Source organism: Mya arenaria, chromosome 3 (assembly GCF_026914265.1).
Source record: "Mya arenaria isolate MELC-2E11 chromosome 3, ASM2691426v1".
Taxonomy (NCBI): domain Eukaryota; kingdom Metazoa; phylum Mollusca; class Bivalvia; order Myida; family Myidae; genus Mya; species Mya arenaria.
Window position 1 is genome coordinate 53050955 of NC_069124.1, and position 65602 is coordinate 53116556.

Here is a 65602-nt window from a genome sequence, read left to right on the forward strand (position 1 = left end):
CGCCCGTGTGTTTTGTTGAAATTGGAATGGAAAACAAAGGCAGCATAGCAATGAATCTTCATAAACTTGAAAAGTACGTCTGTGGAATAGTAAGAGTGGTAATATTAAGAGCTTTGCTATGATTGCTTGGTTCAATTTCTCGAAAATCTTCAGTTGTGTCTTAGACCGACCTATTGTAGCCGGAGCACGGTGGCCATTCAAATATTGGGAATGGCAAGGTGTAGTATAGGAAATGTTTATGCGAAACATTTGGTTTTGATAAATAGGTTTTTTTCGTACATGAAAATATGTACATGTTCAAACTCCTTTGAGCACTATTACGCCGACGAACTTTCGCGAAACTCATCCTCATCACTATCATCATCCACGCTACCAAAATACGACAGAGTATTTACACATGTTAATAGTGGGCATGAGTGCAAGATCGGAAAGGCGTGCGCTTCGTCATTTAAACAGGACAGTCTGTTCTGCCGCAAAACATACTTATTGTGGGCATGTTTTTGTAGGAATGCGTTTGAACGTGGTCTGTAGTTTTAAATCTCAAGGAACAGGACATGCACTTGTTATACTAGTGCAACACCCTTATCATTAAGCTGTCCATAATATCACTTTCACCTTTGCACGTACGTAGTCATGTACGCTTCAAACGACGTCCTCGTGTGATTTCGACCTTACTGGATGTTGCAAGCTACAATCGATGCTCAAGAGTATTTGGACTGGGCCGTGTCATCAAAAGGCACGGGTCAATAATACTGTTCAAAAATATCTCCTTTAAATCGTTCCTAGGAGTCTTGATGAGGCGGTTCATGCTAAAGATGACTTCAAAACGTGACATTGGATCATTCACGCTATGGACGACTTCAAAATGTTACCTTGGAGCTTTAACGCTATAGACGACTTCAAAATGTGACCTTTAGTCATTCACGCTATAAACGACTTCAAAACGTGACATGGGATCATTCACACTATGAACGACTTCAAAATGTGACCTTAGATCATAAACGTTATATACGACTTCAAAATATGACCTTAGATCATTAACGCTATGGGCGACTTCAAAATGTGACCTTAGATCATTCACGCTATGGACGACTTCAAAATGTGACCTTTAGTCATTCACGCTATGGACGACTTCAAAATGTGACCTTTAGTCATTCACGCTATAGACGACTTCAAAATGTGACCTTGGATCATTCACGCTATGAACGACTTCAAAATGTGACCTTAGATCATTCACGCTATGGACGACCTAAAATGTGACCTTGGATCATTTACGCTATGGGCGACTTCAAAATGTAACCTTGGATCATTTACGCTATGGACGAGTCGACTTCAAAATGTGACCTTGGATCATTTACGCTATAGACGACTTCAAAACGTGACCTTGGATCATTCACGCTATGAACGACTTCAAAATGTGACATTGGATAATTCACAATGTGAACGACTTCAAAATGTGACCTTAAGTCATTAAAGCTATAGACGACTTCAAAACGTGACCTTGGATCATTCTTGCTATTAACGACTTCAAAATTGTGACCTTCAGTCATTCACGCTATAGACGACTTCAAAATGTGACCTTGGATCATTCACGCTATAGACAACTTCAAAATGTGGCCTTAGATCATTCACAGTATGGACGACTCCAAAATGTGACCTTGAATCTTTCATGCTATAGACAACTTCACAGTGCGACCTTGGATCTTTCACATAGACAACTTAGAAGTGTGACCTTAGATCTTGCACGCTTAAGACGACTTCAAAGTGTGACCTTGAATCGTTCACGTTTTAGACGACTACTTGTGTGACCCTGGATCCTGCATGCTTTACAACAATTTATGTGATGGAGAATTGTGTAAAAATATTCACGAAGTGGGACATATCTGCCAACAGCATATGGATGTATGTAGGATACAACGTTTCACCGTCAGTGCAATACTTAACATTGACCATTGGACATTATAGCCTCTGCATGTCAAAGAGTTTTTTTGCTAAGGTTTACAGTCAAGTAACTTATTACACCAAGGGTATGCGGGATTTTTGTTATAGACTTAGAATTTTCATGAAAAACAAGTAAGTGACTATCGTATTCATATATTGACCTTTTATTGTAATGTTTATATTGTACTAAATGAAAACACTTTTTTGAATGGTATAACCACATGTGTGACTATAAGAAAACCAGGAGGATTTGTACATGACAAGTCATAGAACTTGTGCCATATAAGGGACTGAAGGTGTAACTATACATGTTGTTTATCATGAATAAATGCATCAAGTATTCATAATTTGCTAAGCCTCATGTTGTTTCTCTGGAAACATTTGGCACCTCCACATTTAGTGCTGCACAAACTTACTACATCATGTTTCCAAGTATGATACATACACAACTGAAACTGTCCATAACAATCTTCTGCATTAACAAATTACAAAAACATCTGACTATGATTGACAAAGCCAGTTGCTCAAAATATGTGTAAAGAATATACCAACAAAATCCACTAAAAGTTCTTTCCAACTAACTAAAACCATCTGAATGTGCTGAAGCCTTTTTGCTCAATCTATTGCTGATAAGCTGTGAGGCATCGAAATATCTCTCAACACAATATCGCATACATGTCTCGTTGCGACCATCTAATTTGTCTCTTGGTGTCACATCACAAATATCCCAACATAAGCGGGTGATTTTGTTCATTCCTTCATTTATTTCCGCCAGCATTGCCATACCCTGGACCATCTTAACATGCTTAGGGTCCATTTTTTGTTGGTCATCTCCTCCAAAACTCATTGTGGCGTCCTTTGTTTTGGTCAGTTATTTCTGGAAATAACAATACAATCATGAATAAAAACTGCAAATAATTCTTGAAAACATATTAGCTAAACATCTTAATTTTCAGCCTTCAAGACACAAATTTAGATTGTGCACATGACATGAAAATTTGCAACTAAAATGAGCAGTTATACTATGTACCACTCACTGACTGCCATTTTGGACCGAATTTGAAAAAACAACAACTACAATGTATTTTTGGACTGATTTTTTAAGCCATTTTCTGTAACTGCAATTGGTCCGGTCAAGTCAAAATCGGTCCAGACCGGCAAATTGTCGTTTTTAGAAGCCCTGGTACCAGGCATAATGTCAGAGTCATTCCATTTTAAACATTTTTTTTTTTGAAAAATAAGTTTGTAGCAAAGGTAAACTGCGCTCCCAATAGGTTCTCCCAAACAGCCCTCCATCTACGCAGCTTGCACCTATTATACATGCAGGGCTTACATTTTATAATTATACATAATAACAAATACTAAAACTTGTTCAATATGACAAAATTGGCCAGCCAGAACAATCACTGGCCACAAGGAGTTGATTATTATCCTTTTTAAATAATGTACATGTATATACATGTAGTTCAACACCAGTCCGTCCTGCTGCATATGTACAACTGCATGGCAAAAGGGAATGAACTTTTTGAATGTTGCAACATGTATGTACATTTGAACGTCATGGTTTTTCTTCCACTAAAATATAATATGTTATGTTTCATTGAATCTAAACAAATATCAAGGAAAATCTCTCAAGTAATCACAATATTTCTTCAGAATAATGTATAAACATAAAGTCAAACATAAATAAACAAAAGCTAACTGTCACTGACTATGGCCGTCCTAATTTTAGAGAGTTTGGTTATAAGAGGTTGTATGTCTGTTGTCACGCCAAATTAAGAGAGCGGACACTGTAAGGACAGTGTTAGCCAGTTCAAGAGTCATTTCTCTGGAGTGACTGAGACGACATAGCTGGTTATCAAACCTGGCTAAGATATTCTGCCCATACATATTCTGCCCAAATTTGGAATCGATTTGACAAAGGCGTTATAAGTAATTGAAAGGACATGACTGATTTAGGGTAATTTCTATAATCAAAGGGCCACAACTCCTGAGTGACTCAAGCGATATTGCTGGTTAACAAACCTGTCCAAAACATTATTCCCATTCACATTCTGACAAAATTTGGTGATCGGACAAAGGCTTTAAAAGTTATTGATCAGATATGAACAATTTGAGGTAATTTATATAATAAAAGGGCGGTTACTCTAGAGTGACTCGAGCAATATACCTGGTTATCAAAAACTGCTAGGATGTTATGCCCATACATATTCTGACCAAATTTTGTGATAAATGGACAAAAGCTTTTAAAGTTATTGATCAGACAACATACTTGATGCCGCCCACCTGCCTATTCCCCTCAAGTGAAACTATAAAATGTCACGTTCTATGAATAGGTGAATAAAAACAGGTGTCAATATTAATTTTGTGGCCACTTTTTCAAAAGTCTTAGTAAAACCAATATAATTTTTGTGAAAATGAATACTTATCAGCAAGCAGAAAGGTTTGGTTTTTTGCATGTTCATATGATGACAACTGATAAGTTAGTAAGGGATTTTTTATTGTTGTATGTAAATATACACCAAATTAAGGTTATGGGTCTCTGATGTTAGATAGCAGTTTTGGCCATCAGCATTTTATATCAGTTAAATACACAAATCTCTCTTGAAGTTGAGAACCAATTTCAAAATTAGAGGGGGTGTATGTCGTGGTATGAATCAGTCAATAATTGTTGGTATGTGGTGCATTGTTGGAATCAATGTCTGGCTGCACAGATGTTTTTTTTTTAAATCAGACAAGGAAAAGAAATCACTAGGGTCTGTGGTTTTGAATAGGTACAGTACAGCCCCAAATGCCATCCCTATGTCTCTGTCAACTCTTCCTATATACCAAGTTTGTTCACAATATGTCAACCCAAACTAAAGTTGTTCAGTATCTACTGTTTTTTAATGTTTAGAAACACTGACCTTCACTCTAGGGCCCAAAATGCAATCCAATGAAAGGTCTTCATAAACTCTTCCTATATACCAAATTTGGTCGCAATATGTCAACCCTAACAAAAGTTGTTCAGAACCAAAGTTCTGTTGTTGTTTTAGTAATGTGTTCAGTGACCTTAACCCTAAGAGCCCTAAATACAATCCCATATTCTATTTCTGTATACCAGGTTAAGTAACTAAATGTTAAACCTAACTTAAATAAGTTTGACGCCGCCCAAAATCCTGGTGGCATCTACTACGAAGAGTTAACACTTTATGAGACCACTGTATAGTTAAACACCAGTGATATAAGATCCAAATGTGGACAGAGATTTTAATACTAGTAGGATGGATAGCTTGACCAGTGGCAAATGCCTACGACAAAGCGCATACATTTGCGACCATTCACAGATGGTCATGCAGCTGATCACAACAGTCTGAAATGGGTCTCACATCATTGCATGCCCATTTTCGAGCAATTGCTCGATCAGTCACGGTTCATTGCAACCAATGGACTATCCTACAATTGTTGGTGCCAATTCCACAACAAGTCCATACCAGGGCTTATACTTGTAAGCTGTCTTAGCTCAAATGTGGCCTGTATGTATTTCTTTAGATATTGCGGACAATGTTAACCTGTGAAAGTGCAAGCACTTATTTCCAATGCTGTCCTTTGTTTTTGCTGAAGGGACAGCACGCCGAAGATACAGTGGTGGGATTCAAGGAAGTCCAGGTGCAACACCCTAGTTCTTTTTCGAAGAGAACCCTTGGTTCTTTTACATGCTATGTGTAAAGCACTGATATACAGGGGTACAACTTTCTTGGGTTGAACCAGTACAGAGTACACCACTTTTCCAAGCACTACCCTTAAATGCCGAGCGCCAGGCAAGGGCGCCACTTGTACCAACTTTTAATGTCTTTTGGTATGACGTGGCCAGGGATCGAACCCACAACCTCCTGCTCCGTAGGCGGACGCTTGACCCCTACTAGGCCACGAAGACGGCCTTTAAAATGGAGTCCAGTTATTTACACAAAGGAATAACATAAAACTTTAAAAGGACCACCGACAAAAACGATTTTCAATTAATTCAGTTGGACCTATAATACGTTAACTATATGCAGTGAAGCAATACAATACACACTTGAACAGTCTGATAAATCATTACATCATCTCAGACTAGCCACAATATGAACATTCAAGAACTTATTAATCGTTTTGACAATTGTTATTTATGTTATGTCTCGAGTCTGTAAAGAACAAAAATCTTTTAAAGACTCGATGACGTCCATTTAGGTGGACTTACCCGACTATACATTACACCAGTGTTATCACTAACATTTAGTGATTACAAAACATGTCGCGAAATATTGTGACATTACCAAATATCAACGCTTTATATGTCTATCTTCAGATTACTCTGTGATTTTTGATATACAAAAAATGTGAAGTACGTTCTCTTTATTTTTGACATTTACTTACATCGTATACCAAAACCTATCTGCAGAATTTCGATTGACCGCTGTCAAATTTAGCGTGCTTAACCTTTAGACGGATGTATTATTACGCGCATGCGTCAGCTAAAAATAGTACAATTGAGGTCAAAAGGTTATATCGTCTAGGCAACTTTCAGTTTCACTTTCACTTTGCGCTACTGAAAGTATGTAAAAAAAACAAAAACGAGTCACGTGTGCTTTAAAAAAAATCTACCAACATGCCACTGACAAAAGAGGGCTTGGAAAAGGCTAAGAAGAGGCGTAATGAGAGACTCTCTGGGTGGATAAGAGATGTGAGACAAGAGAACGAGTTTGGTATACCACGCCTGCAAAACCAATTTAGACACATTTTCCAAAAAATCGAATGGGTGCCGAAAACAAAGGACAAAATAAAGACCAAAGAGGACATTGGCAATGGTAAATCGATTGAAGAGCAAAGTATTATGGTAGATATGAAGGTAACTCTCACTTTATGTAAATAACTAAAGCCTCCTTTAGTCCCTGATTTCAATGCAAATAACATACATGTACATTTATTCAAATGGGAACCATTTACGTACACATTTTTTTTTTATTATAAAATTCAAATGGTAACCATTTACGTACACAATTTTTTTGATTATAAAATATAATATTAAAATAATGATTTCTCAGGTATATAAGATGCTTATTCAATGTCAACGATAAAACAAAAACAGTCACCATTCAGTGCCGTAGCTACACTGGGGCACACCGAGGCACCTGCCCCGGACCCCCATAAACCGTTCTGCCTCGGTGTATTTTTAAGTGTGGCTACGGCACTGCCATTTATAAACAGAATGTTGTATAGTTTTATATGTAAATGTATCTTTCTTGTTTTAATATTGACAGGTGACAGGTGACTTATTTTCAAGAATAATGCTTTTTCTTTTGTGTCTATACTTTGAAGGCCATATTGAAAGTTATGTTCTCATATGTCTAAATGTGTAACCTTCGGTAAATAAAGCGTAATAAAAGGCAGCAATTATTAATTAGATCCCTACCAAAACCACTAAATTATGATGGGGAGAGGAGTTGGAAGGCATTCAGTCTAAAGTTCTCTCGTACTGCTGAGTGTTCTGCATGGGTGGACAGATGTTTGTATGCTCTCTGCTGGTGCTTTTCAGCCAAAGCAGCAGATTATAACGTCGTAATATAAGTAAGCCAATTCCATATTCAAATTTATTCCATAAGGTGGAGGGACGTTTTGGTATTACCGAGCTAGCAAAAACTGCACAGACATGCTTTCACGAGACTAAGTGTGTTTCTGGAACATTGAAAAGACAAAGTTATGACCCTTGGAAACCGGGCTTTTAAAGACGATACATATAAGGGTTGTCCAGAATTGGCCAATTCCCACATGTTTGAAGCATATTTAGCGTTTCATGGGTCTGGTCATAGAGGTTTACTATAGACTTTTTTATGTTCGCAGTAACACTCATTGATATGCAAAATTTTACTGGCAAGGGCAAATTTGTGTGGGCTGTAAAGCAAGATATTACTTTTGTACAACTAAAGAATTCCGAAAGCAGAACCCATGTACTTGCGTTGCCAAATCACATAGACTTAAGTCTCGATTAGAGAGTGCAAGGGTTATATGATGATTTTTAGCGGAGTTGCCTGGTGTGATGATTGCACAAAGGTTCTGATAAGCTTGAGGGGTCTGTGGTTAGCGTGCATCGCCGATGTTATGCTGTAGTGCCTGAAGTTGACCGATCTGCAATTGACCAACGGACTAAATTATCAAATTAACCAATGACTAAAAATCCCACAAACGTGGAAAAATGCATTTCGAACAACCACTTCCCTTTCATCAACAAATATCACAAAAGTTGTGCTTATGTAATACTTATGATACACCTTTGTGCAGAACCTTTTCTTGATGCACGGTGGTAAACATCTATATTTATTGCATTTTTGTTTTTATTTTTAAGTTTTTAAACCACGTTTAGACTACATTAATTCGTTAATTAAACATATGTTAATAAATTGTATAATTGTAAGAGATGACTTCTCACATTTATGACAGGCACATTTATATAGATAGTGACCGCGGTCCTTAAGATTGGAGCATTTTATTTGCCTGTCTTTCCATTCGATACTCTACAGAGCACGGGCCCTGGCACGGTCAGCAGGGAGCTGTTCACGTGCCCGCTGGAGGATTACCCTATCCACGACTCCAACAGCAGTAACCTCAGCTCGAGTATCGGACACAGCCGCGAGGAGATCAGAGTATCGGGTAATTTTGCGAGCTAAGGTGTCACATGGCAGATCCTGAAAGGTCCTAAATCTAATCCGTCTTCCTTTTAGGATAAAAGGGACTCTCACTCACTCACAGTATTTGTATACCACGTGATGAATTACGTCATATATGCTACGTCGGAAGGCAAAATTTTGCTTGAAATGAAGACTAAATCAAAGATAACATTTTTTAACAACACCATTTTAAATGAAACAAATGGCAGTCTATGCCGCTTAAAGAGCCCCGCATTTGTTTTATTTCCGAAATTTGATAAAGTTATTAGTTTCATCAAACACTTCGACAAACCTGTTTCCAAAATAATGTTTTGACAGTGCTCCGTCAGACGGCCGTATTGTCAAAAGGTTTGTCGAAGTGTTTAAAGAAACTAAACTCTCAATCAACCTCTGGCAAACGACTGAAGCCAGGGCTCCGTAAGCGGCATAGACTAGGCTATGTTTCATTTAAAATGGTGAAGAAATAGTAAAGTTATCTTTGTTTAAAGTCTCTTTTCAAATCAAAATATTGCCTTCCGACGTAGCAATTATGGCGCAATTTATCACGTGGTATAGACACTGGATTCTGTGTTGACAACGATTTATATACACCCATTTTCCACGTTTTAAATTATTTTCAATAGCGTTCTAAAGCTTTTTGGCTATTATTTTACTATAATGAAATATCAGCAGCTTAATATTTCAATTTTAAAGGAATTTTTGCGGCGTAAATTTCCCAAAAAAATCCATGTTGAAGACTTTTTAAAATTCTTCTATCAATGGGAAGAGCTGCAATGCATCATCAACTTACTGAATATATTTAAAGTGGCAGAGTTAGGCAAAGTGATATAAATAATATGTGCGTGTTCCTTGCCGCAGAAAATGTGTTAAAAATATAATTAAAATAATATGTAAGACTAGCCCCACAACCTTAGTCAATCCCACACACGTAGGGACAACTGCATTCCGTATCATTCGCAACCAATTAAACTGTTTTAGCGGTTGGGAGGCAGGGGGTTAATGGCGTTTATGGTGGTTATATGGCTCTCATTAAACTATTTAAGGAATGAAAACAGATACTTACTGTTGTTATCCCCCGCCGAATCGAAGATTTCGGGAGGGGGATATTGTGTTGGCGTTGTCCGTCCGTCCGTCCTTCCGTCCGTCCGGTATCATTTCTTGGTAGGCATTGATCAGAAAATGTTCAAACTTGGTCAGAATGTTCCCCTTGATCATATCTCGATCACTTTTAAAATTGGGTCACATGGGGTTAAAAACTAGGTCACTATGTCAAATCTTAGAAAAATCTTTGGAACATACTAGAGGCATTATACATGGTCAAATATTCATGAAACTTTATCAGAATGTTTTCCTTGATGAACTCTTGGTCGTAGATAAAACTGGATCACATATGATAAAAAATTAGGTCACTAGGTCAAATCTTAGAAAAATCTTGTCCGGAACCATATCATGGAAATGATTGGTCAAGTTATGTTCAAATTGGTCATGATGTAAACCTTGATGAAATATGGATCACTTAAAAAAGTGGGTCACATGGGGTCAAAAACTTGGTCAGTAGGTAAAATCTTAGAAAGATCTTTGGAACATACTAGAGACATTATACATGGTCAAATATTCATAAACCGTAAACATAATGTTTTCCTTGATGAAATTTTGGACTTATTTAAAACTGGGTCACATATGATCAATTAGGTCACAAGGTCAAATCTTAGATTTTTTTGTCCGGAATGGAAATAATTGGTCGGATTATGTTCAAACTTGGTCATGATGTACTCCTTAATGAAATATGGACCGCTTGTAAAAGTGGGGCATATGGGGTCAAAAATTAGGTCACTAGGTCAAATTTTAGAAAAATCTTTGAAACACATTAGAGGCAATATGAATGGTCTTATATTCATGGAACTAGATCAGAATGTTTTCCTTGGTGAACTCTTGGACATGTTTTAAACTGGGTCACACGTGATAAGAAATTAGGTCACTAGGTCAAAACTTTCAAAAATATTGTCCGAAACTATTTTATGGTGGTGATTGGTCTGATTAAGTTCAAACATGGTCAGAATATTCTCTTAGGTTAAATTTCGACTGCATTTTAAAAGTGGGTCATATGGGTCAAAAACTAGGCCACTGGATCATATTTTACAGAAATCTTGGGAGCACTCTAGAGGCAATACATCTGCTCTAATTTCCATGAAACTTAATCAGAATGCCTCGATGAAATCTTGGAATAGTTTTAAACTTGTAGGTCATGTGGGGTCAAAAATGAGGTCACTGAGTCAAATATTAAAAAAAACTTTGTGGGCACTCGAGAGTCTATATTTTTTGCATATATTTGGCCCAATCTTCATGAAACTTAATTAGAATGTTTGCCTTGAGGAAATCTTAGATTAGTTTGGAACTGGTTAACATGGAATTATAAACTAGGTTTCTTGGTCAATTCTAAATGTTACATTATATACAATATTTTTTATATTTAAACAGTTGCAATCAAACTCAAACTCATATATATATCATCAACAATTGATTTCCATTCCTTGACTTAGCCCAATCAGGAGGGGGATATCAATTCAACGAATTTGCTTGTTATCATATATATCGAGCGAGGTTATATGAGCAACATGTCTTATTTATAATAACGAGCCCGTACATGACTTTCGGGTAATTTTCATATTAAATAATTTGATTTGATTGGTTAATAGATATTATTAGATAAGTATTGACCAATCAATCAACATTAAATGATTTGATTTGATTCGCTAATAGATATTATTAGATAAGAATTGACAAATCAATCAACTTTTCCGCTGACGCTGACCAAACTTAAGAATAACAATTTCAAACAGTTGGCTGCAGACGACGTCAAATACAGATAAGTGACGTAGTTTTAGCAACGGTTGTGGGGACGTTTCAGGATCGACCACTGTTAATAAATTGGTTGTTTGCCAAGTAACATGGCGCATTCTCGCCCTTTCGTCGCGAAAACATGAAAGAGTGGAGGTTCACCACCAAGGAATATGTACAATGTATGCTAAAATTACCTCTGCCTTGCTAAAAAACACCTAAACCTAACCCTAACTACGGTACGCGCTAGAACAGCTAAAGTGACACTCTTATTCAAAATCAATATATACACATGTATAACAAACATATATTTTGAGTGATACACATTTTACTACTTACTAAATAATGAATTTATGGAAAATATAGTATACATAAGGTAGGAATTTCATGTTGTCTGCACCTTTCTTTCAAATGAAACTCGGTATCCTTCATACATAAGAACCATTGTTTTCGACATGTATTCATTCGTTTTTTCGTATACCAAAACAATTGTATTAATAGTGGTACATTTTATTCGGGAGTAAGAGTGCATCTTTAAACAATTATCTATTTATCATTGCAGAAAGGAAGACTCCGTTTAATAAAACACCTCTTCTAATTGCGGACGATAACTTGACCGAGTAAGTAGTGCTTACTTATTTTCGTTTATATTTTTAAATTAAGTTCATATTTTGGGTACATGCAAATTAACTCTCGGCATTTAAGCTGAAACGATTTCCATATGAATACACTAAAACATCGTTTCGATTTATTCCAAATCTTAAATATCAATCAACTACAAATCTTAGGTTGGCTAGTATTACCAAATGACGTCCTCGATACGGGAGATCTGATTACTATAATTCCAAACTTTGGTTAAGATTCTCTTGTTAGCACGATAATATATTAAAACGCATATTTACTTTTTGCATCCAGGAACTTCAAATCGCGCCAAAACAGCACGATGCCGGGTCATCTTAAGGGCGCCCAGGGTCGATGGCCGTCCATCCTGCAAGAAATGCCATCCTTTCAAAAGCGCTGCGAGTCTATACGCTTTAAGTAGGAAAACTTTGTTGATGAAGGTTCAATATGTTTAAATCATTGAAAACAGTAAACATGTTACGTATCAGTATATATAGTAGTGTCAATGCAGTCATACGAGTGCAAACTTAAAATGATAGGGCAATTCTGGCGATAATTGATGATATTTGCTTACATTACGCCGTACTTCACTAGAAATGTTCATTCGGATACATATGGTTGTTGAACACAGTTTTGTGTAAACTTGTTCATACCTATATCGGGGGCGGCTACCTCGGTGTGAAACATTGAACTGAAGCTATAGCGGGGTCGGCTACCTCAGGGCGATACATTGACCTGAAGCTATAGCGGGGCGACTGCCTCGGGGCGATACATTGACCTGAAGCTGAAAAAAATATAGGTATAAATATTATCCGTATTGATACTGAAAGAGCGATATAATACTGATGTTATGTTGATGGCGTTTAGCCAAGCTATCGCCGCGAGACTGAGACGGGAGTGGTTTCGACGGAGCGGAAGAGGAGAAGAGTAAAACAGCACGTAGGAAGGTTGTCTTGTAATATTGTGTTAGATTGAATTATAGTTCATTGTTGTACATGTATAACCTTCAGACGGGTTGTTGCGCTGGCGCTGAAACGAGAAAAGCGAGAGAAGCGGAAGCGGAGTCAGGGGACGGCGCAGGTGGCCAACATCACGGAGGAGTGGGAGGAGGAGGAGCAGACGGAGGAAGGTGGGTGTGTTACGCTATGTCACCTTAAAATGGACAACCTTATCCTTATAAACTTATCAATAAACAAACAGAAATCAAAATTAATAAATATATTTCTGTACGAAATTTATTTGACTTTAAAATGCTATTTAAATTGGTATTATCAATTGAATGATTCAGAAAATTCTAGAAATTTGAAAGATGAATAAAGATAGTCTATAAATAACAAAAACAACCATACATTATTCATCTTATTTAGACATCTCCAGCAGTTGTAGTGTCCGTGACTCATTATTGACACACCCATTTAGTTGTAGTGTCCGTGACGCATTATTTACACACCCATTTAGTTGTAGTGTCCGTGACGCATTATTTACACACCCATGTAGTTGTAGTGTCCGTGACGCATTATTTACACACCCATGTAGTTGTAGTGTCCGTGACGCATTATTTACACACCCATGTAGTTGTAGTGTCCGTGACGCCTTATTTACACACCCACGTAGTTGTTGTGTCCGTGACGCATTATTGACACACCCATTTAGTTGTGGTGTCCGTGACGCCTTATTTACAAACCCATTTAGTTGTAGTGTCCGTGACGCCTCCTTTACACACCCATGTAGTTGTGGTGTCCGTGACACATTATTGACACACCCATTTAGTTGCGGTGTCCGTGACTCATTACTGACACACCCATGTAGTTGTAGTGTCCGTGACTCATTATTTACACACCCATGTAGTTGTAGAGTCCGTGACGCCTTATTTACACACCCATGTAGTTGTGGTGTCCGTGACGCATTATTGACACACCCATTTAGTTGTGGTGTCCGTGACGCATTATTGACACACCCATGTAGTTGTAGTGTCCATGACGCCTTATTTACACACCCGTGTAGTTGTAGTGTACGTGGTGCATTATTGAAACACCCATTTAGTTGTGGTGTCCGTGACTCATTATTGACACACTCATGTATTTGTAGTGTCCGTGACTAATTATTTACACACCCATGTAGTTGTAGTGTCCGTGACGCATTATTCACACACCCATTTAGTTGTGGTGTCCGTGACGCATTATTGACACACCCATTTAGTTGTTGTGTCCGTGACGCATTATTAACACATCCATGTAGTTGTAGTGTTCGTGACGCCTTTTTCACACACCCATTTAGTTGTAGTGTCTGTGACGCATTATTTACACACACATGTAGTTTTAGTGTCTGTGACGCATTATTTACACACACATGTAGTTGTAGTGTCTGTGACACATTATTTACACACCCATGTAGTTGTGGTGTCCGTGACGCATTATTTACACACCCATGTACTTGTAGTGTCTGTGACGCATTTTTTACACACCCATGTAGTTGTTGTGTCCGTGACTCATTATTTACACACACACATGTAGTTGTAGTGTCCGTGATGCCTTATTTACAGACCCATGTGGTTGTAGTGTCCGTGACTCATTATTTACACACACATGTAGTTGTTGTGTCCGTGACTCATTATTTACACACCCATGTATGTTTGTGTCCGTGACTTATTTTTACACACCTATGCAGTTGTAGCGTCCGTGACTCATTAATCACACACCCATGTAGTTGTAACGTCTGTGACGCCTTATTCACACACCCATTTAGTTGTAGTGTCCGTGGCGCCTTATTTGCACACCCATTTAGTTGTAGTGTCCGTGACGCCTTATTTACACACCCATGTAGTTATAGTGTCCGTGACGCCTTATTGACACACCCATGTAGTTGTAGTGTCCGTGACGCATTATTTACACACCCATGTAGTTGTAGTGTCCGTGACGCATTATTGACACACCCGTATAGTTGCAGTGTCCGTGACGCCTTATTTACACACCCATGTAGTTGTAGTGTCTGTGACGCATTATTTACACACCCATGTAGTTGTAGTGTCTGTGACGCATTATTTACACACCCATGTAATGTAGTGTCTGTGACGCATTATTTACACATCCATATAGTTGTGGTGTCCGTGATTCATTATTTACACACCCATGTTGTTGAAGGGTCCGTGACGCCTTATTTACACATCCATGTAGTTGTGGTGTCTGTGACTCATTATTTACACATCCATGTAGTTGTAGTGTCCGTGACGCCTCATTTACTCACCCATGTAGTTGTAGTGTCCGTGACGCATTATTTACACACCCATGTAGTTTTGGTGTCCGTGACTCATTATTTACACACCCATATAGTTGTAGTGTCCGTGACGCCTTATTTACACATCCGTGTAGTTGTAGTGTCCGTGACGCATTATTTACACACAAATGTAGTTGTGGTGTGCGTGACTCATTATTTACGCACCCATGTAGTTGTAGTGTCTGTGACGCATTATTGACACACCCATTTAGTTGTAGTGTCTGTGACGCATTATTTACACACACACATGTAGTTGTAGTGTCCGTGACGCATTATTTACACATCCATGTAGTTGTAGTGTCCGTGACACATTATTTACACACCCATGTAGTTGTAGTGTCCGTGACACATTATTTACACACCCGTATAGTTGTGGTGTCCGTGACTCATTATTTACACACCCATGTAGTTGTAGTGTCCGTGACGCCTTATTTACACACCCATGTAGTTGTGGTGTCCGTGACGCCTTATTTACACACCCATGTAGTTGTCGTGTCCGTGACGCCTTTTTTACCCACACATATAGTTGTGGTGTTCGTGACTCATTATTTACACACCCATGTAGTTGTAGTGTCCGTGACGCCTTATTTACACACACACACATGTAGTTGTAGTGTCCGTGACGCATTATTTACACATCCATGTAGTTGTAGTGTCCGTGACACATTATTTACACACCCATGTAGTTGTAGTGTCCGTGACGCATTATTTACACACCCATGTAGTTGTAGTGTCCGTGACGCATTATTGACACACCCGTATAGTTGCAGTGTCCGTGACGCCTTATTTACACACCCATGTAGTTGTAGTGTCTGTGACGCATTATTTACACACCCATGTAGTTGTAGTGTCTGTGACGCATTATTTACACACCCATGTAATGTAGTGTCTGTGACGCATTATTTACACATCCATATAGTTGTGGTGTCCGTGATTCATTATTTACACACCCATGTTGTTGAAGGGTCCGTGACGCCTTATTTACACATCCATGAAGTTGTGGTGTCTGTGACTCATTATTTACACATCCATGTAGTTGTAGTGTCCGTGACGCCTCATTTACTCACCCATGTAGTTGTAGTGTCCGTGACGCATTATTTACACACCCATGTAGTTTTGGTGTCCGTGACTCATTATTTACACACCCATATAGTTGTAGTGTCCGTGACGCCTTATTTACACATCCGTGTAGTTGTAGTGTCCGTGACGCATTATTTACACACAAATGTAGTTGTGGTGTGCGTGACTCATTATTTACGCACCCATGTAGTTGTAGTGTCTGTGACGCATTATTGACACACCCATTTAGTTGTAGTGTCTGTGACGCATTATTTACACACACACATGTAGTTGTAGTGTCCGTGACGCATTATTTACACATCCATGTAGTTGTAGTGTCCGTGACACATTATTTACACACCCATGTAGTTGTAGTGTCCGTGACACATTATTTACACACCCGTATAGTTGTGGTGTCCGTGACTCATTATTTACACACCCATGTAGTTGTAGTGCCCGTGACGCCTTATTTACACACCCATGTAGTTGTGGTGTCCGTGACGCCTTATTTACACACCCATGTAGTTGTCGTGTCCGTGACGCCTTTTTTACCCACACATATAGTTGTGGTGTTCGTGACTCATTATTTACACACCCATGTAGTTGTAGTGTCCGTGACGCCTTATTTACACACACACATGTAGTTGTAGTGTCCGTGACGCATTATTTACACATCCATGTAGTTGTAGTGTCCGTGACACATTATTTACACACCCATGTAGTTGTAGTGTCCGTGACGCATTATTGACACACCCGTATAGTTGTGGTGTCCGTGACTCATTATTTACACACCCATGTAGTTGTAGTGTCCGTGACGCATTATTTACACATCCATGTAGTTGTAGTGTCCGTGACACATTATTTACACACCCATGTAGTTGTAGTGTCCGTGACACATTATTTACACACCCGTATAGTTGTGGTGTCCGTGACTCATTATTTACACACCCATGTAGTTGTAGTGCCCGTGACGCCTTATTTACACACCCATGTAGTTGTGGTGTCCGTGACGCCTTATTTACACACCCATGTAGTTGTCGTGTCCGTGACGCCTTTTTTACCCACACATATAGTTGTGGTGTTCGTGACTCATTATTTACACACCCATGTAGTTGTAGTGTCCGTGACGCCTTATTTACACACCCATGTAGTTGTAGTGTCCGTGACGCCTTTTTTACCCACACATATAGTTGTGGTGTTCGTGACTCATTATTCACACACTCATGTAGTTGTAGTGTCCGTGACGCCTTATTTACACACGCATGTAGTTGTAGTGTCCGTGACGCATTATTTACACACCCATGTAGATGTGGTGTCCGTGACGTCTTATTTACACACACATATAGTTGTGGTGTACGTGATGCATTATTTACACACCCATGTAGTTGTAGTGTCTGTTACGCATTATTTACTTATGCATGTAGTTGAAGTGTCCGTGACGCCTTATTTACATACCCATGGAGTTGTAGTGTCTGTGACGCATTATTTACACATACATGTAGTTGTAGTGTCCGTGACGCATTATTTACCCACCCATGTAGTTGTAGTGTCCGTGACGCATTATTCACACACCCATGTAGTTGTGGTGTCCGTGACGCATTATTTACACATCCATGTAGTTGTAGTGTCCGTGACACATTATTTACACACACATGTAGTTGTAGTGTCTGTGACGCATTATTTACACACACATGTAGTTGTAGTGTCTGTGACGCATTATGTACACACACATGTAGTTGTAGTGTCTGTGACACATTATTTACACACCCATGTAGTTGTAGTGTCTGTGACGCATTATTGACACACCCATTTAGTTGTAGTGTCTGTGACGCATTATTTACACACACATGTAGTTGTAGTGTCCGTGACGCATTATTTACACATCCATGTAGTTGGAGTGTCCGTGACACATTATTTACACACCCATGTAGTTGTAGTGTCCATGACACATTATTTACACACCCGTATAGTTGTGGTGTCCGTGACTCATTATTTACACACCCATGTAGTTGTAGTGTCCGTGACGCCTTATTTACACACCCATGTAGTTGTGGTGTCCGTGATGCCTTATTTACACACCCATCGTGACGCCTTTTTTACCCACACATATAGTTGTGGTGTTCGTGACGCATTATTTACACACCCATGTAGTTGGAGTGTCCGTGACGCCTTATTTACACACCCATGTAGTTGTAGTGTCCGTGACGCCTTTTTTACCCACACATATAGTTGTGGTGTTCGTGACTCATTATTCACACACCCATGTAGTTGTAGTGTCCGTGACGCCTTATTTACACATGCATGTAGTTGTAGTGTCCGTGACGCATTATTTACACACCCATGTAGTTGTGGTGTCCGTGACGTCTTATTTACACACACATATAGTTGTGGTGTACGTGACACATTATTTACACACCCATGTAGTTGTAGTGTCTGTTACGCATTATTTACACATGCATGTAGTTGAAGTGTCCGTGACGCCTTATTTACATACCCATGGAGTTGTAGTGTCCGTGACGCATTATTTACACACACACATGTAGTTGTAGTGTCCGTGACGCATTATTTACACACCCATGTAGTTGTAGTGTCCGTGACGCATTATTTACACACCCATGTAGTTGTGGTGTCCGTGACGCATTATTTACACACCCATGTAGTTGTAGGGTCTGTGACGCATTATTTACACACACATGTAGTTGTAGTGTCCGTGACGCCTTATTTACACACCCATGTAGTTGTGGTGTCCGTGACGCATTATTTACACAACCATTTAGCTGTAGTGTCCGTGACTCATTATTTACACATGTATTCATATTTAACACTATCATCCTATTCATAAGGAACATTTCGTTCTTGGTTTGAAGATCCTTTTGGAATATACAACTTGCTGTAATATTGAAAGGTGCTTTTCCGGAAAGTCACAACACTGTTGTAAACCCTTGATTAGGTTTCCGTTACACAACAAATAGTGTCTTTAGGGTCTGGATGCAGTAGATAACAAAAATCACAATACATACATCATTCAAAATTATATATTTTTATGGATAAAACAATGTCCTAAATGCAATACACTGGGGTTGATTTTCCAGAGTTAATTGTTTTACATTGATGAAATGGTTCACAATTAACAATTATAACAGAATGTTTATCACTTTAATTTAAAATGGGTGGAGAAATACTACGAACATTACCAATGACCATAGTTAAATAAACTTAAGTGCCAGACGTCGAATGATTTTTTTTCCCAGGGCAACATAGCTGCTCAATATACTATGATTGTTTTTGCAATCCGAATCTGTAATTTTCCGTCGCAATTTTCAGCTTCTTTTTGTAACCAGCAAACTTTTGATTTCATACTTTTATTTTATTGTTTTAATGCAGTGGCACCTCTACAAAGCGATGCTCCGGTGAACCAACCGGCCCCGGACGGCCCGGATGCACGGGAACAGAGACGGCTGTCTATCGACAGCCAGAGTCAAAAGCTGTCCATCTATAAGAAACAACCCGCGAACAAAGGCGGGGGGCTCTTTAAAATTCAAACGAAAGGTGTTACGCTTTTCTATTTTGAAACACGATCTAGCAATAAAAAGTAGTGAAGTGATGGTCTAAATCAGCTGTGATAAAGCAATTTGCAGTGTCTCTGAACAACATTTACAGTCGAACCCCGCTGGTTCGAACTCGTTTGGCTCGATTTCCTCGTTTGCTCGATCTTGATGTAAGGGGCCGCTTTTTTAATACTGAAGATAAGCATTCCCGCTTGGCTCGAACTGCCCGAGGCTCGAGATATTTACGCCGGTCACTGGGATTTCGAGCCAACGGGGTTCGAATGTAAATGTTTTTCATACTCCTGTTTTTCTACCAAATTATAATACTTTCTTCCTACCAAACTTTGGTCGGGCACTTCTTTCATTGATGCATTGTCAGTTGCTCAGCCGTGTTTTAAACTACATGTACATTGCTAAGGCATTTTGTTGGTTACGTTTTCTGTTACACTGTTAAACCTTTTGCAATATCTACGATGCTTATATTTTCAGCCGGGCCTCTGGAAGTAAAGTTTGAGAGGCAGCGAAAGAAAACAAATAAAGTCACATCCAAGGTCGACCTATCCGACGTTAAAATGGTATTTTATATTAACTTTTAAAGCTGCACTCTCACAGATTTACCGTTTTCCCAACGTTTTTATTTTTTATCTAGGAATGAGCAAATTTGTGCGTAAATATCTGCAAAACAGTGATATAAGACTGCTGACAAAAGATCATATCGCAGATCTTCATAGTCCCGTTCCAAAATTGATGTTTTATCGCTTAAACCAACGGTTTAAGAACAATGCATAAAACATCAATTTTAGAACGGAGATATGAAAGTCTGCGACATGATCTTTTGTCAACAGTCTTTTTACACTGGTTTGCAGATATTTACGCAAAAATTTGCTCGTTCCAAGACAAAAAATTAAAAAGTTGTCAAAACGTTCAATCTGTGAGAGTGCAGCTTTAACAGCAAATTACGAATTTTTAGCTTTGTGTAATATACCTATATGTATTCCAATTCCATGACTATGTCTTTGAAACTGTTTGATTAGAATATATTCTACGGATACATTTATAAAAAATGTTAAATTATGTATAATGTTACAGACATGTACACTAAATGTTTTGTTCCAAAATATATGTGAATACCCGCGCTGTATCAAGTTTTAGAAACAAACGAATATTTTTTAAATTTTTGTTTAAACTAATCGAAACCACGACCTAATTAGTGAGAGGCGGACACCGATACAACCGGACCTTACTCCCCGTAGTGGGGCTCGAACCACGACCTTATGGGTGAGAGACAGACATCTATGCCACTGGACCACATCCCTTGATTGATAACATATTACCTAATACTTGCCTCAAATTGTACGTTTTTTTCCCTTTTTTGCAAGAGTCTTAAAGAACGTAAAAAGTATTTACGTAACTTATATACCCGTTTAGACGTCCGAGGAGCGGAGACAGGCGGTTTTAGAAAACTTCCGGCGGTTGGTTCGAATCTTGATCCACATCCGCGTTCTCCTAAACGTGTCAAGGCTCCGTATACAGGAGGAGGAAAAATCCAAGGAGTTTAAGGTTTCATTAGGAATCTCTTTTTAATGCATTTGAACACTTGCGAATATCCTAAAAAATGATCAGTTTTCCAAGAAATAAAAGATTAAAAGTCTTGTTTTAGTCATAAAGTTGTATAAACATCTAAAGTAGAAATAAAAACTTTCGAAAATTCTGTGATGATTAAAAACCAGAAACTAAGTACAGTGTGTGTATACCACGTGGTAAATTACGTCATAAATGCTATGTTGGAAGGCAAAATTTTGCTTAAATGAAAACTTAAATCAAAGATAACTTTTCTTTTACAATATTATTTTAAATAAAACAAAAGGCAGTCTATGCCGTTTAAAGAGCCCCGTATTTGTTATATTACCGAAATTTCATGAGGTCATTAGTTTCATCAAACACTTCGACAAACCTGTTTCCAAAATAATGTTTTGACAGTGCTCCGTCAGACGGCCGTATTGTGAAAAGGTTTGACGAAGTGATTTAAGAAACTAGACTCTCAATCAAACTCTGGTAAAAGACCGAAGGCTTAGCTCCTTAAGCGGCGTAGACTGCGCTATGTTTCATTTAAAAGGGTAAAGAAATAGTGAATTTATCTTTGTTTGAAGTCTTTTTTCAAAACAAAATATGTCCTTCCGACGTAGCATTCATGACGCAATTTATCACGTGGTATGACACTGAAGCAAGGGACTCAAATATTCGGCAAGCCGTCTAGATCCAAAAACGTAGCCTATTTATCCTCGAACTTAGCCAATTCTTGTAACGTTCTTTTCGAAGTGTTCGATTAAATAAGATTAAAGCAAAACGGTTAAATGATCGCAATTTTTTAGCGAAACCCAACAAGTATATGTTTCTCGAAGGTTGATAGGGAAGAGTTTTAAATAGTAAATTTATCAATTTGGTATTTTATTTTCTGTTTTGAAATATCAGCTAGGGTTTGCTATCGAAACGTCAGCGCACTCGCAATTTATGGCACGTTCGTAAAGGTATATTTATGCACGAACAATATTCTCACCATATTTTTCAGCGGTTTGAGGACGGTGTCGAGCTATCGTTTGATCCTAGCGACTTCAAGTCGGCCCTGAGTTACGGGGGGCTGAGCAGCAGGGCGCGGCACGCCCTCAGGAAGGACGGCCCCGACAGAACTGACGCGGACGCCAGGGTACTCATGGTAGGTTGTCTTTGTAATTTTTTGTATTCAAATGTTTGTTATGAAATGTTAGGAGTACTTGAAAGGATAAGTGGTTAGAACAAGCTAAATGTTAAGTAAATAGTTATTTCCCAGACGTTTTTTTAGAATCATTTACCGAACTTAAATAACGAATGGCTATTGATTTTTCCGAAATTATCATGCTGGCGAGAATTCGGGGTCATTTGTAAAAGATATTTATCCTCGTCAATAAATAGTTGAAAAATTTACCATATGCTGACGGTCGAGCATCATCAAATTTCTGCAATAAACTTTCTCGGAAAATAAAGCGAGATACGTCTGGACTACTTTATGCTCAAAGTCAGTAAAAATAGGCGGTGAACATAGACATTTGAAATATATTTGCTCTTAATGGGTCATTTTATTTAATTCTTGCCAATAAATGGATGTTTTAAGAATATTTTCAGTTTCAACAGTCGAACGTATTTGCTCGATGGTGACGGATCAGCGGTGGTTAATTCCTTAAAAACGTTTCCGGTCGTAAAACGGCATCATTGTGGATCCGTTCCCGACCTCAAAACGGCGTCATTTTTATCCGTTCCCGACCTTTAAAACAACGGCGTCATTGTAGATCCGCTCCAGACCGTAAAACGGCATCATTGTAGATCCGCTCCCGACACTAAAATCTGCATCGTTGTAAATCAATTCCCGACCGTATTACGGCATCATTGTAGATCCGTCCCCGATCGTAAAAACGGCATCATTGTAGACCCGTTCCCGACGGTAAAACAGCATCATTGAAGATCTGTTCCCGACCGTTAAAACGGCAGCATTGTAGACCCGTTCCCGACCGTAAAACAGCATCATTGTAGATCAGTTCCCGACCGTAAAAACTGCATCATTTAGATCCGTTCCCGACCGTTAAACTGCATCATTGTAGATCCGCTCCCGACCGTCAAAACGTCATCATTGTAGACCCATTTCCGACCGTAAAATCTGCATCATTGTAAATCAATTCCCGACCGTATTACGGCATCATTGTAGATCCGTCCCCGATCATAAAAACGGCATCATTGTAGACCCGTTTCCGACCGTAAAACAGCATCATTGTAGATCTGTTCCCGACCGTAAAACGGCATCATTATCGACCCGTTTCCGACCGTAAAACAGCATCATTGTAGATCTGTTCCCGACCGTAAAACGGCATCATTATCGACCCGTTCCCGACCGTAAAACAGCATCATTTCGATCCCTTCCCGACCGAAAAACTGCATCATTTCGATTTGTTCCCGACCGTAAAACGGCATCATGGTAAAACCGTTCCCGACCGTAAAACGGCATCATTGTAGATCAGTTCCCGACCGTAAAACTGCATCATTTCGATCCGTTCCCGACCGTAAAACTGCATCATGGTTAAACCGTTCCCGACCGTAAAACGGCATCATTGTAGATCAGTTCCCGACCGTAAAACTACATAATTGTAGATCAGTTCCCGACCGTTAAACGGCATCCTGCATAATTTTATATCTGCTCCCGACCGTAAATACTGCATAATTGTAGATCAGTTCCCGACCGTAAAACGGCATCATTGTAGATCCATTCTCGACCGTAAAACGGCATCATTGTAGATCCGTTCCCGACCGTAAAACGGCATCATTGTAGATATGTTCTCGACCGTAAAACGGCATCATTGTAAATCCGTTCCCGACCGTAAAACAGCATCATTGTAGATCCGTTTCCGACCGTAAAACAGCATCATTGTAGATCCGTTCCCGACCGTAAAACAGCATTCTCGTATTGCAATAAATTGTGTTTTATTCTGAATTATGTTGATGTTTTGTTTCACATAAAATAAAAATGTGAAATTTCAGAATTTTGTTGATGCTTTTTTGATTTTACAGTATTTAAATTAAGTATGTACCTTTCCGAATTGTGTTGATGTTATTTTATATAATTAAAATAAAGGAGTAAACCTTGTGAATTGTGTAGATGCTTTTTTGATTTTCAAGTGTCTAAATTATAGAGTTTCCCTTCAGAATTATTGTTTGTGTTATTTTTTACCGTTTTGAAATGAAATGGTACACGTACTTTGCATTGCAACCTCATCGATTTCAAGTTGTATACTTTTGTTAAGTATACTTAATATTAACTGTTCGTTTTACACCAACTATGAACTCGTTTGCAAATTTGAAAATACTTCTGTAGGTACTGTGTGTGAGGTGTTTTTTTGTTTGTTATTTTTTTGTTCTATTAAATCAAAACAATATAAATTGTTGGTGTGTTTTTTTTCTTTATAAAAAGCAATAAAAGAGTATCGCTTTTTTTCAATGACGTTTTTGTTTTTTTTCTTGTTAAGTTTTAATAAATCGACCGAAAATGTGTTTATTTATACTTCATTATATTTCATTTAAATGTCACGTAATCCAAAGTTCATTTTAAGCGAGCGGTGGTAAGTTGCGATTTCTTTTATCCCATTAACAGTGATTTTATAATATATCAGCTGATTAATTAACTTTGCAAGATTGCATGTAAGTTGTTCCTTAAATGACACTCTCACAGATTTCTCGTAAGAGTAATGTTTTTCTTCAAAATGTGTTAAGATAAGTTTATTTTTTTAACCGCTGCGTACCATAACATTCATTTCTTTCCCGACCACAGGACGTGATGATGCGACTCCCGATGTTCGCCAAGTACCCGAAGTCTGTCCGTCATGACCTGACGCGGACCATGTGGTACGACGACTTTCAAGACGGACGCGTCATCCTCCGTCAGGGGGACCCCGGATCCCGGATGTACTTCATTGTTTCCGGGGAATTGGATCTCATGCGCAGGGACGTTCTAGACACAGGTATGCTAGTAACTGTGAATACAGAACCAATTCACTACCCACGGGCTCAGGAAGGGTGGGTGATTGATACGGCTTTGTAACCGTTGTCGAGACGGTCAACAGGCTTATTGAGTCGATGGCGAACTTGTTAATCAGTATTTATCGAAAAAGTGCGTATGGGAGATTCCATAAAAAATAACGATTTAGAAAGGCCAACTATAAGATTATTTCATAGATTTAATGAATACAGAATAAAGTGGCAAATGTTTCCATTTTACTCATAATTTAATAAATTCTGGAAAAAATCAACGGAAGCGCAAAATAAACCAAAAGTTCATGATCATACTTTGAAGTTTGGTTTTATTACCGAATGTGTTCGTTTTCAGGAGAGGAAATGAAATACCACATCAAAACACTTCGTGCGGGTGCGACGTTTGGGGAGTTGGCCCTGATTCGCAACATGAGGAGAGAATACACGGCGGTATGCAAAGGTAATCAAATTTAAATGCTTGATAACACCAACATTTTTCTTTCGTTTTTAGTCAAGATTTCAAGATCTATTGATAACTCATTTCTCATATAAGTATAAGAGTCGTAAAACATATGAACAAATATTCAATGTGGAATAAATTACGAATTAATTGTTAAACAGTTCATTTACACTGGCAATAAGAACAACACATCAAGATCATATTTGGTTCTTGGATTTTAATATAAATGGCTACATTTACTCAAGATGTTACGTCAGATACTGGTACCTGTTGAAGTACACGACCAGTAAACGCCAGCTCCACCAATTTACGGTGGCGCAAAGAAAAAGAGCTGTCGACACTTCCGTGGTGGAGCCGTGCCCTATGTATACATGATTTATATTTTATTTGATAATTTCATTTAACGGACATATTTCGAAAATCGGAGAATGTGGTACCGTGTAAGAACACTTCTACTGTAGGCTGGTTACTATTTCGTTTCAATATTGTGCAAACTGTGGTGCCAGGAGCTTTTCTCCCGAATCAGACTTGTGCATATTTTGAGATCTGATTGCGTAGCAAGTACATTTCAGTGCTTACACACCCCGTAAGAACATTCTCACGCATTCAAACATAACTTTTATGTATAGTACCTACGCCGGATTACAACAAAATTAATAAGCACTTCTTAAAAAGGAAAAATGCACATATTTATAAAAGTGGTGGCGCTGTTGCCCTAGTGGTGGCGCTGTCGAGTAGTGGTGGCGCTATCGAGTATGTTTTGCGCATGAAGTAATATAAAAAGTTAACGCTTTTGGAATAAATACTAAAGTTGCTATGTTTATCACTCATTGAACATAATGCTGGTTATGCATACTACTTGCAATCAGATCTCAAAATATGCACAAGTCTGATTCGGGAGAAAAGCTCCTGGAGCTCCTTAAACGAAATAGTAACCAGCCTACAGTAGAATTGTTCTTACACGATGCCACATTCTCCGATTTTCGAAATATGTTCGTTAAATGAAATTATCAAATAGAATATAAATCATACTCACGTTTGTTCATGTAAACATAGGGCACAGCTCCACCACGGAAGTGTCGACAGCTCTTTTTCTTTGCACCACCGTAAAGTGGTGGAGCTGGCGTTTACAGGCCATGAAGTATGTATTACATGAAACTACTAAATGCACATCACTGTGTAGAATAATACATCGCAATGCGAATATGTGCTGCGAATAAACGATATTTGTATTAACAAATTTCACCTTAAACAATGATGTTCTATTTCTGCAATATGTGGTAAAACTACACATAACGGCCACATGCATGATCAAAATATCTACAAGCTTAATGTAAGAGCAAGTGAACGCGTCATAACGACAGTACAGCAGTAGATAGACATAATTGACATAATGTCTCAAGCGAAATTCCAATAGGGTACTATAAAACACAAAAATACTTAAACATTAAAATCGAACACTGATTTCTAGATTTGCATGACCCCTAACACCATCTTATCGAATAAAAATCAAATCCAATTTTGTGCTAACCATTAAGTATGGTAGGAAAAAATAACTATCTTATACGAAAACTTAAACATATATAACCACTATGTTTTTAATAAAATTACCCAAATCCGGCAAAGGAATACAACCATTGACTATGCTGAAAATGTAAACAAAAACATAGGTCATGCAGTTTAAGCATGTTTAGCATTTGTTTTTTTTGGAAACCATCTAGCTTTAAAACCTATAATGAATGTAGCCTAATGTCTGATTTGGTATAATCATGCCTTGGTTCAGTATCAAATGCTAAGCGTCCATATATTTTCGGATACATTTTCAGGAAAATCCGAGTTCCTGAGTCTGAGCGAAGCCGAGTTTAACCAGGCCCTGCGGTCCCACTGGGAGCGTGACTGTAACTTGCGCTTCGACTTCATGCGGGGCTGCGAGCACTTTAAGGCGTGGACGGACCGGCAGCTCCAGATATGTGCAGATTCCTCGGATCTCAAAGATTACAAGAACAATACGGTACAGCAAAAGAATCTTAGTACTTTTGCAAATAGTGTGTCGAACTTCAACGGTTCATTTTGAATACTTGAAACTTAGCATAACTTTCAGAGATATGGAACATGTCAGGAACCCTTTTTGTTTTAGAAATGAAGCCATTTTGGATTTAGGCTATCTCGTATTCTTGTTAAAGCAAAATTTAATCGTGTTTATTTTATTAATAGGTTAAGCACCATGTCGTATATAACCTCTTTAAAGCTGCACTCTCACAGATATACCGTTATTACAACTTTTTTTTCTTTTTTTGTCGTGGAAAGAGCGAATATTTGCGTGAATATCTTCAAACCAATGATATAAGATTGCTGACAAATAATCAGATCGTAGATTTTCATATTTATGTTCGAAAATTAATGTTTTATGGCTTAAATCATTACCAACGGTTTAAGAAAAATGTATAAATTAAACATCATTTTTTGAACTTAAATGGAAACATCTGCGACCTAAATTTTTGTCAGCAGTCTTATATAACTGGTGTCCATGGATTTTCGCAAAAATTGGCTCATTCCAAGACAAAAAAAAGTTGTCAAAATATTAAATCTGTGAGAGTGCAGCTTTAACTTGTTTGAATCTGTTACCTTAAACAGGTGATACTGGGAGATATAGACGGTCCCACTGACAGTGTGTACTTTGTTGTGAAGGGGCAATGCGAGATAGTCCGGCGGATCAAGGTGGTTCGCCACCAGTCTCCTTACATCCGCCCCAACATCCTGCTTCCCAGCACAGCCTCCGGCCGTGAGGGGTTCCTCAATAAGGCGTACGCCAGGAGCCGCCGTTTTGAAAGGGACGAGGTCCGGTTTCTCACTGTGACTACGCTTATGGCCGGAAACTACTTTGGTGTAGGTATGTAGAGTTGGCAGTTAATTATCAGCCTTACTGCAAATAATGTATTTGGTGTTTGTAACTATTACGATGATCTTACTTGCCGATGTCTAATTCTATGTAATATTACAAGTCACATGTAAATATTGCAAATATTGTAAATAATCGGTCCTTAACTGAGGAATTCATTCAAAAACTTCATACGTTCGATATCATACATTACGGTCTTTACACGTATGATTTTAATTCTTTGTCATGGATACATAAAAATTTATGTAATTCTGACAACTTGTACTAAATAAAATAAGTTTAAGTGCAATTATAGACGTTAACATCATCACGTGAGTAATTATCGTATATGATGTTTTAAGATCCATATAAGTAGCTAAATAATTGACAACATACAATCATTTGTTCGGTCCCAACGATCACAGAACAATATATATTAATTAATATGTAATTGAAACATACTAGGACATGTCGTGGTGACTACAACACAATAACCAAATAAGCCAGTATAACAGTCAACTGATTTTTTTCTTTAACCGGTCGGAGCTGCTAGAACCATTTACCAACGAAAAATTTGAATGTATACGTATTTGCACACTTATTTGCACACTTTTCAGGTGAGAATCTGCGTGACACCTTTGTTTTGGCACGTGGAAAGACTCAATGCGCCCTCATCAACGTGGCTCAGTTTAGTATCATGGGGAAGTCAGAACAGCTGAGGCGCTTGAAAAGTAAGCGAGAAAACTCCATCCCGAGCAACAAGACGCTTTATGAAAAGTTCCAGGGCAACAGGAAATGGTATGAGTACAGAAACAAATTGTTGCAAGAGGTTGTGGCCAGGAAGCGCAGAACAAATACCGCCTCTTTCGACGATGTCCCCAGAAGCGAAATGACGAGACCCAGCATACCGAAGGATCTCATTTATTACAAACATAATTCGGCAATTTAGGAGCTTTCAAGTATGAAATTCGTAGCAATAACGCGTTCAACTCTGAATAAACATAGATCTTTTTCTACTGTTGCTTCCCTTCTCTCTTTTACCTCATTCCGCCTTTTCCTCATTCCGCCTTTTCCTCTTTCTGTGTTTCCTCTTTCTGTGTTTCCTCTTTATGTCTTTCCCTCTTTCTGTCATTTCTTCTTTCTATAGTTCCCCTTTCTGTCTTTTCCTCTTTCTATATTGTCCACTGTTTGTTTTTCCGTTTTTCCGTCTTTTTTTCTTTCTATATTTTCCTCTTTCTGTCTTTTCCCCTTTCTATTTATTTCCCCTTTCAGTCATTTTCTCTTTCTTTCTCTTACTTTTTCTGTCCTATTCTCTTTCTATATGTTTCTTTTTCTCTATTGTCCTCTTTCAGTCTTTTCCTCTTTCCTTCTTTTCCTCTTTCTGTCATTCCTTCTTTTCCTCTTTCTGTCTTAAATTCTTTTTCTCTTTCCTTCTTTTCCTCTGTATGTCTTTTTCTATGTCTTTTACACTTTCTCTTTCTGTCTTTCCCCTTTCTTCCTTTACTCTTTCTATATTTTCCTCTTTTTCTCTTTTTGTCTACTCCTCTTTTTCTCTTTTCCTCTGTATGCCTTTTTCTATGTCTTTTACTCTTTCTGTCTTTCACTCTTTCTGTCTTTTTCTTTTTCTGCCTTTTCTCTTTCTATATTTTCCTCTTTCTGTCTTTTCCTCTTTCTGTCTTTCCCCTTTCTGTCTTTACATCTTTTTGTCTTCATTTCTTAACACCCGTTTACCTTTTGTTAGTCGCAAACTAGTTATCCTATAGCCCATTAATCAAAATGTTATAATTCTTATATTAAGTGATCTCAAATAATATCATTTTTGAAAAGAAATTTGTAATTCAAAGGACAAAACATGAATTGTAGATATAGTTTTTATGTAAGGCTGTAAACAATTTAGCCAAACTTATTGTTTACAACCCTACATTAAACACAATCTTATGATTCTCCAAGAATCAAATGCGAATTCAAAAGAAATCAATATACTACTGAGCTACTTGGCACTGCAATGTTCTTAACTTAAGAATCTGTAACTAAATTAAAAAGCGTCGCACGGTGAAGTGCTTTAATGTGTCGTCCGTTTCTGGCCATGTACAGGCCACACATGGGTCTTTAAACTGTGATGTCCGTTTGTGGCCATCTACTGACCATATTAGTGGCTCTCATGGCTGTGTCGTCCGTTTGTGGTCATAAAAATGGGCCACACTTATGCCGTCCATTTGTGACGATATGCTTACCATATTAATGGGTCTCATTGCTGTGCCGTTCGTTTAAGGCGATTCACTGATCTAATAGGTGGGTCTTATTATCGTGCTGTCTGTTTGTGACCACTTACTGACCATATAGGTAGGTCTCATTACTGGGTCGTCCGTTTTTGGCCGCCAACTAATGTGCATATAGGTTGTTCACATTGCTGGGTCGTCCGTTTGTGCCGATTTATTTACCTTATCTGCATGACTTATTAGTAATTACCGTGTCGCCCGTGTGTGGCCTTTTTCTGACCACATAGGTGGTTCTCATTACGGTGTCGTTCTCTTATGGCCATCTACTGACCACATAGGTGGGTCTCATTCCGGTGTCGTTTTCTTGTGGCCATCTACTGACCACATAGGTGGGTCTCATTATCGTGTGGTCTGTAAGCGGCCTTTTACTGACCATATAGTGTGGTATCATTACTGTGCCGTCAGTTTGTGGTCATATACTGACCACATAGGTGGGTCTCATTACTATGTCATCCGTTCGTGGCCATCTACTGACCACATAGGTGGGTTTCATTATCGTTTTGTCCGTTTGTGGCCATCTACGGACCACATAGGTGGGTCTCATTACTGTGTCGTCCGTTTGCGGCCATCTACTGACCACACAGGTGGGCTTATTACTGTGTTGTCTGTTTGTGGCCATCTACTGACCACATAGGTGGGTCTTATTACCGTTTCGTCTGCTTGTGGTCAATAACTGACCATATAGGTGAGTCTCATTATCGTTTCTCCGTCTGTGGCCGTCTACTGACCACATAGGTGAGTCTCATAACCCTGTCATCCGTGTGTGGCCCTCTAATGATCACAAAGGTGGGTCTCTACCGTTTTGTTCGTTGGGTTTCATTTCTTTGTCGTCCTTTTGTGGCCATTCACTGACCAAATAGGAAGGTCTCATTACTCTGTCGTCCGTTTGTGGCCACATACTGCCGTATAGGTAGGTCTCATTTTTTGTCGTCCGTTTTCGGCCACCTACATAGCACATTAGTGGGTCTCATTACCGTGCCGTCTGTTTGTGGCCACATACTGAGCATATAAGTGGGTCTCATTACTGTGTTGTCCATTTGTTGCAATAAACTGGTCGTATTGATGAATCTGTTTACATTGTCGTACCTTTGTGGCCATAAACTGACCATATAGATTGATCTCATTATCGTTTCGTCAGTTTGTGGCCACAAACTGGCCACATAGGTCGGTCTCATTACGGTGTCATCCGTTTGTGGGCGTCTACAGACCACAAAGGTGGGTCTCATTACCGTGTCGTCCGTTTGTGGCCACATACTGACCACATAGGTGGGCCTCATTTCTTTATCATCCGTTTGTGGCCATTTGCTGACCACATAGCAGGGTATCATTACCGTACCATCTACTGACCATATAGGTGGGTCTCATTAATGTTTCGTCCGTTTGTGGCCATCTACTGACCACATTTGTGGGTCTCATTACTGTGTCGTCAGTTTGTGGCCATCTACTGACCACATAGGTGGGTCTCATCACTGTGTCGTCCGTTTGTGGTCATATACTGACCACATAGGTGGGTCTCATGATCGTTTCGTCCGCTTGTAGCCACATACTGGCCACATAGTTGGGTCTCATTACTTTGTCGTCCGTTTGTGGCAACATACTGACCAACGTGTCGCCTGTATGTAGCCAATACTGACCATATAGGTGGTCTCATTGCCATGTCACCTGTTTGTGGACACATAATGGCAACATAGGTGGGTCTCATTACCGTGTCGTCCGTTTGTGGCTATACACTGGCCACATAGGTTGGTCTCATTACCGTGTCGTCCGTTTGTGGCCAACTACTGACCATATAGGTGGGTCTCATTACCGTGTCATTCGTTTGTGGCCATCTTGTGACCATATATTGTAGGTGGGTCTCATTACCGTACCATTTGTTTGTGGCCTTTCTGACCATATAGGTGGGTCTCATTACCGCGTCGTCCGTTTGTGGCCATATACTGGACACATAGGTTTGTCTCATTACCGTGTCGTCCGTTTGTAGCCACATACCGGCCACATAGGAGGGTCTCATTACCGTGCCATTCGTTTGTGGCCATCTACTGACCATATAGGTGGGTCTCATTACCGTGTCGTCCGTTTGTAGCCACGTACTGGGCACATAGGTTGGTCTCATTACCGTGTCGTCCGTTTGTGGCTAACTACTGACCATATAGGTGGGTCTCATTACCGTGTCATTCGTTTGTGGCCATCTTGTGACCATATACTGTAGGTGGGTCTCATTACCGTGCCATTTGTTTGTGGCCTTCCTGACCATATAGGTGGGTCTCATTACCGTGTCGTCCGTTTGTGGCTGTATACTGGACACATAGGTTTGTCTCATTACCGTGTCGTCCGTTTGTAGCCACATACCGGCCACATAGGAGGGTCTCATTACCGTTCCATTCGTTTGTGGCTATCTACTGACCATATAGGTGGGTCTCATTACCGTGTCGTCTGTTTGTGGCCATCTACTGGCCACATAGGTTTGTCTCATTATCTTGTCGTCCGTTTGTAGCCACGTACTGACCACATGGGTGGGTCTCATTACCGTGTCGTCCGTTTGTGGTCATATACTGACCACATAGGTGGGTCTCATTACTGTGTCACCCGTTTGTGGCAATCTACTAACTGCAAAGGTGGGTCTCATTACTGTGTCATCCGTTTGTGGCCATCTACTGACCACATAGTTGGGTCTCATTACCCTGTCGTCCGTTTGTGGTCATCTACTAACCACATAGGTGGGACTCATTACCGTGTCGTCCGTTGGTGGGCATCTACTAACCACATAGGTGGGACTCATTACCGTGTCGTCCGTTTGTTATCCGTTTGTGTCCATGTACTGGCCACATAGATTGGTCTCATTACTGTTTCGTCCGTTTGTGGCCATCTACTGACCACATAGGTGGGTCTCACATCATCTACTGACCACATAGGTGGGTCTCATTACCGTGTCGTCCGTTTGTGGCCATCTACTGACCACATAGGTGGGTCTCATTACCGTGTCGTCCGTTTCTGGCCATCTACTGACCACATAGGTGGGTCTCATTACCGTGTCGTCCGTTTCTGGCCATCTACTGACCACAAAGATGGGTCTCATTACTTCGTCATCCGTTTGTGACCATCTGCTGACCACATAGGTGGGTCTCATTACCGTGTCATCCGTTTGTAGCCACATACTGACCACATAGGTGGGCTAACTACCGGGTCACCCGTTTGTGGCCATCTACTGACCACATAGGTTAGTGTCATTATTATGTCATCCGTTTGTGACCATTTATTGACCACATAGGTTAGTCTCAATATTGTGGCATCCGTTTGTTGCCATCTACTGACCACATAGGTTAGTCTCAATATTGTGGCATCAGTTTGTTGCCATCTACTGACCACATAGGTTAGTCTCAATATTGTGGCATCCGTTTGTGGCCATCTACTGACCACATAGGTGGGTCTCAATACTGTGTCGTCCGTTTGTGGCCATCTACTGACCACATAGGTGGGTCTCAATACTGTGTCATCCGTATTGAGATGACAATTTGAGTTCCCTGGATTTTTTTCCCTTTGAATGTAGTTGTCTTTGCAAAACGTCCATATTTACAACTGTAACTGTTATGTTCACCAATGTTCACCAGGTCCTATGCATATTTACGAATGGTCTCAAGACTGGGTCTCAAACTGATTTTTTAAAGGACAAAAGATCAATTTTATCTCATTTTATTTTGCAAAATATATGTAAAACATATCTTTACTTTTGAATGGTATTATTTTATTCAAAGTTCACTATCAGAAATGAGAGTTATAAGATTAAGAGTTTTAGTTGTTAATCCTGAGTCAGACTTAGACTTATACTTGAGACTGTTGGTAAACATTTGCCCAGATCTGAGTCTACGGAAGATTTTACCAATCCACTCTCCATAAAAACAACTCTTTTTCCAAATGTAGACTTAAATTTGGGATTGTCCGGGATTTGTCCCAACATATTGCTTATATTTATATCATTTCTAGAACAACTAAGTTAACTTTTAGTTACGAGGTGTTCACTGTCATTGACAAAACCGTTTTAAACATGTCTCACATGAGGGTGAGAGCGGAAAGGGTAGTCTAGCGGAATAGGTGTCAATCTCACCAAAGAGGCTATGGTCTCGATCCCAGACAGGGGTACTTCCTCTGGGCCTGTCGGAATGGACACCAGTGTTGGTTTCTTCCCAGAAAACGCAATCGAGAGTGATTGTCAGCTTTCGGTACAATCAAACTTCAGTAAATTAGTTTATGAGTACTCTCTTAAAAGTATGAGTTGAGTTCATTTGTTTCGAGTAATTGTCAAACCAGGATGGAAATTGAAAAATGTCATTTATTAACATTAAATGACGTATATCGTTACAAACGAACAATATACATGGCCGAAGTTGGAGGTAAATTAAACCAGTAAATTAGTATACTTAAATGAGGGTATTTCTTGTGCAGATATCTGGTGATTGTTTTGTCTTTCAGACTCTTAGATTTGCTTAAGTTTAAATGAACCTCTTTTTTGACTGTTTGATTGTCTGCGTTTCTTGTGTGGTTTAAGAAATGACGTTTCCAAGAAACATTTTACCTGTACACCTGTATATATATGCATATTTAGTTATTTACGGATTGGATACCGTGATTAGAACATGCTTTCTACAAGTTTCTTGTGTATTTCATGTGTGTGACGTCTTTGTGTGGTCATATATAGATTTAAATTTACTAATACTTTTGTCATTTCATCTCGCCATTGGCAGTACTGTTCAACTTTGATGCCTGGTGTTTCCATATAGTTATGCAATCGGAACACATCGGACATTACCCAACACATATCACCTCGGAAATAATACGATTTTTTTAAATACTCCCTTATGGCGGGCCCATATTGAAAACGTGTGTTATGTGTTTTCAACTGCCAAGGGACATATTAAATGTCTAGAGGGAGAAGTAGTAACATTATACCGGCCCTGTCTAGAGGGAGAAGTAGTAACATTATACCGGCCCTGTAGGGAGAAGTAGTAACATTATACCGGCCCTGAAGTTCATTTTCAGGTTCCTCCAAAGCGTAAGTAATTCACCAATCAAAACCATTCCTTTCAGTACAATGTTTGCGTTATTACGTGGGTCTACTTAGCGTAGTGATAATTGAATTAATCGGCAGCGACCTGATCAAATTTTCTTTTATCTTGAATTACGAGGTCTATCCTAAAGCTTGGCGGAGATGGCCGAGTTGTAACGATTGCTTGTTTTGGTATGATTCGAAAAGGAAATTCTACATACGAAAACACACTGTGGTTCATGTTATTGCAGTTAATATCTCTGTTCTTTTGCAAATGAAATCCGACTTGAAGGACATATTTTGAACAGCTTGGTTGTAGTATAATTTTGTTATATTTGTCAGTTTAAATATGTTTTAACCTTTCAAATTGTACCAAAACAATATCGGGTTGACGAGGCATCAGAAATGTACATAAGTGTACATAGGATTTCACACACTGTAACAACGATTGTTTGCGCAGTTAAATCTGTTTGTAGCTCCGCCGCCTTGATCTAATATCAAACGGTATGTTCAATTCCTCTACCCCAAATTGACCATTTTTGGAGCTTCTCTTATTTTACGCAAGTTTTAAAATTCTTCTCAACTTGTGACCATGTTACAAACGGGACGAAGAAAACAACAATTCTTAAAGCAGCAACATACGATTTATTTCCTCCTCTGCATTAATAATAGAATTACTTACAGAGTTTTATTTCAAAAAATATTTATATTTGTTTTAGATGTTTGTTATTGAGTTTTCTCTTGTTTTACCCATGAAACCGAAACTAAATAAAACACATGAGAAAAATTGAAAAAGATAATTTAAAAAATAAGAACAATGAAATGACAATGGTTGTAACAGTTCATATCCATAAACAGGATACAAGAGAATGAAGACTGAACAAAGCAAGAAGGCAGACAAGGATACAATCATCAACGATTTGAAAACAACCCTGGTCTATACAATTTAAACACTTTATCATTCACAAGCATAAAATCGCAAAGTTTCTATATTTTTGTAAATAATTATAACAAAATAAATACAACATTAGTTCAAACTCTTCATGTTTATCACAAATTGCAAACAAAAATAAGTATCTATATCTTTTATTGCACATGGCCTATGATAGAAATTCTGGGGAAATACCCGAATTTCAATTTTACTACATAGAATAAAATAAAACCAACTAATAATCGTTCAAAATCGCTGTAATGTTCCCTGTCCTACACAAGCATGGAAACATCAATGAAGCATTATGGGATTTCGTGATGTCATATCCGGCTGCTGACTTCCGGCTTTCCGCGCATGCGTATCAAGAGGTCCCGTAATTTATTTCTTGTAAGCCGGGATCCAAGTCTTTTTCTGACAGAGGAGTTGAGCTAACAATCTTGCACGGCGCATCTCATTAACAACGATAAATAACAGCGTTTATAAATAACGGGGGTCTCATCAGAACATTCACCATTATCCATTTACACAACTTGCAAAAAAGTTTTTGATCCGAAAGATCTCTAAATTGGAAATAGTCTCTTTAACCTGAAATGGACAAAGAACAGAAAACATAATTATAAAAAACAGTAGAGTAACAATCGTAAACTTGTCGCATTTATCATTTGCTTTGAATCCTTTGAAAAAATACAACCGCGCGTAAAAACAGGTCATTTGAAGTTTGCACTTTATAACTTCGGGAAATTGCAATACACCGTAGTCTATGCTCTATGCTCTATTATAATCTGATATTGTATATGTATCGTATTTGTATCGCGAATGGAAGTGTTTTAAATGTTTTTAATCATTACATCTCAGTCATTAATTAAAAATGAATACGAATTGAAAGATGATCTAAATACATGTACGTTTGAATATTATATGGTGACAACATTGCGAATATGATAGAAACTAAAATCAAGCTTATTATGTATATAAAATAATAAAATTATCATCATTCAAATTGTTGTGCACTATATAGTATATATATGAACTTGCAATGCTACGTATTGTATAAATAAGAAGAGAGTGCGTATAATGTACAGGGCTGGTATTCAATATTGTTTTTAGTTGGATCTAAGAACGATGTAGCTAATCGGATTACTCGTTAAGTTGAATATTGAATACCAACCCAGGTCTTGTAAAGAATTGATATAACATGTACCAGTAAATGAAAAAAAGAAATACAATTCAGAGTTTATAATAAAGAACAAAATATGCATTCATAGTATACTTCTACACATGGTGAATACATTTATAAATATATGTGTATATATATACACAATAAAAGTTTGAGAACAGTTTATCTACAAGAAAGCTACACATGCGTTGCATGCGAAAGCCCCAACAGTAACACAAATCATAACCTGATTATATATGTGTATATACATATACCATTGTAGAAGAGGTGAGCTATTTATGTTTATTACAAACACTTATTTTTGTTCATTCTTTTCAATACACATTTTCAGGCCATATGCAAGTGATTTTGTTTTAATTGAAGATTATCAGGATATAGGTATTTTTACAGACATTTCTATATGCATATATAGGTATCGAAATGTTTTGTTTTGTTTTGATATTTTTTTATATTTAACTTACTCTTTATAGTAATTTTGAAGATATTCTAACAGTGGAAACAGACATAGATCTGCTACGACGGACAGATTGATAGTTTTTCTCGGCCATGTCCGCGCGAAGATCTGCCTCATCAACTTGGACAACGGCCTTTCTATATTTAGTCATGGCAATGGTAGCAACCTCTTCCTGTAAATGCGAGCAGACACGTACAATACACAACATGAACAACACCCAGCCTTTACTTACGACTCTCACTGACGAATCACCCTGGATACCGACATTGACCTTGTATGTCGGACAACCGTTAAGTTTTTCTCGGCACTATCAGCTCTCGATTCAGCTTCATCGATGGCCGCACATGCTTTTCTATATTTATTCATGGCAATAGTAGCCACATCTTCCTGGAAAGCGAACATAAAGCAAAACATTTACTTCACGATGCGGTGCACGTACTTACAAACAGGGTGTCTACACCCTTACGATCCTCGTGACGTCACTGGTTACCGAAATTGACCGTCGGCGCCGGACAACCTGAAGGTTCTTTTCAGCATTGTCGGCCCGGGCATCTGCCTCCTCTGCCATGTTAACAGCCTTTCTATACTTTCCCATGGCAATATTTGCAACTTCCTCCTGTAAAGCGAATTCAAAAAAAGCCACGTTAAGCCACCCGATGCTCTACTTACTACCGTGACGTACGTTTTTAATTTATGCCCATGCTAGATCCGCGAATGCTAGATATGCGATAGCTAGATATGCCTCCATCCATCACATGGCTGGTGGTTGAAGTATCTCTTACAACAGACATGGACCTAGCGCGACGAACAAATTGCAGATTTTTCTCGGCGCTATCAGCTCTGCACTCGGTTTCCTCAATGATTGAACAGGCTTTCCTGTACTTGTTCATTGCAAGATTTGCTACGTCCTCCTGTAACCCGAACATGCAACAATTAGCAAGAAAGTATGAAGCACATGTACTTAAAAATAACTATTTTATCCTACTAATGTTAGTGACATCGCGTATTACAGACATTGATCTGACCCAACGAGAGACTTGAAAAACGTTCCTGGCGCCGTCTGTCCTGCTTTCGGCATTGTCGATACTTGTTCAAAGCAATATTGGTAACAAACCCCTGCAAATCCAATGCCAATTCTTAGCCACTCGAACGCACAAGAAACAACTACTTCACACTATTCATGTGTTCGCCCCAAGCCCACACGGCAAAATATTAAGTACTTCATGGTCGCCATTTAAGACTTGATAATTCTAAGTTCCCTGTTTACGGACATTGACCGCTGGCGAGTCATATCTTTCTCGGTAGTGTCAGCCCTGCTTTCAGCATCTTTCATCACACCAATGGTATTGCAATACTTAATCATGGCAATGACAGCAAACCCACGATGACAGCAAATCCACGATGGCAGCACACACTACTTAACAGAGTTAACTCAATGAATAATGGACGTCCTCTGAATCGTGACAGATCGCCTGCTCGTGGCAATCTAATTTTTCTCTACGTTATCAGCTCTCGATTCAGCGTCTTCCGCCATGCCGAGAGCATGGCCATATTTAATCATGGCAATGTTAGCGAATTCCTCTTGTAAAGTCAGCAAAGATCAATATACTAACAATGGGTGACAAACACCACGACCAGGGATCGGTTTCTGGCACAATCATCCTGCTGCAGAGCCAACACCGCCACACAATGACCAGGGATCGGATTCGGGCACGATCATCCTGCTGCAGAGCCAACACCGCCACACAATGACCAGGGATCGGTTTCTGGCACGATCATCCTGCTGCAGAGCCAACACCGCCACACAATGACCAGGGATCGGTTTCTGGCACGATCATCCTGCTGCAGAGCCAACACCGCCACACAATGACCAGGGATCGGATTCGGGCATGATCATCCTGCTGCAGAGCCAACACCGCCACACAACGAACACGGATCGGATTCGGGCACGATCATCCTGCTGCTTTACGAGACCTAAGTTTGGCTTCTCGTTCGTTCGTACATTTAAAGCGCCGAAAGCGGACAGAGAACGTTTAATACTTACAGCAAACCTAACTAAAGCAAAACTACAATCTTTCATGGATACTCATTCTTTCTTGCGACCACCAACTGTATATTTTGGATGTTTTCTCGGCACTTTCGGCTCAGTGTTTTGCTTTCTCAGGCAAACTCTTTTCAAGCTTTTCACGGCAATGTAAGCAACATCTTGCTGTCAAACTCAACAATGAGCTGCAAGCCAAATGGTATTACTTACACATTAATCATAATACTTGGAAGTGGACATTTCTCTAACAACTGAAATAGATCTTGAATGGCGCCTGATATTCAGAGCCTGTTCGGCGCTGGCAGCCCGGTTATCAGCTTCTTCGCACAATGATGCGGCATGCCGGTACTTGTGCATGGCAATGTTAGCTACCTCTTCCTGGAATGTCAATATCCCCCAAGGTACAGGGGGCTTAGCATATTGTACTTACAAAACCCCAAAATACGTTAAAGCCTTAAGCCATAGCGGGCCACAGACAATGATATGTTGTAAGAATTCCAGACTCTTTGTGACATTTGCAGCATTAGATTATGCCACATCAATCATATTGCAAGCCACGCAGCCTTCCAAATATATATTAATGGCAATTTCGGCAACTTCTTCATGTTTACGATATTCCATTCAAAACATGTACTATGCTATATTCGAGTTTTATCTGTAAATAAAAGCAGGTTAAAACAAACACAGAAAACATCACCGAATGTACATCTAAATACATGATATTTAAAGAAAAGAATTTCAAAAGATACCATATTATTAACAGGTTTTTAAACGTGTTTTACGTAAATTGTTCCAATTACAGTTATACATTATTTTGAACATATTAAGCCATTCATTTTAAAAATAAAATGTAGCTGCGTTCATAACAGAAACATGGTTTAAGTTTGCAAGAAAATAAATATTTAAATAATTTCCATTGCGATTCTTTGAACAAGGAACAAAGATAGTGCGCCCTTGGGTAAAGTCAACCCTCTCCAATAACTTACCGCCTCATCGATCTGTCTCTTGTAGGTCTTGATCTTGAGTGACATGGAGTCGTTGAGGCTCGACAGCTCAGAAATACGGCGCTTGTCGTCCTCCATCAGGGCAAGCAGCTCCTTGTACTGTCTCTCGATCTTGCGGGCGTTGGCGTGAGCCTCACGGCCACGGCGCTGCTCTGACTCGAATTCAGCCTCCAAGTCGCGGATCTTAAAAAAATAATGGAGGGATATGTTTACAACGCGGTTTTATTTTTTGACATCATCAAATAGCCCCTGTTGTAGTGTCTTGAAAGTGGTGTTTGAAACTGTGTAAATTTTGTTATTACATGTAGTATATTCTTCTGGTTCGCTTACAAGGCCCATTATTGTATGAATACACCTTTTTTAAGCTAATCGCAAATCTACTGATTTTGAGAATATGCTTACTCTGGCCTGGAGCTTGGCGATCTGCCTCTTGCCTTCCCTCATGGCGAATGCTTCAGCCTCCTCGAGTCTGATGGTGATCTCTCTGATCTCGATCTCGAGCTGCTTGCGGAGGGAGTCGGCGTTCTTGTAGTTATCCTGTTCCTGGCGGAGTTCCTCGGCGAGGCGGGATACTTCAGCCTGGAGGCGGTCAGCGCGCTCTTCGGCGGCGCCGCGGCCATTCAGAGCGTCATCCAGATCAGACTGCATGGCGGTGATGTCGGCCTCCATGCGGCGCTTGTCGTTGGTGAGGGCGGTCACTTGAATGGTGATTTCGGACAGACGGACGCTCGTGTCGTGGAGTTCGTTCTCGGCGTTCTTGCGGGCACGCTCGGCCTACGATGAGAAAATAGTTAGGTTTTATTATCCGTATTTGTATAATTTCATTTTATAAATGATTGCAATTGAGCATTTTGTTGCCAACACATTGAGTTTAAATCGTAATTTCAAAGTTATATTTTGAAAAAGCATAGTTCTAGTCACATAATCTTATAACGATCGTGCATTCAGATTGTCAGTACTTTAAGTTTCATTTTATCCTTCTCAATAAAGAGCTGATGTAAATACTTACGCTCTCCAGAAGAGTCCTGACGTCTTCAAGCTCGGTGGCGAGTGCGATGCGCTTCCTCTCGGAGATGGACAGCTGGGAGCGGGCCTCATCCAGGAATCGGCTGGCATCCTCAAGGGCGGCTTCAAGCTCCTGGTGGTGGGGAAGAGCGTATTGAGTTTGTGACATGATTGTGCCATTGGTCAGATGAGATGTTATTTGATATTTTGGTATGTGTGTATTCGTTTATAAATTGGTGTTTCCTGAACAAATTATTTTTAAAAGCGCTGATTTTGCAAACTACTTGAATGTTTTCCACTTTTGATTGGATACTGCTGATCATCTCCGGATATAACTACAGCTTCATGAATACGCTTAAAGTTTGGGTAAACAATATATTTATTGTACGAGGAAACAAGGAAGTTTATTTTATAAAGCAGAGAAGACCTTAACATAACCGCATAGGAAGCGAATAGGAGAAACAGATGTAGCCTTGTTTCTTTTAGCTAAGATTCATGATTCCTCCAAGATAACATGCACACGCCTTTTGATAAGATTTCTATCTAAGTATCTCAGCTGTTTGCATTCTGAAGGAATGTTTTGTGAAACGCACGGACCCCTTGCTTAATTGAACACACTTCACCGTGACAGTTGTTTAAATTTTGAATCAAATTGACGTCTTTGAGATACATGTAATTGTTTAACGTCTGACATGCAAGGAATTTTAAAATAATTCTCGATTGAACCTTAATTGTTATCAGGGCTCTGCTGTTATGAGCGGCCCGGCTGTTATAAGCAAACAAAACATTCCTTCGGCGCTGCACCATTGTGACACGTTGTGCTTGTAGTGTCAATGTGTCGTTTTAGGTGTGCCATTTTATACAGCATTTGCATTTTATCACCTTATAAGAGTTGGCTATTGGATTTAATTAACCTCATTGTTTATACTGTATTATTCAAACAATGCATATATATATATATATATATATATATATATATATATATATATATATCAGCATTATATATACATGTGTTTCGTGTTATTGCCAATATATGTTAACCGCGTACCTTGTTCCTGGCCTGGAGAGACTTGATCTGCTTCAGGTACTCGGCGTTGGCGCGGTTGGCGTTGTCGAGGGCAGCCTCCAGCTCGCGGATGTCGGTCTCGTACTTCTTCTTGAGGCGGGAGATCTCGGACTTGTAGCGGGTCTCGACCTCGATCAGTGTCCTCTGGAGCTCCTCAATGGCGCGCTGGCCGCTCTTCCTATAAGGGGTAAAGAAGGTAAAGGGTGCAATGATTATAAGTTTGAAGATACGCCCGCCTTACTATAGAGTAACATTAAAATTAAAAATGGTCTTATTAAGTGCATTGGGTTTATATATGGAATGTCCTACTGTGAACAATAGTGAATACAATAAGAGTATGAATAACCTGATTTGGAAGATATTAATGTGTTTAAATAAAACAAATGACCGTCGACAACTTATTTGGTTAATTCTGGAAGAGAATAAAATGCAACACTCATTCTATCGGTGCATTTCTATAAAATTTGCCATAAAATTGAATTTTATTCAAGACAGGTTTTGTAACACGACGTTTCTAATATCAAATAAGTATCTATAATATATCTCCATCCTGTCCTTGCAAAATATCGGGTTCTAGTTTAATTATCTAAGTTAAGCGTTTGTGACCTACTCGCTACATTACAACATGCAAAAACATACGTCATTGTAAGCGTATAATTCCCTATCCGTACTCTGACAAGATCCCGATTATTGCTAAAATATCGAGCAGAATCCATTTTTGCACCTCCGAAAAATCTATATCCTGTATCAAAATCTTTCATAAATCCTATATCTTTCCTCGAAAAGTTTTTAATGAATGCGGTCTGACCCTCTCGCAGTAAGTACCGTACTGATCTTTATCAAACTTTAAAGTATGTTCGTAAATGAACCTGGCTCATTAAGTTAATATTACACCCGAGAATTCTTCTCCTTAACGTTATAGATAAGACTATCTTCCCTGTGTATTTTCTGCCCATTACCTGACGTACTTTTACATATTTCTGTGAATCTATGAGCGATTAATGATTGAAAAAACATTGATCTTGGAACTTCATACACTCATTACCATGAATTGATCAATTGTATCTTATATTTTTTCTTCTCTGTTTTCGCAATGTGCACACATTCGTATTGGCATTTTTACAGGTTATGATTTTTTTTTACTTCAAGGTTCCTAAAATGTTTCCCCAACGTCCAAATATTCAGGTGCAGCTCTTGGCATATTCATTGCTTCAAATAAAACAAGATGCTATTTCTAGCCATGAATTCGCCTTTCTTTATAATAAATTAAACTTCTACCGGCCCTATACTTGTTTGTATTCAAATATAACATTCTTAAATTAATGGAAAACCCATGAATGCAAAGGTAAGGAAAATCTTGAGTTTTCCGACCGAAATAATCTTTCACTAAACTTCTTGATGTGGAAAACTGCTTACACCTGTGATGTAAGGTTTACGGTATATGATAATGTTTTTCAAAGTGAATATTTCTGGAGACGACACAAATGCTTGGCTCCTCGCCAGTGTGTAGGTATGAGAATGAGAATTCCTGACGAATGATAAGGGAAGAACACATCTCAATGTGAGTTACAGCTGTTGTTCCTATACAGGCGTGGATCGCAGCATTTACATCGAGATCGGAAGATAACATTTTAAGTACACCCACGCACTATTTCTTGAAAAACTGAATATTCTTCATTTTAAATTCAGAACGTGCTGTAAAACTAAATCTATCACTTATTTGTTTGTATGATTGACAGTTATTATATTTGGCGAGAAATTTTAGGCCTAACCGACTTATTTCTCAAATACAGATTACATATCTCTACTGTATTGACGTATGCGTTCAGGGTTTATTTGTACAAGGCTAATTTCCGTTTGTGTTTAGTTTCAAAACGGGTTGGTAGAGTCCTAAATTTTTATTCAGACTGCGGACTGATGTTTTCTGAGTAGGTTGCTAAAATAAGTGAAGGTCACGTCAATGCCAAACGAGTTTTGAAGTGTTTTCAATGTAATTGTAAAGTCCAGAAACCTTTATACCACTACAAAGAAAAACATGGAACCAATTTGAACCTTTGCCAATTTCACAACCACTCTTTCCTGTAACAAAACCGCCATAGGACACTAGTTCATCGTCAACTTTAACGTACCTGACTGCCTCAATCTCCTCGTCCTTCTCACGAAGGCGCTGTTCCATCTCGGCGCGGAGGGCCTGCAGAGCGGCGTTGGCGTTGGCCAGCTTGTTCTCGCAGTCCTACAAAGGAAGGGGAGAGGGTGTAGGTGAGCAATGTTGGAATTTTAATTTTTAAATGTTTGTTGAAAGTATTAATGAGAGCTTTAGTTAAAACGTTTTGACATCTTAGAGATACTATGTATGGTACAAGAGTGTTTATTCAAATGACACAAATATCTGCTGCTTACTAAATGTTAGTCACCAATTGCCCTTCCTCTACGGTTTGGAATACCAAAAGAGTGATTTTTTCCTACGGATATGCTTGACTCGTTTCTTTTGGTTGCAACGATTCCCTTTATAATTCCAGCGAAATTTCGGTTTGGCCTACCTTGAGTGCATCCTCGGTGTCACGGAGAGCGGCGGCGAGGTTGTCGCGCTCGGCGGTCAAGGAGGCGTTGGCAGAGGTCAGCTCGTTGATGCGCCTGTTGGCGTCCTTCAGGGCGTTGTTGGCGTCACGCAGCTGGCCTATGGGGATAGAGGGTCAGATTGGTAGGTTTTAATTTATAACGGTCAAGTGCTATTTAAAAAAAAAGTCGAAATATTTTGTTTTTATTTATTCTAGCTTTTCCTGAAGTAAGAAGTTCAGTCGCAAGATTGAAAAGGGTTTAAGAAGTTGTTTTCCAACCGCAATGGTACTGTAACTTGTATATGTTTTTGAAAGATTGTTTCAACGGCATGTTTAATGACTTGCTAAGGTGGTTCACGCGAATATACTGCCTACAAATAGCCAGGTATTCCGACAGTTACCTATGCATCGAAACACCTCAGAACACTTGCTTACACATGATAAAGTATGTGATTTTCTCTGAAAGTTTTATTGAGGAATATTTGAACAGTTGCCAAATATTTTCCATGAACACTGACTTATCTTTTAAGTTACCAGACGTGACATAACTGAAAAACGGCAAGAAAGATAACTATGTTATCGAACTTATCTCCCATTATACATTTCGGCAATTCTGATAACATTTTGTTTATTATATATTTTCCGAAACTTGTGATGTGCTTATTGTATTTAAACAGTTATACTCGATTTGATTGATATAATTACTTCATGGTTGATACATATGATTGAAAACCGTTAAAATATGTCACCCTGGAAAACGTCTACCCGATTATCGAAAGGGAGATAACTACACTGTATGTGTATCGAAAAAGAACTGGAGCTTTTGAAATTAAGTATAAGATGTATTTTCAGCGGATGCACTTGATAAAAAAAATGATCAATGAATACGTCCGTTTCAATCCTTTACACAGTGATTCTCTCAACAAGCATCTGGCAACTCACAGTGAGGGAAAGTAATAATGCGTGGAGTTGTGCATACGTTCTGTTTTGAACTCGCTGTTTTTTAGTGATTCCATCTCATTATAATCCCGTTCTTCACAATACTATCTTTTAGGGCGACTCACCTTGGAGCTGGTTGTTCTCACGCTCCAGGTTGCCATTCTTCTCAGCCAGTTCGGCGTTGGCGACCTTGAGGCGGTAGCATTCCTGTTCAAGGGCGGCCTTGTCGGCGCGCAGGCCTTGGTTCTCGGCGCTCAGGTCCGCGACCTGCTTCTGAAGAGCGGCGTTGTCGTTCTCCAGCTGCCTGTTCCTCTTGGTGAGGTCCTGTACGATGATCTGGGTCTGAAATGAGAAATATTGGGCGTGATTATAATTGTTTGTATACGTATTGGTCTACAATGGGAGGGATTGGAGTAACTGTCTTTGTCGGTATGTAATTAGTCTGCAATTGGATATATTGTGCAAGCTTATCATGGTCGGTATGTAGTGGTCTTCAATGGGAGCAATTGTGCGTGGTTATCATTGTCGATATGGAGTGGTCTGCATTGAGAGAGATAGGGTTTGCTTATCATTTCCGATATGTATTTGTCTGTACTATTTATATCTACAAATAAGATTTGGTTCAGCAATGGGAAAGATGGAAATTTGAGTGTTTTTTTTTACTTCATCATTGTTAGAGTAAATGTTTGCTAGTTTAAATCATTGACATGTCTGTTTCCGTTTATTTGCTCTCTTTTTTCTTACACATGTTAAACAATTAATATATGTTAAACATTTTAAAAATCAGCTGCTTTTTTATAAATTTCATTGTTTGAAAAATGGACAAATTGGCCTTTTATATCTTTATATACCGTTGATCTAGTGCCAGAAATCATTTAGGTTATATTGAAAAAGTAGGCACTTACTGAGGTCTCAATTAACAGTATAAAATTTAATTACCATAAACACTTTCCATTGCTACTTACGTTCTCGAGTTCGATGGTGACTTCTCGGAGCTCGGCGGTGAGCCTGTTCTTGGCCTTCTCGAGGTTGGCGGCACGCTGGCGCTGCTGTTCCAGGAGGTCCTCCAACTCCTGGATGCGAACGCTCAACTTGCGCCTGAGTTCCTCGTATTCCTCGGTCTTGGCCATAAGGTCCTTCTCGAGCTTTGTCTTGACAATGCTGAACTCGGACTGCAGTTTGCTGTACTGTAAGTTGCAGGGAGAGAGACATTTGTTAGATTTGGTAAAGGAAAGGAAAGCAAAGGGATTAAAATGTTGTCAATAGTCGGCAGTATTTTATGAAGCTTTCATGATATTGTTTTACAATACTTGTCAACGTTATCGATGTTTAAAACATGGTTGTATTGTTTAAAAAACCTTACTATTTGTATGCATGCTTTGTTATAAGGTATACCTTGATACTTATATTTAATGTACTTAACTACTGTCTGTTTTGTTATAACGCTCTATTCTGGGACCATAACTTTTGTCAAGTTATGTACAATACTTTATCATATTAACTCGCCGGTCCCCGTACCTGCTGCCTGTACATGGATGCATTCTCGGATTCCTCCTCGTAGCGGGCGTTCAGGTTGTCATAGTCGGCCTGGAGGGCGGCGAGTTGCACCTGAAGGTTCTGTCTCTGCCTGGATTCGTCATCCAACTGCCTCTTCAGGTCATCGACCTGCTGTTGCAGCGTGCTGCGGGCCTTGCCCAAGGCGGCGTTGGCGCTGTCCAGCTCCTGGTTAGAGTGCTGCAGGTCAAAGTTCTCCTTAGTCAGACGGGCCCTTGCGCCGTTTGAGTCGTTCAGCTGCCTGTGTTGCAGAAAATGGTATTCTTTAATTTCCCTTAAATGCTAGAATTAAAATTTCGTTTTTTTATTGAGGTAATGTTTTAATTTTATGATTATAATTTGTTAATATAAGTTATTAAGAATTTTAAGGAATTATGTTATTTTGTCCCCTTTGATTTACACGGCACGCTGTTTTGATGTGGGCTTTTTTGTTTTGTTTTTATATGATGCGCATATCTATATATCATTTATAGCTATTATATCGTTTTGAAACAATAATACACTGAAAGTATAAAGATTAAATTTCAAGAAGCCTGATTACCAACCTAGTGAGATCATCAACCTGGGCCTTGAGGCGCATGACGGAGCCCTCGAGTCCCTCAAGCTTAGCCTCGGCGGATCCCTGCAACGAGTCAACGAGTTAGTAATACAAGCGGACAAAACTGCTTATTCATCGATTCAGTTGGTTGTATTTATTTTGATTTTTTTAACTATTAACTATTTATCGTAATACCTTACTTATAATCATAGTAATATCGTACGGATCGAGGAGATAGCTAAACGCTGATTGCATGACTCAGAATCTGTATTTTAAGGAGTAGTTTAAAACGACAATTATTAACATTTGGAGCTCATTTTTACTTATTTATTTGTTATTCTCCAGTTAGTTCTTCCTTTGAACAATGCATACGTTTCTACCTTGAGTTTGTTGAGTTGTTCATTGATTCCTTGCAAGTTGTCGACTTCAATAAGGATTTGGCTCTTTTCCTTCTCAACTCTGAAACATGAAGTATATGGCATCTGGAGTCGCTTCATATAGACGATAAACTGTACAAGTTTTTAATTGCTGTTGTTAAAATACCAACATAAAATGTGTTTTATCGATATACAGTTTTCAGTTCAAGTATTTTCATTATATACGTTATGCTCTGTGCACTTGATATTTTGATAAGAAACTGCAATGCGGTTTGAAAATTTGACTACAACATATTTAGACAAACTAAATGCGATATACTCTGACAATATACATGCAACAAACAGTATCCGCTTTTGTCAGTTTCTACCTGTTCTTGGTCTTGGAGAGGTAGTCGACCTGGTCTGAGAGGTCGTTGATGGCCTCCTGGTGCTTCTTGCGCATGCTGCCTTCCTGGGCTTCATACTGGAGCGTCAAGAGCTCGATGTCCTTGCGGAGTTTTGAGAGCTCGGCATCCTTCTTGCGTACCATCTCATGCTTTAAGGAGGAAAAATAAAAAATAAATGTTGAGGGAGGTATTTTAGTTTTAGATGAATGCATAACAATGAGCGGCGGTGGCTTTTTACTTTCTTGAATTGCATATCTATTTCCATTGGTTTGGTTTGGTTGGCTTCTTCTGTACTTTATTTTCTTAAGGGTGTATGCTCCCATGAACTTCTTTTTATTGGCAGAACAAAGTATCTGTCAAATGCAATAACAAAAGCCCATGGCCATCTAATAGGATACTGGTTATGTCGTACACGTAACTATTACCAACCACCTTGATTGTTTTACCATGTATGTTCAGAAAAAAACACTTTTTTGTGTGACTGATTAGCATTTAAAATATTCAATCAAATAAAAGCGTTTGCCATTCAAACATCTTCTTACTGTTGTTGTGTGCAAATTTGCACCACACTTGTAATCCATGTAACATTTTCATGAGGCCTTGAGTATTTTCTAGATATTCATCTTTTATCTGCATGATATTATCCTTGCATAATTTATTGATAATAAAACTGAATCATTATTATCATCGAATGAACATAAACATGGTGTGTATATGTGTTTTGCAGATGCGTGTATCTTGCCTACAGGTTGGCTTCCATTGAGATTTTTCGATTTTTATTGCAAACTTGCGAACACAGCACTTGAGTTTGGCAGATTTCGGCTATCAGAAGTATTCCTGGAGCTTGATAAATGATTTTAATCGTCTTGAGAAGTTTAATCGGTATATTTGAAGGAATGTCGGTAGTATTTTGCCAAGAATATATTTTTCACCTTCTTGTTTATGCGTTTTATTGTTTATTATTGCAATATCACACTATTCTTCCTTCAGATATCTTGTTTTTGTTACATTCTAATTTCGTCATTATAATGTAAACACTGCTTTACCTTTGTTTCAATAATGCAATTTGAAGTATTCGCATATAATACAGTACTTATGGTACTGTAGTCCTAACCGTTGTTTTGTTTGACTGTTAAGACTGTTGGTGCCCGGTCTTTGTGTTAGACATTTGCGTGTTTTGGAAGTGTTTTGTTTAACAGTACAATTAACAATTGCCAATTTGCTAAGAAAATATATTTGCAATCAATATATTATGTATATTTGATAACATTACGTTTTTTTCTGTTGTCCATTCACATCTCCATTTTTGCCGACATGTGATTTAGAGTATTGCTTGTTTAATTCGAATTCATTATGAACATATATATAGAACTCCCGTTTTTCTTTGATTTGCACACAAAGTGTACCTTTCCTGCTTGTAAAATCCCCCATTCTATATGCGTGTTTTACCTATATCTTGTAAAATCCTACTATTTGTTCGGACGTTTTGCCAGTATGATTACAGTTTTCAGTGTACATGTTTTTGTATATTTTTGTTTTGTATCCCTTTTGCCTACCATTGTTAATCCCAATAATGTAGCTTTACTGAATTACGTGTTAAACTCTCGTTTTACCAACTAGTTCGACTTCAAAAATATTTAAATCTAAGTACTAGTATAATTTGTGCTTTTTGCAGTCTTTGACCTTGTCTAAACATAACAAACCATTTATAAGCCCTTGTTGCCGTATTTGCCTGCAATATATTCACTCTTTTTGATAACCTTTATTTGTAATATACATCTATAGCCCGTATTTTGTGAAGAACCCCTACTCCTGAGCTCACCTGGATGCTGGAGGCACCGCCCGACTCTTCCAGTCTGTCTGAGAGCTGCTCGATCTGGAACGAATATTCGGCGCTCTGCTTCTCAAACTGGAATAAAACAAACAAATGGTCATCGTCAGTATTATGTTCATGAAACATAATCCAAATGATAAGCTATATTCATAAAATAAATTTATAATATGTAATGTTTAGTTTGGGTCAAATTTTGAAAACAGATGTTTTAATCGTATCAGACCTTAAGGGCAAATGTTCTTTGAAAACATACTTTTAAAATGAATTTTGAAGCATTAAATAATGTTCATGTTCTTTTATTCGCATTAATGCTGTTGTTTGAGGTAAGTGTATAGCTGGAATGTGTTTCATTTTTGTTGTTGTTGCTTTCCTACTGGAATCTCGGATGTAGAGTTGCTAATAGTCAAAGCCTCAAGAGCTGTCAAGGTTAATGCTCGTAACTTTTTTTTCCAGGAATTAGTATTCTTGTAAGAACGGATGTTTTTTTTTGCCATTCGTCTTTATTTTACGTCATAAATCAGAATTATTTTGGCAGTAATTGTGACTTTCAGGTATGCTGACTAGGATAGATAACTGCTAGCATAGAGCACTAGCATCGCGCTTACCTGGATGCATATATAGCAACCGCGTTGCCAAGCACTAGAACATAATTGAATGAAAGTTGTGGTTTTGCTGATGATGCAGATTATTGGTTTCTGATCTTCTGATGATAACTTAGTAGAAATTGTTAATCACTTGAGACAGGTAATTATGACAAGAACACCTTCTTATAAAGAACTGATGCCTATCCTACAACATATCAATGCACTGAAACAGGGTTTTTTGTTTGTTAAGAAATATACAGTTCTTAATTTACACGTTCTATTTTCCGAGACAAGGGGCGCTTTATGCAATATTGTACGTGTTCTATGTCATACACACAAACATTATGCGGGATCTGTTGGTAAAAAGGTTATGGGTGCTGTTTGGTCAAATATCATTTAGATGTTATCTCCTAACATAATGTTTGTTTCTGGTAATTTAGTATAATCTCAAATATGTCACACCCAGCTGTTTTACCGTGATGATAATCCATTGCCCGTCTAAATAAATCATTTGATGGAATGATGGATTTCATAAAGGTGGTGTGTTAAAAATAAAAGTGGTTATGAACTGATTCCATATCATTTCCCTGTTATCTTAAATAGTGAATTCGGTGAGAAAAGTTCAGGTTTTTCTATGAGAAGTAATATAAATGGCTTCAGAGAACAGACAAATATTTACTACAACCGTGACTGAGATACCCCGAGGTGGGGGACGGATTCTATGGCAATGGTTGTCTGCTAGCATTTTTCGTGCTTAGACCGTTGATTAAATGGCAAAACAAACATCGACCATGCGTTTTACGTCAGTAACAGATCATTTCCTGATAAGATGGGGTGTTTTTGTATATTCATAAAACATAACGACGGTAGCAAGAAAAGGTAGAGCGTTGATCGGAATATGTGTTTATCCCTTGCATTCCACACCTCAGCAGGTGTAGGCAATATGCATTGAGGTGGAGAAGGTTATAGAGAAAAGCATCTACCTAGGAGTTAATTAAATATCTAGAGAATCGTTTTTGTGAAATGATAGGAAGACAAGCTTCCGAGACATGTGTTTGATGCATACCTGAAGAATGCTTAGCAATCGCAAAGTTTATTACATGAGTCTGCACACATGTAGGCATTCAAACTGCCAGTGCTGTCTTTGTTTATAAAAGTACTTTTCTCCATCAAGATGTCGATCACTTTGTATTTCATAATATATATTTATGTGATTTTTCTACAAATCTTTCTTACTATGTTTCTAGTATTTCACCTCAAAATAAAAAAAGTAAAAATAAAAAACAACAGCTGTATATGTATCAATCTTAAGAGCTTGATTCTAACATGATGCTGAGAGTGCGTTGTTGTTTTTGAAAACTGACGTGTGAAGGGCTCTATGTATTGTTGTTTCAAAGAAAACGCACGTTTTTGTTTCAAGCCATTATTAATTGTTCCTAATTTTCTAAACGTTGGATATTATGAATTGTCCATCGACATATTGATCAAAGGAATAAGAAAGAAAATACTCACCCTGAGACGCATGTCTCTCTCAGAGTCAAGGGCATCTTCCAGCTCACGGATTCTGGACTGAAATGGGTGAAAAATATGCCATCAGAAAGCTGAAAAGTTTTGAAATTATCAAATTGTAATGGACGCTGCAAATGTTACAAATGTTTCAGTAGCCAATGAATTTCTACATATGCACAATGATAGAAGCAGACGCAAACAATACAAAAATCCATATGTTATATACTTGTAAATAATTGTTGAAGACAAGGAAACAAAAATAAGTTAAAGGAAGGGTAAAAACAAATAGACAGTTCAAGGACAGAATAAAAAATGAGTATGAAAGTACTTCAATAAAAACAAACAGAGAAAACATATATTAGTGACATTAAAAGTAAAAAAACATTGATGCAGTACAGTTCAACGAAGAACACCTGGATGGGAGGTAATTAGATTATAGGCTTCAGTTATGTTGCAAGTTTTTGCAATACATATTTTGATAGGAAAGAGCCATGTGGTCAGTGCATTGATAAGGACCACGGTAAAGTCTTCAGGCATACACTGGTAAAGGAGGAGCTGGTTGGACAGTTGTAACTCTAGAATCCGTCTTAGTTCACACGAGGTTTTCGTGCATTATTGGAGAATAAAGCCGCCAGCTGACATTACCAGTGGCTACCTGATAGCGGTGCTCTTCATCTCTCCAAAATTCATCTTTGACATGAACAACTCGAGCAGAATTTGCAATGTCTCGTTCAACGTTTTCTGTACTTGAAACTTGTTTGCCATTGACAGTGACAATTTTCTTCACGATTCGTTTAGTTGTAGTGGAAGAGCCAGCATCTGTTGATGATCTTTTCTATGATTGGACAAACATACACAGTAAATGGTGACCTGAACAACGAATTTACTGCGCTCATGCCCTGCTGTAACATAAACACAAATTCTAGTCTAAGCCAACACGTCAACACAATAAACAACCATGCATATTGAAACATGATTTAATCTATGTGGACAAGCTTTAAAAAATATGACAGACCTTGATATTATCACCAGCATTATAGTACAAATGCAATTTGATAAAAACTTATAAATTGACATGTTGGTGCAGACAAGTATGGCGGACTACCGTTTGTTTTCAAACGATTGATTATTTTTTCTAATTCTATTAATTTGTTTGCCGATGATAGCATAATGAAGTATTTCATTCCATTATACTATGCATAGGGAAATATTTTTTTTTCTTTTTCTAAAAAGACGTATAAATTACTCCTCGTGTATAATGTTTCTTCAAAACATTGCATATAACTCAACTAAAGACCTTTCAATTATCATTCAATAGCATTGGTTCTTCAAAACAATGCCTTAAATTAACTAAGTTCTCCTAAACCTGTCAAAATTAATAAAATTATGTTGCTTTTCATATTAATTGATGCACGTGTTTGTTGTCAGTTATCTTTATTTTCCTCGTACTATAGTAGATCAGCCATGGTAGATAGGATGCCTTGAATACCTGGCATAGGAATATACCTGTAGGCATACCTGAGTGTGCGCTCTCCATAAAAGGAGGCGCGTTCTATTTTTAGTAACAGTACGTCACAACATGGCGGACGACGATGTTTCCTAATTACTCATAGTATTGTGCTTAATAATTCCAAGGTAATTTCAATTTAAGTTAAATTACTAAAGCATAAAATCTGAAGAATTCGCCATATGCAATTTACATTATACATGATGTTGCCCAAGACAATTTGCTTCAGTTATCGTGTTGAAAACTTGTTTTTAAAAATTCCTATGACAAAAGTGAATTTAACCTGGAAATGGTTTTAATTAACAATGACATTTTTGGCTATAGATAAAAGGAAAGAAATCAAATTTTGTGTCTTGTATTTGTAACAGTACATGTCATCATGGTTTGCAATTCGTCAAAGCCGGAATTAGAACTAGCGTAGAAATGATCATGGTGACACATTTACCAAGAAATTACTATAAACAAAACTAAAATACAGTTTTTCCTATTTAAAATTGCACTTTGTTAAACATAGCATGTGTGATATTTTAAAAATCAACTTCATGTCATTGTGTGTGTCATGACATTTTTACAAAAATATTATTTTGTAATTATATTTTCAATTGATTTTACAAAAATCTATGTATAGGTATTTTCTGATATATATAATATTCTTACATGATGGAAATGAATAACCTAGATTAGTGTTTAGCTAATGAAATAGATCTTCAATGCAAATCAATGTTTCCTGCCCAAAATAGGGAAGTCACCAGGTGGCGCTTTTATGTTTGCCATGGCAACTGTCACTTCCTGATAGCAGGTGCGCGTTGTCGCTATACAGATCCGCCATTAGTAAACAAATACTTCTTCCACAACTCTATGAGTTTTTCCTAATTATCATTTGTTTGTTCTTATAACGTTTTATCTAGAACCTGTACTATTTCACCTTTTGCTAATTATTATCAATCTAATAAAGAGGCCTGCTTCCGCAACGATTATAATCTTTAGTTTATCAAGATGTGATAAGTATCTTGCAGAATCATGCAGAACGCCTGTGCATTACCGAATTTCAGAAACATATACTTCATTTCCTTCCGATAGTACAATAATGATGTCTGATATATCTTAGGAATAAACAGTTCAAAAGATGGTACCGATACAATACAGACGTTTCCAATATCTACTCTAATTATCAGGCTAACTGATGTGGCTATACGGAACTACTTACGATCTCATTAACCGGTCTTAATAATGTTTGTGTAATAATTCCAAAGAATCATAATCCAACGTTTCTGTTAACCAGATACACAAATAGCCAAACAGACACGATGAAATAGGCACTTTTCTGATTTCCCCAAATTTCATTAATCCATTAGAGAAAGTATTCAATTATTTAGCTTCTTATTTTAATTTTAAAAGATTACTTAGCACTTTTAACACAAGCATAGCGAAAGCACAAAAACGAAAGCACACAAATCACTTTAATCTTTAACACACACATTGAGATAAATCCATATGAATCTTTGCATAGCCCTAGTCCACTGAAAGCAGATCTCAAAAAAGCACATTATACAGCACACGTGCAAGCACATAGACACAAAAAAAACAATATCTAAAACATGTAAACAACATCAGCAGATTGTTTTGAACAAAGCGTGTAAGTTTCGATTTAAATCGTGTAAACAAGTGTAAACTGCCATCATAGACATAGTTATACCTTGTTCTTCTATAGAATTCATTGTTACAATGCAAATTGCCTTAAAACAATGAACGAGGGTAAGAATCTTTTCGATTTTGATAACTTCACATATACAAAATAATAAAGGTGTAGAAGGTTGTTTGACTTACCTCTAACCTGTTCTGTGAGGACGGAGAAGACCCTCTGTAGACATTGTAGGTCCTTGAGATACGGGTCACCTTGTGGCTGCTTGAGGTATCGTCCCAGTCAGCCATTATGTCTTCTAGTTAGTTTGTTAAACCGTAATAATACAAGAGTAATAACGAAATAGACGTCCAACCACTACAACAGTTTAGTGTACTCTGCGCCTTCAACTCTCAACTCTCCCAGACAGAAACCTTACTCTTGACTTCCCGAAAATGATTTCCTTAAATACCGCTACACTATAAGTTATATAGGAGCCTCTGACGCCAGGTGGCGCTATTTAAAGAGATTTACCTGAATACTGCAAAGAGGAGTGTAATAGGATACACAAACGAGGTTCCAGAAAATGTACAGGCGTATACTGACGAAGCGCGTTCGCTTTCTTGGCACGGGAATCTACCTGTGAAATGTTAAGGAAGGCTATAGGGAGGTGGAAAATGAAGAAGACTTGTTTGACATAATATTCCTTTTTGAGATTATTATGATAACCATCTCGTTTGTCTTCAGGAGATGAAGTATGTTAAAATGAAACATATAATACATAATTAATTATCGATTTTTTGCCACCTCTATTGAATATATTTGTATGGGAAAAGAGTAAACATAGCCAATGACCCGGAATCTTTGAAATGCACCAAGCACCAAGTATTTTGCCATACCTCTATGATTACAATGATGACTTTGTTAATTGGTTTAGGGCTAGGATATTAGCATTTATGTTAACAGTCTACCTATATTGTTATGACAAAATTGTCCTCACATGACATACGGTCATTAAATTACTGTTCTGTGGAGACATGGTGTATATAGGAGTCATGTATACATGGTTTTGTTATACAATACATTTACACAATAAACGAATGAAAGAGCATACAATGTTTATTATTATGAAGTTTTGCATTTACTTTCGTTATGTTTTACTCAACAGTGAATATTTTGTTCGATTGGTAAATCAAAGTATTTTCTATTTACAGCTTATGTTTTGAAATAATTTTTATATCGTTTTTATGAATGCATATATCTAACTGGTATGACACAATAAGTTGTTTTATTTAGACCACGTGCCGAACTGTTTAGAACTTCGTTCAAGTTAACAACGTAATAAATGTCATCGTTGTTAAATTTAGGATGTTTACAGCATAGAAAGTGTCAAGGACAGATTTGTGATCTGCAGTAGTTATTACAAGAATTAAGGGAACTGTTTAGCTGTAGTTGGTTATATTTAATATATCCTTTCATCATTGAAATTGTTAAGCTTTGAAACTTAACGACGATATCATTAACAAGGTTGTTAACTTAAAAAATTCTGAAAAATCGGAACACTTTCAACTTCTGTGATTTAAATGCCATTTAAATGGAATGAAATGTTGACATACTTTCAATATGGAATTGGTTGTGACATTCCAAACGAAACGTTTATTGTGATGCATCAGTATTAAAATTTTAGTGTGTTTCAAGGTAGATCTTGAAAAGAAAGTCATGTTTTGTTAGAAAATGTTTTTTTCTTAATTTTAAAATTGTCCATTTAATTCATTCATTCATTCATTCATTCATTCTTTCATTCATTCATTCATTCATTCATTCATTCATTCATTCATTCATTCATTCATATGATTATTTTTAGCGATTAAAACAACAGTCCGTATCAATATAAACTTCTACACACATGCTTTATAAACTTTTCGGATAGCTATATTTGAATTCTTTAAAAGGAAATATCTGAAATCTATACATTGGTGTCGGAAATGATTGATTCTTCGATTTTTGAGAGGTACTTTGATCCACATCCTGCATATTGGTCCCGAAGTCTGACTAATAAGCCGACTATTTACACTAAATTATCTTGCATTATCCGCTAATCAATTGATGCCACCAACAAACATTTACATGAATGAACACGTAATGAAAATAAGTGAATGCACGTGTGCGTTCCTCGTGCACACTGCACACATTAATTGGCGCACCTTAATCTGGGAAGGACTGACCCGTGTGTCTCCTGGCACTGCAGTGTCCACAAGGTCATCAAGGTCCAATCTTGTTCTTGGAAAGATAACGAATGTTCTTACATCCTGTAATCTCTACAAGCAGAATTAATCGAAACATCGCGTACAAAAATGATTGCCGTGAATGATCTCGTTTTGGTTTTTCTTTTCTTTTTTGCTCGGAAGTTGTTTTCTTATTCATTTTTTGTATTATCTTTTTTGTGTGTAAAATGTCTTTTGTAGTAACATCCTGTCAAATAATAATTTCCATCGTAAAGAAATGAAAACGGTCATCAACGTTACTTCCAAACGAATGATAGCTGATTTTATTTCTATTTTCGTAGATGTTAACGCTTTTTATATAAATTTAAATATTGACTTATCATTAATTTGGAGGTTAAACAACAGCTAATAAACGGTTGTTATTGTATATTTATGTTATATTCTCTACCGTATTAGGACAAAAATCAATTTTTGCTATATATTTTTCACTAGTTCTTAAATAGTGATAATATTAAAATTCGTCGTGCACTTTTACTTTTAAGCTGCACTCTCGCAGATTGAACGTTTTAACAACGTTTTTATTTTTTGTCTTGGAACGAGTCATTTTTTGCGAAAATCCATGGAAACCAGTTATATAAGACTGCTGACAAAAAATAGATAGCAGATTTTTTATATTTAAGTTCAAAAAATGATGTTTAATGCAATTTTCTTAAACCGTTAGTAACGGTTTAAGCAATAAAACATTAATTTTCGAACGGAAATATGACAATCTATGATCTGATTTTTTGTCATCAATCTTATATCATTAGTTTGCAGATATTTACGCAAACATTTGCTCTTTCCAAGACAAAAAATAAAAAAAAAGTTGTCAAACTGGTATATCTGTGAGAGTGCAGCTTTAACAGAACAATAAGCAATGCTGCTTTTTTCAATGCTATTTAAAATTTCCATTAAGAAAGACTATACAAACTCAGTGTGTGTGTGTGCGCGTGCGTGCGTGCGTGCGTGCGTGCGTGTGTGTATACCACGTGATCAATTACGTCAAATATGCTAGGTCGAAAGGCAGCATTTTGCTTAAAATGAAGACTATAAACAAGGATAATTTTTTCTTTTACTACACCATTTTTAATGAAACAAAGGGCAGTCTATGTCGCTAAGAGCGGCTAAGACCTCGCTATGTTTGTTTTAAAATGTTGAAGAATTAGTGAAGTTATCTTTCATTAAAGTCTTCATTCGAATCAAAATATAGCCGTCCGACGTAGCATTTATGACGCAATTTATGACGTAGTATGTATACACACACTAAAACTTATTTTGCCACAAAAAATTTTTTACTGAAAGGTTCGTACCGTTCCTAAGTAAAAGAAAATCTTTGAATTCGCTTTTGATAAAACTTGCGTTTCTTATCATTGAAGATCAATATAAGTGCTGATTCTTTTTATTTTGTACCGAAAATATTCACCACGTTTCGTCTGTTATTTTTGCACCATAAGGCCATCATTAAAACAATGTTGGTTTGCGGTGCTCCTACCCACAATTTTTGGGGTGGGTAGGTAGGAAGGGATTTATTTTTTATTTTTAGTTTTTACAGACGACAAATGCAAATCTATATGACCGTCAGTCTGATGTAAGGGGCATGCATATTTTAGATAACAGCACTGAGAATTCAACGACAGAACCATTTTATTATTTTTCAGATACATGGATACACTTTAATTCTTTCTAGGAAGTCTTTTAATAATGGGTCTCCTAGAGTCCTTGCAGGGTTTGCAGATTGGCAGTACAACACGGTGGGTCTGTAGAGCATCACCACCCCGGTCTGCCTCAGGTTCCCCGGTCTGCCCCAGGTTCCCCGGTCTGCCCCAGGTTCCCCGGTCTGCCCCAGGTTCCCCGAACTGCCCCAGGTTCCCCGCAGTAGAAGCAGATCCTTTAGGCCTGCAACATGCACTGAATTTCTTTCGTGTGAACCTGACACCAGAACGTCAAATGCATTTGCTGGTTCACACAACATTGGTTCACCTGGGCCAGCTTCTACAGGGACATCATTCTTCACATTTATTGTAACATATTTTAAGGAACTGTCAAAGTATGTTAGTATCTTTATCATGTGATATGGGTCTGCGTTAAAGACCTGACAATCACTTGGTACCGATGATACAATGACTTGGGCATTTTTTTCGAAGTTTTCTACAACATTTTCATCAATACATATTCCATCTGTTGTAATGTCAAATACATTAAATCATGTGTCTGTTTTTCTGAATTTCCGTATGGCATTTTTAACGACCTTTTCTTCGCCAGTGCTTATAATATTAACAGAAAATGTGACATCTTCCGTAATGGAGGCTGCCATTTTGATTGTGTATGCGTAACGAAATAAGCCGAGGATTCCCACATGTATCATAAAAAGTGAAAAGGACCAAACGCGAAATTGGCCCAAAGAAACGAAATGGGACCAAAAAAAAAAAGCAGCAGTAGCGATAAAAACGATTGGGTCTTGGCTAATTTCGGTGAGTCGGTCGGAGCACCGCAAACCAACATTTTTTAATGATGGCCTAAGGCACACATTTTTAAATTGCCTTCACTGACAAAAAAGACATTCATGGTGCATAGCAATACACAGCCAGATAAAATCTGAATAGTTCCAGGAAATGATGGTTATGTTGGAAAAAATAAACATTAACTGTCGGCAGTATGGGATTCCATACGACTTACAGTCGCATTACTTTAGATTTCCCGGAAAAGCGCAGGGTATAAACGTCAGTACATTAATGTTGTTCATGAAATAACTGTTAAATAGTGTCTTATTATAATGTCCAGCACCTGGAAATTTATCAAATATTCGCAAAGATCCACCAATTTGGCCTATGATGTGTTTTTCATTACATACGTACGTGCGAAACAGACGTTTGCACGGAAAAAGTCACCGTGACTTTGAAATGGTATGGCTGCATTGGTAGAAATGTTCTACTCTGTATTGTTCCTGATCATGTTACTAACAACCCAGTCCTAGCTTTTGGACTTATACCTGCAAAGTATCCAGACGAGTAACATAGGTGTCAATAGACGGAATAAAAGTACACGTGCACCTTTCATGGACATTTAATTAATTGTGTTTACGGGAATACGTGTCGACATAATAGACAACGTACTTTCTAAAGCTATAACATAACCATTAAAGCTGTTTCCTATGATTCAAATCTCGGATAAGAAGATTAACGCTTGTCTTCAGCGTTACATAATGCCTGCGATTAGTAAGTACCAGCATTCAAACCACCTTACCAGAGCGTTCCCGAGATTCTTGATAGCTTGGCAGCGATAATGCCTACCTAGCATATCGAGGGGAGAAATGTCGTTATTTCAAACAAAACCTTAGGAAAAGATTGATAGCACCAGGTCCATGGATAAAAAAGTTCGGCGGTCACGTGGGTTGGAGAGACACCCTCACATGTGATAACGCTGGTTGGCACGTATGCCAGATGGTTGCAGTAGCTTGATTCGTTTATGGGCTCCTGCGACTGGACATCACGGTTACGTGGAGTTTATTTATAATGTTAAGGTTCACAGCGCTAATATAGATATTGTAGGAATATACATTTATATTCTTCATTTCGAACATTGTGATTCTTTTCAAACATTAATTAATAGCCTAGATTTTAGGAGACAACCTTCAACACCTGTTATGACTTGTATATTGAGTGCCATCAATATAACATCATATACTTATTGTCACCATTTCTTTTTAATTCTAAGCAACGACTTTGTCATGTCTCCATGCGCTCCTTACCGATGACAAATGCGCTTTAGTTGTTGGTAAACATTGTGGTACTGTTGATGAAATCTGGGACATGTAAGATTCTGACATTCTTGGAATACCTGCTACCTGGTTATATGGTTTTTCTATTACACCGTTTAGTCTATGTGTAGGGAGCCCGTTAGATAAATATACACTGTTATCCCATTCATAGGCTTTATGTGAATACGGAACAATGATTCTGGAGAATCAGAAAATTTTATCTGTGAAGGTATCTATTGTCTTCATCCGAGTCCTTGAATCTGAATTTATTATTATAAACAATGTAACAACAAGAGATGTTCATCCGAGTATGATGATTATGATGATGATGATGATGATGATGATGATGATGATGATGATGATGATGATGATGATGATGATGTGGATGATGATGATGATGATGATGATAATGATGGTTGTTGTTGTTGCGTTGGTGCAGGTGGTGGTGGTGCTGCTGCTGCTGCCACGACTGATGATGTAATCACATTTTCAACTGTGTATAAGCCGCGGCTAGGAAACGAGTTTGAGTGCCATAACCAAGACTTCTTATGCATTAATTCCAAGAACAATTCTTGATTTCCTTCCTTCTATTCCACTTCCCTTAGTTTCTGGCACGCGATCAGAGAGCTGAATGTGTGGTTTATGATATTTATAAGCAATACAATTACAGGGTAAATATCATATAGACTGGCGAGCTTGGCGTGGGCGGACAGCCAACATTCTTCTAGTGAAATATTCCCGCCGTCAATGGTTTGTGATTGTGGGTTTCCATATCATTTCTATGACGTTTTAATGATAATTGTTTTATAAATAAAAATAAAGCACAAGTTAATCAATAAAAGAAAATGTTGCGCATGTATTGATTATTTTAGCATCATATATTGCAAACACACTTAATTTCAGGGAGCATGTCAAATGTCGGCGTCCGTCCATCCGCGTGGTCGTAACACCTTTCTGCCCGGTTTCTAACCCGGCAATTGTTTTCGAACTTTGTAGCTATGGTAACAGTACATTCTGTACATTCTTCTGTTAGTTGTTCATATTGTTAAGTATGTTTGTTGTTTTATTTGCACAACGGTAATTAAACGGTTAGTAAGTAAGTAGTTGTCTGCATTTCTTTGTACATCTATTCCTGCTTGGAGTATGACTATTTTGAAATCGGAATGGCGATTTCTGTCATTAATGCTGGCGTTGACATTATTTGGTTATACTTTAAGTAATTTTAAGAAAAAAAAACTTGGGCAAATTTGAATCAATCAAATTATACATCACCCAGACAGTATGATACAATTTTGGGCTCGTCCCTGGCCTATCCCTGTTGTATCTCGCTCTAGGAAGTCTGTGATAACAATCACAAATATTTGCAGAAACAATAAAGCGCACTTAGATAATGACTTGTATAATTGTACAATTACTGGACTCTGGTCACGATATGTCGGGCACAGGTGTATCATCCCTGGGGTATGGATATAACAGAAGAGTTCGGACATCTGGTGGACATTAGGAACTAGTTTGTGGTCAGTTCACATGCAAAGGTCGACAGTCTAACACCGGTCACTGTTCTTTCGATGACCTAATGATTATGAATGGATACTATACTAGACTAATTTACCAGACTGATATATTGCTCATCAAATAATAACAAAAAACTAAAAAGAAATATCGTGGTAATTCTTGGGTATCCGTGTCCGATACTGGGCCGCCATAGCTTAAATGGTTTTTAAGTATGCAAAGGAAATGTTGACCCTGTTCTCAAAAACACACACACTAACATCCGTGTACATGATAATTAGAGCAATTAAAGTCATTTCAGTACCCTATATAGACTCAATCTGTCACCTCACTCCATCGTGTCAATACAAAATGTCATTATAGGTGTATAAAATAACTGTTTCTTTGAATTAGTGCTACTAACTCCTTCGAAATATAGGACTTAAAATACGAGAGATAGGCAAACCATTTTTTTATAGGTCTCACGCTTCCGGTCCTGCTGCGAAACCGTGGGATGCTTTTCAATACGTACATGTGCCTCTTCCACGTATTCATTGAACATCGGCGTATTCTTTATTTTAGTTTTCTAAAACTGTAATTACACTTAAACTCGATCGATCTTACACAGCATATTCGTAAACTATTACTATATTGGAATGTGAAGATCAAATGGTAAAGTTATGTTACGAAGGCCATAACTTACACGGACTAAAGGAAGTGATTCTGCATATTTCTTCTGCCGTTCTGGAAAAAAACATTTCAAGTCCCGCACAATGACGCGGACTTAAAACGGACAACACATCACTCGTTCATGGAGAAATGGCCTCACAA

At 38.1% G+C, this 65602-nt stretch overlaps 2 protein-coding genes across 6 annotated transcripts; one reads left to right on the forward strand and one right to left on the reverse strand.

The window, feature by feature from the left end:
* The first annotated feature begins 6568 nt into the window (after nucleotides 1-6568).
* LOC128226121 (uncharacterized) lies at nucleotides 6569-29800 on the forward strand. The gene is made up of 14 exons (XM_052936013.1): nucleotides 6569-6808; nucleotides 8478-8607; nucleotides 12025-12082; nucleotides 12378-12500; nucleotides 13094-13212; nucleotides 19800-19964; nucleotides 20453-20538; nucleotides 21392-21523; nucleotides 22533-22676; nucleotides 25314-25503; nucleotides 25869-25973; nucleotides 27800-27984; nucleotides 28608-28863; nucleotides 29469-29800. Exons 1-14 carry the CDS (start codon nucleotides 6569-6571, stop codon nucleotides 29798-29800), a joined length of 2265 nt encoding a protein of 754 aa, XP_052791973.1.
* A 7001-nt stretch (nucleotides 29801-36801) lies between these two features.
* On the reverse strand, nucleotides 36802-57725 carry LOC128227341 (paramyosin-like). Of its 5 annotated transcripts, none has more exons than XM_052937766.1 (17): nucleotides 57466-57725; nucleotides 54135-54191; nucleotides 52027-52113; nucleotides 50187-50353; nucleotides 49822-49900; nucleotides 49449-49525; nucleotides 48868-49144; nucleotides 48315-48536; nucleotides 47475-47691; nucleotides 46393-46529; nucleotides 45982-46085; nucleotides 43835-44030; nucleotides 42791-42919; nucleotides 42184-42555; nucleotides 41764-41964; nucleotides 38741-38905; nucleotides 36802-37687 (listed from the first exon to the last, which is right to left on the reverse strand). In XM_052937766.1, exons 1-16 carry the CDS (start codon nucleotides 57568-57570, stop codon nucleotides 38744-38746), a joined length of 2589 nt encoding a protein of 862 aa, XP_052793726.1. In that variant the 5' UTR covers nucleotides 57571-57725; the 3' UTR covers nucleotides 36802-37687; nucleotides 38741-38743. The 5 variants fall into 5 exon arrangements, with proteins under 5 accessions (XP_052793726.1, XP_052793728.1, XP_052793727.1 ...); XM_052937768.1 differs by lacking the exon at nucleotides 38741-38905 and adding an exon at nucleotides 38966-39120; XM_052937767.1 differs by lacking the exon at nucleotides 38741-38905 and adding an exon at nucleotides 39177-39349.
* Between the last annotated feature and the right edge of the window lie 7877 nt (nucleotides 57726-65602).

Excerpts from the sequence above, each read along its gene's own strand:
- LOC128226121 (XM_052936013.1), top strand. The coding sequence starts at position 6,569 with ATGCCACTGACAAAAGAGGGCTTGGAAAAGGCTAAGAAGAGGCGTAAT. Across the intron at positions 12,501-13,093 it reads TGCGAGTCTATACGCTTTAA|ACGGGTTGTTGCGCTGGCGC; the intron begins GTAGGAAAACTT and ends TATAACCTTCAG. Across the intron at positions 27,985-28,607 it reads AAGATTACAAGAACAATACG|GTGATACTGGGAGATATAGA; the intron begins GTACAGCAAAAG and ends TACCTTAAACAG.
- LOC128227341 (XM_052937764.1), bottom strand. The coding sequence starts at position 57,570 with ATGGCTGACTGGGACGATACCTCAAGCAGCCACAAGGTGACCCGTATC. Across the intron at positions 48,537-48,867 it reads CATCCATGTACAGGCAGCAG|TACAGCAAACTGCAGTCCGA; the intron begins GTACGGGGACCG and ends TGCAACTTACAG. Across the intron at positions 42,920-43,834 it reads CTCTCCAGGCCAGGAACAAG|GAGCTTGAAGCCGCCCTTGA; the intron begins GTACGCGGTTAA and ends CCCCACCACCAG.